The sequence below is a fragment of the Nannobrachium achirus genome (genome assembly GCF_963921795.1).
Source record: "Nannobrachium achirus genome assembly, chromosome: 13".
Classification (NCBI taxonomy): Eukaryota; Metazoa; Chordata; class Actinopteri; order Myctophiformes; family Myctophidae; genus Nannobrachium; species Nannobrachium achirus.
Genome location: NC_137833.1, coordinates 44824328 through 44885275, shown reverse-complemented (window position 1 = coordinate 44885275; position 60948 = coordinate 44824328). Strand labels below are relative to the sequence as shown.

Genomic DNA, 60948 nt, shown 5'->3' with positions numbered 1-60948 from the left:
TTCGTGGAAGAGAACACCGCACTTGCGGAACACAACACCTCCCTCAAAGAAGGGAACACGGTTCTCAAGGAAGAGAACACAGCTTTAAAGGAAGGGAACACAGCTCTCAAGGAAGAGAACACGACTCTAAAGGAGGATAATGCATCTCTAAAGGAAGATCACACAGCTCTAAAGGAAGTTAACACAGCTCTCAAGGAAGATAACGCCACGCAAAAGGAAGAGAACACAGCTCTAAAGGAAGAGAACACCGCTCTAAAAGAAGATAACACAGCTCTAAACGAAGACAACACAGCTCTAAAGGAAGAGAACATAGCTCTGAAGAAAGATAATGCCGCCTTCAAGGAAGACAACAAATCCATCAACGAAGAGAACACAGCTCTCAAAAAAGAGAACAAATCCATCAAAGAAGAGATCATCGGCTTCAAAGAAGAGAACACAGGCCTCCAGGAAGAGAACACGGCCCTCAAGGAAAACAACACAGCCCTCAAGAAAGAGAACAAATCCCTCAATGAAGAGAACACAGCCCTCAAAAAAGAGAGCATTGTCCACAAAGAAGAGAATACGGCCCTCAAGAAAGGGAGCATAGCCCTCAAAGAAAAGAATACAGCCCTCAAGGAAGAGAACACAGGCCTCAAGGAAGGGAGCACTGCCCTAGCAGAAGAGCGCACCGGCCTCGAAGATGAGAGTACCACCTTCGAGGAAGTGAACACGGCTCTCAAGGAAGAGAACAAGGCCCTCGAGGAAGAGAATACCACTCTCAGAGAAGAGAATGGCACTCTTAAAGAAGGGAACACTGATCTCAAAGAAGGGACCTCTGCTCTCAGAGAAGAAAACGCCGCCATCCAGGAAGATAACACTGCCCTTGAGGAAGAGAACACCGCCTTCCACGAAGAGTTAACTGCCATCAAGGGAAGGCTCACCACCTTCAAGGAAATACTCTCCACCATCCAGAAAGAGAACATGGCCCTCAAGGAAGACAACACTGCTGTCAAGAAAGAGAGCAAATACCTCAATCAAGAGAACACAGCCCTCAAGAAAGAGAGTGTTGCCCTCAAAGAAAAGAATATGGCCCTCAAGAAAGAGAGCATCGCCTGCAAAGTAACAAATACAGCACTCAAGGAAGAGAACACAGGCCTCATGGAAGAGAGCACCGCCCTAGAGGAAGTGAGCACCAGTCTCGAGAATGAGAGTATCGCCTTCGAGGAAGTGAACACGGTTCTCAAGGATGAGAATGAGGCCCTCGAGGAAGAGAATACCACTATCAGAGAAGAGAATGCCACTCTTAAAGAAGGGAACACTGCTCTCAAAGAAGAAAACACCACCATCCAGGAAGAAAACACTGCCCTTGAGGAAAAGAACACCGCCATCCACGAAGAGTTCACTGCCATCAAGGGAAGGCTCAACACCTTCAAGGAAATACTCTCCACCATCCAGAAAGAGAACATGGCCCTCAAGGAAGACAACATTGCTGTCAAGAAAGAGAGCAAATACTTCAGTCAAGAGAACACAGCCCTCAAGAAAGAGAGCATCGGCCTCAAAGAAGAGAATATGACCCTCAAGAAAGAGAGCATCTCCTGCAAACAAAAGAATACAGCCCTCAAGGAAGAGAGCACCGCCCTTGAGGAAGCAAGCACCAGTCTCGAGAATGAGAGTACCGCCTTCGAGGAAGTGAATACGGCTCTCAATGATGAGAAGAAGACCCTCGAGGAAGAGAATACCACTCTCAGACAAGAGAATGACACTCTCAAAGAAGGGAACAATGCTCTCAAAGAAGAAAATGGTGCCATCCAGGAAGAGAAAATATGAACTACAGGGAGGGCCAGTGGGCCAGCCGGTGTACCACGGCCACATCATTATGACTCATAGTCATCATGTTACATTCACATTAAGACTCATAAGGCTGTATTTTGATTGTCTCAAGTACCAGTTCTTATGCCTTAACTTAAAGGCCTGTCCATACTGTCTCCGAGCACCAAACCTTTCGTCAGAGAATTCCGACTTTCCGACGTGCAGCTTTCTGAACTCTAATTCGAAAGTTTGGTGGTCGGAGACAGTATGGACAGGCCTTAAGTTAAGGCATAAGAGCTGGTACTTAAGACAATCAAAATAGAGCCCAGAGACTCATAGAATATAGACCATATGTCACTATGACTCAGACATAACCATAAACAAACCCAATAATTAACCCATATAGGCATAATGGAGATCTCCAGAGTCAAAGATCCGACCCATATCGGTCCAGGGATCTCCATATATGGGCCTAAAAGGGACAGATGGGTACTCTGATAAAGCACAAAACAAACTAGAAGCAGTGCTCTTCCGAGCACAGGTCTCCACCAGGCCAGGCGGCCTGTTATAGCGCCACCATGAGGCTAATATGAGAAAATTGAAGTGGCATTTCTTCCTCGGCCTAGTGGGAATGTGCGTGCACAATTTCACAAAAATTACACGCTGTGTTCGTGATTTGAGGCATTTTGTTCAAAACTGACCAATCTTACGGACGGAGGCGAAAACATAGTCTCTCCCTGCCTTCGGCTGGTGGAGACAAACAGACAGGTACACTACAGGAAGGGCCGCAAATCAAATTTCCTCATGTAAATCAAGAGGTATAAAAACTAGACCAGGTCAACCTGGTTGTGCCAGACCCCCTGTCTGTCATCATCATTTATGACATCATGCCTTTTGTAGGCATGTCATCATCATGTCATCATCATATATACCCTTTATATAGAAAACCCGGACAGACCGACATTTGCTTATGTAGGCCTACCCATTTCATGGGTCTGGCAACAATCATGTGGATCTCAGGATCCACATGGGAATAGCGTGGCTTCATTGTGGATTGTGGACCTAATGTGGTCAGCCAGTGACGTAAGCCGTCTACCATATTATGACACGTGGATCATATTCTATCCAAACCTCCTTCAATAGCTTGAGTTCCATATTTCGCTATTGTAATAATATATTCTGAGAGCAAGCGATTAAAGAGATGGAGGAAGGGAGCACGGAAGGGAGCAAGGAAGGGAGCACAACGGATAACTCCAGAGTGATCACTGCACTCAAGGAAGAGATCAAGGCCCTCAAGAAAGAGAACAAATCCCTCAAGAAAGACAACACCTCCCTCAATAGCAAGTGGTCACGAGTGGTCACTGCCCTAAAAAATGAAGGCACCATCCTCAAGCAAGAGGAAACCACCCTCAAGGTAGACAACACCGCCCTCAAGGAAGAGCACAAAGCCCTCAAGGAAGAGCACACCGCCCTCATGGAAGAGAACAAAGCCCTCAAGGGGCAGAACACTGACCTCTTGGAGGAGAACATCGCACACGAGGAAGATAACACCTCCCTCAAGGAAGACGACACCACCCTCAAGGAAGACAACTCTGCCCTCGTGGAAGACAACACTGCCATCATGCAAGAAAACACAGCACTTACGGAACACAACACCTCCCTGAAACAAGAGAACACGGTTCTCAAGGAAGGGAACACAGCTCTAAAGGAAGGTAACACGGCTCTAAAGGAAGAGAACAAGACTCTAAAGGCAGATAACACGACTCTAAAGGAAGATAACACAACTCTAAAGGAAGAACACACAGCTCTAAAGGAAGATAAAACAGCTCTCAAGGAAGAGAACACCACGCTAAATGAAGAGAGCACCAGGCTAAAGGAAGAGAACATCGCTCTAAAGGAAGACAACACAGCTCTAAAGAAAGAGAGCACAACTCTAAAGGAAGATAACACAGCTCTAAAGGAAGATAACGCCACCTTCAAGGAAGACAACAAATCTATCAACGAAGAGAACACAGCCCTCAAAAAAGAGAACAAATCCGTCAAAGAAGAGATCATCGGCTTCAAAGAAGAGAACACAGGCCTCGAGGAAGAGAACACGGCCCTCAAGGAAAACAACACAGCCCTCAAGAAAGAGAACAAATCCCTCAATGAAGAGAACACAGCCCTCAAGAAAGAGAGCATCGCCCTCAAAGAAGAGAATACAGCCCTCAAGAAAGAGAGCATCGCCCTCAAACAAAAGAATACGGCCCTCAAGGAAGAGAACACAGGCCTCAAGGAAGAGAGCTCTGCCCTTGAGGAAGAGAGCACCGGCCTCAAGGATGAGAGTACCACCTTCGAGGAAGTGAACCCGACTCTTAAGGAAGAAAATCAGGCCCTCGAGGAAGAGAATACCACTCTAAGAGAAGAGAATGCAGCTCTCAAAGAAAGAATCACTGCTCTGAAAGAAGCAAACACTGCTCTCAAAGAAGAAAACACTGCCATCCAGGAAGAGAACACTGCCCTCGAGGAAGAGGAGAACAAGCCACATATCCAGGAGAACACAGCCATCCAGGAAAAGAACAGCACCCTTGAGGAAGAGAACACAGCCATCCAGGAGGAGAGCACTGGCTTCGAGGAAGAGATCACTGCCATCCAGGAAGAGATCTCAGACATCCAGAAAAAGATCACCACCCACAAAAAGATTCTGCGAACCTGGTTGAGAACGATGAGCACCTGCAGCTATAACTACAACAATTACAACCGAGTCTCATTAACAAACAGAAAAGAAACTAGGAGAAACAGAGGAAGGAGACATAGGGACTAGTTGACAAAATGAAGGTATTGACTGAGAACAATGAGGATTACCATGATCCAACTGGATCAGATCCAGGAAAGACAGGGAAACCTTTTTACAAGACCTTTTCCGAGAACCAGTCTTAGAAAGGCTTAGATTCATCCAGACTGAAAACATAAACCATTATGAGAACTCACAGCACCCCATCAATGGGGAACCATAATACTGACGCGTAGCGTTGTTCCGACACACATTACTCCGACTTTGCATTTGTCCGACTCTCCCCATAGCTAACCCTATCTTTAACCCCAGCTGTACACGTAGCCATGCAGTGGGAGTAATGAGAGTTCGGACCTGCCTTTGCTTCCCATCTGGACCTGTCCCTATACAGATGGCCGCCGTTACCACTCTGCCTTATGTCGTGTAATGATTATGGGAGGGCAAACCAGCAGCCATAGCTATAAAGGGACACCCATATATGAATAGGTAGAGAGGCTCTGGTCAGCACCCAGTCCTTTTAGTCTGTTTCAAAGTAAGCAATACATTTAAGCCCCAACTGATCCCATTGCCATTGTATTAATGGAAGTCACTGCTCCTAAATAGTTAGGATGGATAAGTGCAGAGGACAAATTTACCAGTTATATTCGAGTTGTGCAGTAAGGTATTAAGTCTCAGAGCACTGCTCTCAAAAGGTGCTAGTAGTAGCATGAGACAAGAGCTTAGTTCAGACACAATAAGTTACAGGTAAGTTGTTTTACTTCTGTGGTCGAATAAAGAGCCTTCAGACACAGGACTGCATGTCTCGGCAGGGCGGTCAGCATCATTCATGTAGTCGACTAGAGCAGCCTTTTTGTGGGCTCGCTGAAAGCGAGAACATTATGTTATCTTCATTATTTATAGAGTGAGTTCTGTCGCAGAGTTCTGTCGCAGACAGTACAAATTGCAGGGCCCTTAGCCAATGAGGTGCAATTGAGTTGCGGAAAACATCTGGGAGTGGTGGTAGCTGGAGTATTGGTTGAGCTTCACATGACAGCGAGCCCACACTGTTTCGTAGGATCAGTATCTCTAGTCTTGACTTGTCCTTCTGAAATTAGCTGGTGGCTCTTACATCTCTTTAGTAATGAGATATAATTTGTTTTGTGTATAATCTAAAGGGCAATCTTTGGTTTCAATCAATTTTTCATTCTGGTTAATGATATTTCATAAACAAAATACTCAAATTTGTGTGTGATTTAGGCTGTTTTATGTATGAATGTAAGTACAGTAGGTCTATTTGATTCTCTTTAGAGGTTACATTATAGCCTGGCGTTGCCAGACACGAATCAGCCGGTGCAAAATAAAATTGCCCTCGGCGGATAGTCTGGCAACGCGAGGCTAGTGACATTAGGCCAAGTCACCCCAATGGACTTGGGTTTTAGTAGTAGATGTGAGACAGGTCAGTGCAGCGCCACCATGATGAAAGAAATATATGTTTATAATAATTAGCAGTTTGCTCAAATGTTCATCAGACTACCAGACTAACATTATGGTTACTGGTATTAATTCTTTGCTATTCAATTGTACTAATCTACTTTAAGTACTGTGTATTATTGCACAATGAAACTTGTATAATGATATGCAAGTTTCAGTTTCATGCTTTTATACCAAAATTAATGTTCTATTTCCTCTATTTGTCTCTTTACCATTGCTATTCGTGCTGCATACAAAATCCACTCATTTACCTGCCTCAGGTAAACAAAAGATTATTATAAAAAAAACCTAATGTACAAAACCAGATATGAGTGCCTTCCTCATCCTACTTCACCACTTAAAGCCCATATGGGTAACCAGAGTCCCTCAGGGGGCTTTATTATTTTCAGCTGTCACTGAAAAATAGCTGCATTGCCTCACATTTTTGTGAGGCAATGCGTTGTGTTATGAGCTTGTCGATTGGTTATTTTCAGCAAAAGCTTTCCCCACAATACGGATGCTGGGGTTTAAGTGGTTACTTCACATTGTCCTGGCTCTTCTCACCTGCTGTCACCTCTTGAGTTCGACATGGTAACGCATGCCGATGATGACAAATCAGTGCTTAATCTATCATTGTTTTTAATCTTTCTCATAAATGTTTTATTATTGAGCATTATTTAGCATTATTATGTATTCTTTGGTCAGACCACAGAATAATGTTAAGACCACCCAGCCAAATTAGAATGTATATAAAAATGTATGTATGTAATAAATGTATATAATGTATATAAACTAGACCAGGTCAACCTGGTTGTGCCAGACCCCCTGTCTGTCATCATCATTTATGACATCATGCCTTTTGTAGGCATGTCATCATCATGTCATCATCATATATACCCTTTATATAGAAAACCCGGACCGACATTTGCTTATGTAGGCCTACCCATTTCATGGGTCTGGCAAAAATATACAAATTGGTTTCAAAGTCATGAAAAATAAGCTGCAGGGGCTGTGAAATAATTATTTTGGCCAGAAGATGGCGATGCACTCTAGGGTATAGCATCAGAAGACAGGCGTACCTTGGTGTCTTCAAACATCAGTGACTCTGATGATATCACTGAAACTCACCTGAGAGTGTCATCAGGCGAGGTGTTTAGCCCGGGCCAGGAAAAACTGCTCTCAGCAAGAAATCCTTAGAAACAAACGTTGCAAAGGCTACAACAAACTAATTTGCCATGAGTTACATACGATTTCACAATTATGTGCTTCAGACGTGGCAGCTGAGGGAGTTGAGAATCCTGGCATTGAGTCCGTTGTATAGGCGGTTGTCCAGAACGGACGATCCGACTGACACGCCCATATATAGGCATATATGGAGATCCGACCATGTTGCCCAAATATGGCCATGCGCATATATAGGAGTGATTGAATTCAGACAGGCGTTGCTCAGACAGACCGGGTACATATGAAAACTGGATGGGATATATCCCTCTTGCCATCTGCACCCCTGCCAGGGCTCATTTTATTGCTGAGGCCTCCTTCTCAGTATAGTACCTCACTCCCCTTTGAAAAGACAGGCGGCCTCTGGTCATCTTCTTATCCCTGCAACAGCACTGCACCCTAAGGCCCACCCAGAAGCATCTATGCATGGTGAAAGGACAGCTGAAATCTGGACTCATAAGTCGGAATAGACTTATGAGTCAAATTTGACGAGGAAGAAACAGCAATACGGCCCCACAATTTGGCACGTACATACTGTGCTGTATGTCCGTCTCCACATATGATCAAAATAGAGAATCAGTGGAAGAGAATGTTCTTGTACATGGTGTTGGGAATCCGTTCTCGGATCTTCATCCTCCTCACTGCCTCTCTCATGTGCTTGGGCTGAAGAGGAGGCGTCTCCCCCCACTTCTCACAAACATCCAGGGCTTCCTCAACTATTTCCCCAGCGAAGACTTTGGAAATACCCGACATGGCAATCACAACGTTCTGGGACACCGCCGATCCCGTTATGGACTGGATCAACCTCTTAATTGCTGCCTTGGGGAAGGCAGAACGTCTGTACATTTCATAGCGGTTCAGTTGCTCTTCGGAGAAGGACGACACCAACACCTGCATCTTCTGATTCTCCTCCTCGTCCACCTTCTGGCGCCTTTCCTTTTTCTTTTCCATCTCTACTTTGAGTCTTCTGGCCGCAGGGGGGCCTGAGGTCCCTTCCTCCTCCTCATCTTCTGCAGCCGCCAAAGCAGTTTTGTTGTCCTGCTTGGACTGAGCCGCAGAGGCGTCTTTAGATTCATCACAGACGCGGGCGGCCATGTCGGGCTCGTCTTCAGTGGTCAGTTCTTTAAGCTGTTCCTCGCTGGTTGGAGAGGTTGTCTCAGGCATGATCCGTGCAGGGTCTGCCATCACATCCCCTTCTTTAGATTCATCACCGACGCTGGCGGCCATGTCAGGCTCGTCTTCAGTGGTCAGTTCTTTAAGTTGTTCCTCGCTGGTTGGAGAGGTCATCTCGGGCATAATCCGTGCAGGGTCTGCCATCACATCCCTTTCAGTTTGCATGCAGAAAGTGAATTTAAAGACGTCATTTGGAACAACTGAGCAAGATGTCATTGTCAGTATGATGTAAGAGGTATCAGCCCAAATATGGAGCCATATGTCATAGATAACTGATGTCATAGAGGACTGGCGGAAAGGTTATTTGTTTTCAAGTAGAGACGAGTCGATTGCAGAGACAATGTGAGGCGGGACTGCTCCATGTGGGAACCCTGTGTGTGTGTGTATGTGTGAGGTTGTTTGTGCGTGTGTCTGTGTTTCAAGAACAATGAGCATATATAAATATGTAGCATATTGAAAAATATATTTATTTATGTGCAGATAAGAATGGAGTAAAAAATTGCCAATTTAACAAAAATATAGGCCTACGCCCTTCACTACAACACTGGTTGCAGCCAGATGTTTAGCCTCCTATAGCAAAATATACATTATTTCACTCCATTCATGCTTATTACACGGCTTGGTTGAATGCTTGATTCTGATTGGTCAATCGCTGATTTTGGCGGTGTGTGTTATTTCTGGATAATGGCCAATGAGCGCAATAACAGGCTGATGCCTAATCAACGGCTCAGAGCACATGGCTGCACTGCGTGGATTTTATGCTGTATCCAAAATGACAGCCATGTAAACACATTTTCAACTAAACAATGTTTTTAACAACATTTGAAGCGAGAAATAGGCGATGCACTCTGGTGGACGACCAGCGCAACACATATGGAATACTTTAACTTCTGAAATACTTTGTTTTGTTGTTACTTTTGGGTCAATTTATTAATTTATAAAATGTATCCCCTTAAGATTAATCACCTCGACAAAGATCAACTTCGTCTCATCCTGTCGGGGATACAATTATCCCTTACATCGATAGTTCTGACTGCCTCCTCTGTCACGTCAGATGTCAGACAGAGGCATGCACTGCGACTATATGACCCATCATCATTACAACTGAGGACATGTTTTAAGAATTCAATCATGTTTTATTAAATTCACAAGATAAGAGAATTAACACATGTAAAGATTTGACAAAAGTGCTGCAGAAAATGCAAAAGCATGTTTGTTCTTTTCTCCACACTTGGGCAGTTTAAACATGTTCAGAACCTGAGCCTTTCCAGCTGGCTATTTAACACAATAAAAATGAGTCATTAGTGCGTTTCCATTACAGTACACAAGTGCATGTTAGCAAAAAAAAAAAAAAAGATCCACAAGCTTGCAAAGCATCACAACGCAATTGCGATGTGAGCTTGTAGATATGCTATTTTCATTACTCGTCAAAGTACACATGTAAGTGGTTTCATGTATACTCCATTGCACAACACTGTCAAAATATGGAGTACAAATTATCTTAAGACTTTGTGGGGAGTCCCCAGATGATTAGCAAAGAGTAAGAAAACCAACATACAGTATAAGTGAATACAGGGTATCTTCAGTTCTGCACTTTTATAAAGTGACAATTTAATGACATTTAAGACCTTTTTAATACCCAATTGGCCAAACTGTCAAATATTATGTAAGAAAGAGGCAAACATTATGAAAGTAGCCAAACAGCTGGCAATGCCTCACAGTGCGAGGCTGTGAGCTTGTAGTTCGGCTATTTTCTGTGGAACCGAGTCAAACTAAATGTAATGCCTACAATTCCAAGTGTTTTGTCAGGGTGGGGGAACCCTTGCTCATAGAAGCAGCACAGACATTTCCATACAATAGCATCCATGTAGCATGTGCTTGCTTATGTACTGTAAACAGTGTCAAACGCCTCTCATCATAATGCACCCCTAGTTACATCTCTCGCTCTCTATCCTGAGGAAACTCAGAGAACTGCATATCCCACAAGACTATGGGGTTCAGTCAATGTTTATTCAAAGACAAAGATGGAGACAGCACGGGGCAATATGGAGTCCAGAAGCCACATTTGAATTGTATTTAACTAGCTCTAAAGTTAACCGAACCCACTGACTCATTTAGCACAGCTGTCCCATTCTGAGGTAAACCTGTTTTCTTCTGTTGTCACAAGTCCAGTGATTTGTCCTTACAAGGTGTTTTTGGCGATGGCGTTGAGATTGCGGACCTTGCTCACATCTGCCACCTTCAGGCCGTACTCGGGTGCTGAGAAAGAGGCTCCCATCGTCACACAGGAGTTCCTGCATTGCAGAGTGAAACATTGTTAAAACGGGTTCCATCTGAGAGAAAAACTATTAAATAAAATGTTTGTGTGACCGTCAGGTTTTTAAAAAAAAAAACATTTTGGACCTCAAAAAATGTATTAGGCATGATCGCGATCGTGAAACTGCATGTTTAACCCCCATACCAACCCATTCTTTCAAACATGGCAGCCATGTTTGTTTACATCTGAAGAAAACATAATGGCTGCTATATCATAAATGCCTGAACGGATTTCCAAGCGGATTCTTTTGTTTGAAAGCTGTGAACAGCACGCACACACGTGGTGCATGATCTAGGCATGGGCGTGCACGATCCGTGCACTATGAATTACATGGAAGTCTATGGAGAGACCATGGCATCTTGGACCTTCAAAGACATTTAATTGATTGCAACTTAAGTGTTAAACTGGTCGGACCAACGGTGCTCAACCTAGTTGCTTTTTTGATACACTCGGACTGAAAGGCCTGCAAAAAATACTCTCCCATGCAAAGACAGAGTTGATGTCACACTGCTGTTGCATGCACAACTTGGTGTGGGAGAGGTGAGTATCGTCTCCTGGTGGTGACATCAGTGAACTACAATAACAATTTTTGAGCTGTGCTCATATAGGGTGTGCCAAATGTAGTTCTAAGAGCGGCCATTTCTTGGGTAAACACAGCCTTACACAGGTGTTCTGATTGGAGTAAAGCATTAGTTCTATGCAATCAAACAATTGAAACACCTGTGTTTTGACCCAAGAAATTGCCGCTAAGGACTACAATGACGTAGCTGCTGGCACACACTATAGCTCATAAATCTGGCTTTGTCCCGTCAAAGACCAATGGGAAAACGCATTGCCACAACTGGTCCCATTGGCCAAGCTTTGCAGGACGCGTTGTGATTGGCTATAGTGGGACACTTGATGAAATTAACTCATAAATAGCACCCCTCACTTTTACTCCTGTAATTGATTGATAGACTGAATACTTCATTAATAGTTTGCAAAAAGTACAGAGGTACAGTTATACAATAATGCTAAAAGGATCAGACACAAAGACATACAATACTATACAAGAGATCAATAATAAGAGCATTATGGGGATACTTTATTTTGGCAAGCTAGATGACAGTTTAGGTAGTTTCCAATTCACTGGGGTGTAATGATGCATTCAATAGCAATACGATACAATACATGGTTGATGATACGATACATGGACGATATTGGTTCATTCATGGCGATACGATACAATTCGATTCAATGATTTAAAAACGATATAGTAACTATTTTTCAAAGTGTGTGTCAATAGTGCAGTTTTTTATGTGAAAAAAATATTATATTATGGATATAAATAACGAATCACTGTGATTCTCTAGCAAATACGTGGATATTATATTTTATCACATATGGACAAACCCACAACTTGACATGAACACAGAGATAACACACATTTATGGATAGACCAAGAGTAGCTATATGGAACAGAAAAGTAATTAGACCCCTCTTTTTAAAATTTCTTCTGAAAATTGATATATACTGTACAAGGCACAAGTACTTAGTATCCATACAATGATTATTTGCAATGCAAAACAATTCGATACAGATTATTTACATTGTAAAACGATACGATACAAAGCCAATTTTGCTATTTGCATATCGATAAAGAAGATCGTTTCAAATTAAAATACATTTTTCGATTCAGTTACTATAATCGTTACACACCTACAATTCACCCTTCTGATTGGTCCCTGACTGACCATCCAACAGGCTCTTTCTGCCTTGTCCAGCCCTGGTTCTGCCTTTTGTTATGTTTTTATGATTAGCTAAAACATTTTTGGAGAAATAAAAACATTTAAAAACATGCCCAGTCACTATACTGCACCTGAGAGGCTCCTTTTTACTGAAACCAAGTTTACAATGAGAATTGAATACACAAAATAACAATAAGAAGCAACTGAATTTCAATGGTAGTGGATGGAGAGAAACTAACAACGGCATCTTTCAAATTTTCATGTCATTTTCATTATCATATGGATTCAATAAAGTAGCAGTATTTTTGGTTTAAGAACCATCTTCCTTGGTAACATCTTCAGAGGTAAAGTATTATCACCATTAAAAAAGCATGGAAAGAGCGTGTCAGCAAAAGTGTGTGTGAAGGTGTGCATGTGTGTGTTAGTATCAGCATCGGAGAAGGACAGCTTTCCTCTGTCCCAGTCCAGATGGACTCTGATCCTTTGCGGTTCCGTCTTCACTGAGAGAGCAGTGCGTGACCCTGGTCTGGAGCGTGCTACGTATTCACCATCAATTAACATTAATCTTCCAGTACGGAGCCACTGTCCTGCCTCCCTTCCTCTCGACTCCGCTATCACACCTATGTCCCAGGATCTATTTTCTCCAACCGCAACATCCCAGCTGTGAGACCCTGAGTTAAAGCCCTCAGAACCCAGGACACATCCGTAGAAGTCAAACCTCTCTGAGTTGTCAGGAAGCTGCTGTTCATCTCCACCCCTCACACTGGTCAAACAATCGGGCAGGATGTATTCTGGATGGGCAGTGTTGGGGTCCAGAATCACAGGTGTGTAGGAGACAATGTCCTTCATCTTGAAGGTCAGATTGCCAAGGTGTTTGACTTCGTCTATCAGTGCTCCTGAAGACAGCGGTGTGTCGTGCAGTGTGAACTGGACTCTTCTTTCCACTGTGGACTTGTAGCTCTGCAGAGATGAGACGTGTTTTGCTCGGGTTGTGTTTAAAAGGGTTGATATCTCTCTGTTCAGAACCTCAATCTTCTCCTTCATTATCTGACTCTTCTTCTCATCTTCCTCCCTCAGTGCAGCAATCCTATCCTCCTCTTCCTCTTGTAGAAACTGTTGAAACTTTTTAAACTGTTCCCTAATCCTCCTCTCTGTGTTAAAGGTCTGGACCTTAATGTGTTCTGCAGCTTGTTCATTTTTTGTTTTAACTTCATTAAGGACCTTCAGTTTCTTCTGTACGATCACTAGTTATTCCTCGTCTACTTCCCTGGGATCCATTGTCCGACGTTTGTCGTTTATTAAGGTCTCACACAGGTTCTTCAGAGCCAGGTTACAGGGTGGGTCATCCATTGAAGATATTTGCTTACGAATTGGACATTCTTTTATTTCCTTATGTATCCACCATTCCTGGGGACAGGCTTTACAAAAGCTGTGGCTACATAAGAGTATAACAGGATGTTGAAATATGTCCCGACACACGGGACAGGAAATATCATCTTCTGAAAAAGTCGAATGACTTTTTTTCAAAATAGAGGCCATCTATCCTCTAAGTGAAGCTACAAACACAGTGCTCAAGGTAGGAAATGAGCCAGCCGAACGTTCCCCTGAAGTTAACTTTTACGCTTAATCCTGGCTCTTGCTAAATTCCTTCTCAGCTGACAGATTGAGGTCCAGGTTCAAGTTGGTTCAGTATTATGTCCAGTGTATGTGGAAATACAGTCTGTGCTGATAACTGACTTGATTGATTGAATACTTTCTTAGAAGTTTGCACAGGAAAAGTACAGGACAGTGCAGTTCAAATGCCAGGTCTACTAAAAGGATTTAAACCACAATGGCTTGTTTGCATTGGGGTCCTTTTGCACTCAATTCATGAAAACATTAAATGACAGACAAATAAACACAGTGCTATAGAAAAATAACATAATAAACTAGAAGCAGTGCTCTTCCGAGCACAGGTCTCCACCAGGCCGTGCGTCCTGGTGGTGCTACTGTATAATAGGCCAATGTAAAAAGGGTGGCATATGTTCTTCACCTTAGATCTTTCATGGCAATCGGACGCTGCATGCATGATTTGAAGCATTGTGTTCCAAAAATGTGTTTTGCTAAAGTCTACCTGCTGGTGGCGCTATAACAGGCCAATGTGAAAAAGGTAGCATTTGTTCCTTGACCAAGTGGGAATATGTGTGGCAAATTTCACGGTAATCACAAGCTGCGTTGATGATTTGAGGCATTTTGTTCAAAAACTGAGCAATCCTGCAAACTTTGGAAGCCAATATTAGCCAATCAGGATGGAATATGAAATAGCAGATGGATCGGACTTGATCACATGACTGCGTGATTTTTGGATAAAATCTCAAGGAGTAATATCCAAAAATGTGTTTTACATAAGTCGGCCCAAAGGTGGCGCTAAAAAGCTGATGTGAAAAATGCAGGGCAAAGGTTTATCCTTAGCCTCTAGGGAGTGCGCTTACAAAGTTTGAAACTGATCGGTGGAGTTATAGGTAAAACCACAAATTGGCCTGTTATAGCGCCACCATGAGGTTGATTTAAAAAAAAATAAGTGGTATTTATTCCTTGGCCTAGTGGGAACGTGTGTGCGCGATTTCATGATAATTGCACTTTGCGTTTGTGATTTGAGGCATTTTGTTCAAAACGGCTCAATCCTACAAACTTTGGAAGCCAATCTTAGCCAATCAGGATGGAATATGCAAAATCGGACAGATCCGTGTCGATCACATGACTGTCGAGATACTGCCTACCGATTTGTGGATTTTCGGACAAAATCTGTAAGAGTAGTGCACAGAAATGTGTTTTGCAAACATCGGCCACTAGGTGGCGCTAGAAAAGGCCCATTTGAAAAATTTAGGGCAGAGGTTCTAGATTGGCATCCTGGGAATGTGTGTGCTCACTTTGGCAGCGACCGGGCCAACGGCGACTGAGATTAGGTGCACACAAACTGCGAGGACACACACACGGACGGACGGACGGACGCACGCACGCACGCACGGACACACGGACACACGGACGGACGGAGGGGAAAACATACTCTCCCCCATGCCTTCGGCTGGTGGAGACAAACAGTCATACTCAAGTCTGACATCATAGACTCTCTACTGGAACTCCATATACAGTATGGAGATAAGTGACATACCCAAGTCTGACATCATAGACTCTCTACTGGAACTCCATATATGGAGATAACTGACTAATATAAGTCTGAGTCTTGCATTTACTATAAAAACCTCCAGATCCTGTGCGTGCGTCACAGTATGTGACACCTCATCCCAGCTCAGCAGAAGGATATAGCTGACCTGTTCTCACATCACAATGATACTGCAAATGAATTCCGCTGACATCATAGACCTATAACGTCTATGACGCCTCACACCTGACATCATATACAGTATGGAGATCCCTGATGTCACACTTGCAAATTAATTCCGTCCTTGCCTCTTTTATGCCCATATATAGAGATCCATGATGTCATCATTATTAAGCCCATATCTGTGAATGCCCATATATGGACATATTGTGTCAGTCTCATGTGGTCTATGACGTCAAACATGTATGATGTCAGATGTCAGTCATCACCATATTTGGTTAAAGGAGCTATAGTCAACTTTTTCATTGTAGGGCCGACACTTTGCTTACATCCTAGTCTATAGACTAGAACGTAAACAAAGTGTCGGTCTGACAATGGCCAAAATGATTATTTTATCATTATTTTACGCTTTTTGTGGTCATTTTTTAATAGAAACACATATATGAAACGTATTTTTTTTATAAAATGTTTTCCGAAACATTATTTTTATTTTAGCATCCGTTTTTCAAGAAAAAGTTGACTATAGCTCCTTTAAATATGGTCACGTTTTGTCCAACTTAAACAACCAACCAGGACGCCTCACGCCTGACATCATACAATCCCTTTTATGCCCATATACAGTATGGAGATCCCTGATGTCACACTTGCAAATTAATTCCGTCCTTGCCCCTTTAATGCCCATATATGGAGATCCCTCATATCATCAATATTAAGCCCATATCTTGATATGCCCATATATGGACATACTGGTTGAATCAGCTTTTTCCCATGGAGAAAATGTATTCATTAATAAATGAATAGACTATAAATTAAACTATATTATATATATATATATATATATATATATACACTATATAATGTATCTCTTAGCAAAATGCAAGCACAAGATTCCCAATGAAGCCGATTGATTTGACATAATATGGTCCAAGTGCGTGCCACCTAAACTGTGGGAGGAGTAACGCGGCAAAATAAAGTTTATCGTTTAAAGTCGGACACGTGCTATCATCTGGTTGCCCTGTAAAGGCAACCACGCAAATGAGGTTCCAGGCATATTTAATAACTTTATATACTTAAAAGAAAAATAGCACCAGTGCGAAGTGAGCGGTGCAAACACGACACACATGCATATCTCCTTGTACGGGCCGTTCTCTCCGTGATGTCAGTTACTTTATGTGTATGAGCATGGATCCAAGCTAATGAGCTAATACATTCCGTACTAAAACACAAATGTAGGAGCGGTTTGCACCGCTCAGAAATAATAATAGTGGAAATAGACGATTTATAAGCTCACAACGCATTGTTTTGAGCTTGTATAATCTGTTATTTCCAATACATTTTCAAAATGTTTGAAATTATATGAACATTTTCCAACACGGAAACGATATGACGATTATGCAAAATAATAATAAGAAGACCATTATTCGTGTGGTTTGTAAACCACTTACATCTTGTCTTTGCGGTGTCCGGTGTTACCGGTGGAAACTCACCTGAACTTCATGGAGGACTCCTTACTGGAGCGGGCGGAGCAGTGGAACTCCTGCGCTCCTGATCCCTCTAGGATTCTTTGAAGGTTTCTCTCTGTGATGCCCCCTCCTACGTTGAAAGAAAGCGCATTAACCAACTTGAGCCCTATTTTGAATTGTGAGCTTGGAGATATTAGCTTGATACAGCCGTTTTTATGTTACAGCATGGAATAGGAGTTAATGGACCATAGACGCTCTGTTTAGCCTCCGTGTGCGTTGCATCATGACGTATGCACCAGCAATGCATCTTTCACAAGCACCCGGCAAGCGCCCGTTTACCTGGTTACCATGGCAACGCTAACACAACTCCAGCCGGGTTAGGCGGCGGAAGTGTTAATATTGTTGATCAGGGATCTTCATATGTCCATATATGGGCATTGCCAGATATGTCCCACACATAATTATACAGTAAATTCTCGCGGAAACAGATGGATATAATGTCAATGCAGTTTTAAGCCAACCTCTCTCCTGATGGAGAAAGATACCAGTATACCAGTATAGATAGATGCCTGGGGGACACTGATCAATGGTGGTTCAAGTGGTGAATGACTAACCTGGCATGATGATAATTCTGCCCTTGGCCTGTAAAAAGCATTGAAGAGAGATTATTAGCAAATGAACAATTCAGCTACACAGTACACAGTAGATGTATTATGAGTGCTCCTTTAAGTTTCTATGTACTGTCAATACACACAGTAAAAGAAAACGATGGACATTGTACTACCTGCTCCACTAGCCGTTTAATAACAGGGAGACCTTCCAACGCTGAGCTGTCACAGCCGCTTGTCAGCAGTCGCTCAAACCCCAGCGATACCAGAGTCTCCAGGGCAATGGCGGGGTCGTGAGCCATGTCGAAAGCTGGAGCAGAATACGGTTCCAATGAGTGGAAAAGTTTAAAATGAAACGAATCCGGACACAGATTTGCTCTGACAAATATTTTACTTAACCCAAGTAAATGGCATCTCCTTTGTACATGTACAGTATGTATTTCTTTCTTTTTTTTTCATGGTATGTTGATGAATTCAATATATATGACCACAAGTCCCCAGGACTTGTTTGGGTTATCCTTTCACCCTAAACTATCCTTAACCCTAAACTTCTTTGCCTTTTTTTTTTACTATTTTGAAGAACATAAAAAAAATCTTCAAATAGCCAAACTACATTGACATGTTGTGAGCATGCAGATCAGCTATTTGAAATATTAAAAAATATGGATGTGCGCTATAGGGCATAGCAGTGGGCATTATATTTTTTTCACAGAATCAAAAGGTTTGATGATTCACCGGAATCCTGGATGGCTTGATTCTAGACTAGGGCTGTCACGATATGACATTTTACAGGACGATTAATTGTCACTCAAATAATTGGCGATTAACGATTTAATTGTGTTTTTGTCGTTGATAATTACATTTCTGTTTGGCTTTTAGGCTTTGAAATTGCACATGGCAGATATGGCACATAACCTAAATACACAAATAAATTACTGACATATTTGGCAACTTACTACTTAAAAAATAACTTTGATAGTGGAAATAGCCGATCTACAAGCTCACAATGCGTCGCGATGCAACGCGTTGTGAGCTTGTAGATCTGCTATTTCCACTATTTCGGACATTTTTCAACATTCACGATTATGACGATTATGACAAAATAATTGCGATAATGTCAAATAATCACGATTAGACGATTATGTAATAATTGTGACAGCCCTATTCTAGGCAAAAAATAATTGATATAAATATTTTTGCAAATCTCTATGGAAAAGATTAATGGACGATTCTTTTTTCTTTTGCACCAGTAAAACACGCCCACTTCTAGGCCCTATAGCGTTTTACGGTTCAGGTTAAAAACTCCAGAAGGTAAAAGTAGGCTCAATAAGGCCTTATTATAGTACACTGTTATATAAGCATCAAAGCTGCAGCTAATCAAATTAATAATGAGTATGTTACATTGTCATTGTGCACTGCCATTACTGTTGACTACTGTCTATGTTTGCACATTGGCACATCCAGGCATACAGACATCTAGAACACCCATTGTTCATTATATTAGCTGCCTGCAGTTGTGTTTTAACCTTCTGTAGTTTTTAACCTGTACAGGAAAACAAGCTACAAAGGTTACAAAGCTTCATGCCTTTTTAAGCACAGACAAAGCTAGAACATTTTATGTTTTCTTTTTTCCTTTCCCCCCAAGTGATTAATTGACACCCATACACATTTTTGTTCCAGCATTTGACAACCGCATTGTTGTTTTTTTGTTTGTTTGTTTTTATCAACATGAATCCTTTCAAAAGAATTATGAGAGCAAATACTCCAGCTTAAATCTGTGCATTTCATATAAAAAACAAAACAAGTTACTGTACCTCTGTGGAAAGTGACAGGCAGTGGGCGAGAAGCAGCTGTTGGAGATTAGAGAGACAATATACAGGACTTTAAATTGAGAGGCTGCACTTCAATCACAATGGCCCAAATTACTTTGAAGGGTTCGAATGGTTGCCACTCTTTTCCAGGACATTTTATGTGACCCACACCTACTGTATCTTGACGATGTGATTATTTTCTTAATGCTGTGCTGAATTGTAACTCATATGTGTCGTCTGACTTTGTCGTCTGACTTCACATTCTTTTGTCAAAATGTTGTTGTAACATATTGCTAAAAAGTTTAATATGTGTTAATAACTACTTTTTCCACCACTTGTTATCGTCCCATCCCTAACAAAAAGGGCAACACACACACTCCTACCCAGTAACTCCATGCAGAGCTCTGCGTCGACGCGTCCGTCCTCCGTCAGGGCACCGAGCACCAGTCCATCCGCCCCGTGGCGCTTCATCAGCTCCACGTCCTTCCTCATCACCTCCACCTCCCGGTCCGAGTACAGGAAGTCCCCCCCGCGGGGACGGATCATCACGTAGATTGGGATCCTCACGTACTGCTTCACTACCTCCAGCAGCCCTGCAGCGGTACAAGGGCTCGTTTTGGAAGTGCTCGTTTTCAACAACGCAACAACTATTACGTGCAATTTCGAAATGGGTGGTACGCAGGGCCGCTGAGTGATTTCCCGTGAGTGCTTCCAAACTCGAACACTTGCAAAGATTATCACATTCACGGAATTTTGTAGATCTGCTATTTCCAAATGTTATACATTCAAACATATACATTAGAAAACTTGAATGTGTTATTATTGTGTAATGAATACTGTTGCTACTTTATATTTTGCAGGAATCCACTCACCAACAGTAGGCGTAAGCCCTCCTTCTAGGAGGCTAGAACACAGCTCCAGCCGTCCAGCACCTGTGTTAAAAAGGATACATATGCAGTGGTGCCAGCTCAGGAAAAGCTAAGGTACGGCAATATGACTGGTGTCTTGCACGCGCACGAAGGTGCACATGCCATACACTGGTCATGTGGCCATACCTTAGCAACAGGCATGATGAATATATTTTAAGAAGAATATGTTGTTGTTTTCCCCTGTAGCCAAGGTATGACAGCTGCCATACCTTGTCATACCCAATTGATGCCTCTGTACATATGTCAATAGCACTGAACGTTGAACACTAATGGTCTGTTTATCATCATTTCACCTGTAGGTTATATTGTTTTGTAGTGGCGTTCAAAAGCCAACATTTTATTTTTAAACCAATGTTTACTGAATTGTGTTATGCATTTTATTCTGTCAGACGTGGCATAGCTGGAAGGGAATTAATACAAATTGTGTACTTGGTGATAAGTTTTGATAGATTTTTGGCATGTTGTTAGTTACTAGGTATACCTACTAATATGGGCATTATGTTTTCAAAACCAACGAGTTGGGCTCGACCCCTAGTGGTCGGTTTGCAATGAATCCAATGTAGGTCAGTAGTATGTCTGTACTTGAAACCCAAACCAATGAACCATACTCATGGTGCTATCCACAAGTTTCCGCGGGAGTTTACTGGAGACTATCCGGACCAAACTTCCGGGTTTAACAGCAGACATACAAGCTCACGTCGCGTCGCAGATGCAACCCGTTGAGAGCTTGTAAATCGGCGCCGGAAGATCGATGCAAACGTTTGCGCAATGCACTATGGGGCGTAGGAAACTCGTGGATACTCATAACCCCCAAATGAAATTTGCTGTTGTTTGAGTGAGTGAGCGTGATTGTGAGGTAAACTGCCTTTTACCAACCTCCCCTCTCAGCATTAACTGCAGACTCCACAGAGTCAACGCACACCTCCATCAAGTACCCCTCTGCCATCCTGAGAGAGAGAGAGAGAGAGAGAGAGAGAGAGAGAGAGAGAGAGAGAGAGAGAGAGAGAGAGAGAGAGAGAGAGAGACCAGCCAGAGAGAGAGAGACGTGTATTTATTCCCAAATATGCAATTGCTCCCAAACAGAGTTATAATAATATAATGACATTGAATATCATTATTAGACCAGACCAGATAGTCTTACCTTCCGCAGACGGTGCTAGTGGGTTGATAGGTTCTTTATGTTTATTCCATTGCATGTGTTTGGTAGTGCTGTGCAACGTTGTTTGTTTTGGACTTTGGTGACCTCACGTCACTCGTGTAACTGTGTTTTCCTTCCGCGAGGATCGTTTTTTACTCACCTCATTTGGCGGAGGTGGTGTTTCTATTGGCTAAGAGCTCAGGGCAGTAGAGCGGGACGCTCCGGTTGCTAAAACGCGCACACTTCAATGGAACCTTGCGTCATCACCGGCGTTGCCATTTAAGCTTAATATAAGCGACTTTGGGCTTGTTTTTTCTGTGAAGAGTTGCCTCTGCCTGTAATATTGGTAGTTGCAGGTTTGGTTTTTTTTTCTAAAGTGGAGTTGTTCATTTAGGCGTGATTCCTAATGCTGTTTAAACCAGTGGCCAGAAAGGGATCTTCATTTGATTTATTAGCACAATATAAAAACAATACAAAAAACAGTAGGCCTAGGCCTACACAGAATATAAAAAGGAAAGTGCTAGGAGAGGAACACAATACAAATATTGATAGAACATGATTTGTAAACAACCAAAATAAATATAGGCTAGTTGACTAATAATAACATGATTGCAGTCTAAAATAAAAATAAAAATCTAGAAACTGATTGTCCATGATAATAATAAGAAGAAAAAATGTGAAAAGAAGTGACAGAAAAAAAATAACAGTTCTGACTATTCTGATGTATATCTACTGTGGACATATGAATCATATGTATTGGCCCAGAGAATATTGCAGTATGCATTGTGAACAAATCAAATATAATGTAAGCAGACAGTTATGATTGACCAGACCACACATTTTCCTGACAGGTACAGAGAACTCAATTTTTGCCACTCATGTCAGCGGTCCCGCATAACTTCCAGGTATGATGATTAGGTGTCAGGCATATTCACCTATAACTTATTCGCCTTAACGCATTTGGTCCTTTCGCCTGGCACTTTCGCCGTGGAGGAGAGTGTTTTCACCCACCCTGTCTGGCCAATTCGCCGCCGTTGAAGAGCCATTTCGCCTCTGCTATCATACTGTCCATGTTTGCATCTCTCTCTCTCTCTCTCTCTCTGTGGGTCTTTTGTGTGAGGGACGCTGCGCATTTACGCACACAGCTGCAGGAATGCATTTAAATTAACAAGCGCATGTCATCTCTGATCGAATCACTGCAACAATTGTCAAATATTAGAGGCAGAAATTGTCAAAATAGCTGATCTACATGCTCACATTGCAAGGTGTTGTGAGCATGTTGATCTGCTATGTTCACAATAGAACCATGTTATACAAAATGTAATGCCTCAACTCTTAGTGCTTGTCAGGGTGGGGGGTCCCCAGTTAAAATATGCATTGCACTTGCATAGGGCATAACTGTTAGATAAGAGCCATGCAAATGCTTCACATTCTTCCATATGAAATGCATGATCTACATATCAATTCATTAATTATTTGGACACACCTGATTCCAATAACTATCTGTATTGATGTGATTACTATGGAGTGCATAGCCGTGTGTAATGGTCACCGTTTGACAGGTAACACCACTGTCACAATCACTATAATATTTAAATGACAAAGGGATAATATGCAAATATGGACAGTCTGACAGCAGAATTGAGCGTAGGCCTAGACATACAGATTAGAGCTTTGGAATCAGGTGCGTCCAAATAATAATTAATTAATTGATACGTGCACTGCGCAAATAGGTAATGACGTCCTGATATACATCATAGCATTTGATTTGGAAGATTATCATAGGCCTACTGCTGTAAAATATATAGGAGGATATGCAGCAAAATTGTTCTGGTGGGAGGCACGCAGATCAACCCCGCGCAAGCATAAACTTTCTGTGTCTGGTTCTGGTGCGCTCTCCTCTGCTCTGTGCCAAATTCTGTCTGTCTGTCTACCTGTCTGTCTGTCTGACACACAGACAGACATGTCCCCGGCCAGTGCGCTGCATCGCGTGTCGTTGCCTATTTAAATACACTCAACTTAACATTTTAAGCCAGGCAAAATGGATAAAAAAGACGGACCCTTGAACATTTAGGCGAAATGGCTCTTCAACGGCGGTGAAAAGACTCTCCTTCACGGTGAAAGTTCCAGGTGAAAGGACCAAATGTGTTGAGGCGAATAAGTTATAGGCGAATAGGCAGGTGACCGGCTACACAATGCTTGCTATACCTGGCTATACCAAGTTCAGGTAATTTTATTGTTTGTTTACAGAAATGTGTTGCAATGTGCAACAAGTGTCAGTCTACGAGAAACACTAAAAGAATACACATTTAAAAACACACACAGACAAGGATACCCTATCCTCAATCTGGTCATCATGATCTCCTTTCTGTTTCCTCCCCATTTCTTCTCAGCATCCACTCTTTGTTGTTCTCATGTAGATGTCTCCTAAGTTCTATTCTTTCTTTACCTCACTCCAAACAATGCACTTTCCTTATGCTGTTTGTCTGTTTTCTTTTTTAACTGCTCACTTTTTCTAATTGGTCTACAGGGGCGGCATAGCTCAGGGGTAGAGAAACCGTTATTAGACCACGAAGGGTTCCCAGTTCGAATCCGGGCTCCCCCTGAGTTAATGTCAAAGAGTCCTTGGGCAAGACTCTGAACCCCTAATTGCTCCCGGTGAGTAGGTTGGTGCCTTGCATGGTTTCCTCTGCCACCGGTGTATGAATGTGTGCGTGAATGGGTGAATGTAATGCACAATCTATGTAAAGCGCTTTGGATAAAAGTGCTATATAAATGCACCATTTTCTTTTCTTTTTTTAAAATTTAATTTACTAATAAATTAATGTATTATTTTTTTCTCAGCCTGTCTGTAACACTCTTGTTTGGGTGATTATTTTGAAATGTCCTTTCAAGTTCATCCAATACTTTAAGCTGTTTTCTGCATGGAAAGTCTCAGCACGATTTGGAAAAGCTTGCATTCATGTTCAGTAGACTTAAGTCTATTTAACTTTTCAATCTATCAATCAATACATAAATAAATCAGACAGACAACTGCAAGTGGATTCAAAATGCTGCTGCTTGAGTCTTTACTAATACCAAGAAAGTGGACCATATCACTTCAGTTCTTAGATCTTGAGATGAGACAATATCATCAAGAAAGGTGACAAAAAATAAACTAAAAAAGGGCATATCAATACGAGCAGTGTGAAATAGTTACATAAACCTGCATAATGTATACACAAGGTGAGGTTAAAAATAGCAATGCAATGTAATCATGTTAAACAGCAGCAGATGTATTGACAGATGTGTGAGGTGGATGGTTTTAAGGAAGATATCAACAAAATAAAGAAAGCAGAAAGCAGCAGATAGATCAAATATGACAGACATAAGTTATATGCCAGTGCAGCAGCAATCAGAGAAAAAAACAAACAGAAAACAGGTCAGATATCATTAGGAGCACTATGGAATACATAAGGTGCGTTAGGGGTCCTCATCTTGTGTGGTGCCTTATTAATTATGCCTAATCTTTTTTTCATTTCTTGATAACTTTATATTTTTTAAAAACATTTTAAAATGGTGAATGTAGCCGTGTTGTGAGCTTGTAGATTGCCTATTTTCCCTTTTTTTTATGTTCTTCCAAAATAAACTCCTAATAAGATTAGGCATAACATAAGGGATAAAGCACAGCACATGATAGGGCCCAGAGTGTGTTGTTAAAATACCAATGGAATGAGGCAGCGATGTATTACAGAGGATAACATCATTAAAAAAATTAAAAAGCATAATAAAATAACATAATGAAGGTGCATAGTTTAAAGGAAAATTAATGAGGCAGTCAAAAAACGTATACATAAGTAATAGTGCCAGTGCAGCAGCAACAGGGCACAACTGCAGTCGTAGTGAACCTGCAGAATTCTAGGAGATTGTTCCAGACAGTAGTATTTTGAAATCAATTCTTTCATATATAGAGACAGGATCACATATGGAATAGAATAAATGTGTTTTGTATGAGACATCACGCGTCTCCTCACCTCCTAATAGACAGACAGCCGTATGAATCCTCATGTCTATCTAGATCACCATTTGTGTCACCATTTGTAGTGAAACGTATTTCGCAAACCTTACAAGTAAAGGGCACTTCACCCGTATGAATTCTCATGTGCTGTTTCATTTTACTCAAGTAGCCAAAGACCTTGCCACAATCCGTACAAGTAAAGTGTTTTTATGTAGTTACATTTGTATCTTTTTAACTCAAGCAAAAGGAAAAGAATTGAGAGATAAAAAATAAAAACACAGCAAAAAAATGTAAACCACAAGCAAAAAAGATATTTCCAAGCAAAGAAAATTATAAACCAAGCAAAAAGATTCAAACAGCAATCAAAAAAATAATAGTTGCAAGCAAAAAATATATATATTTTAAACAAAACCTTTAGAACTCGAGAGTAAAAAAATAAAAAATAAGCAAACATTTAAAAATAAATCAAGTAAAGTCTTTTTAAACTTCAACAAAATGCTTATGTGTTGTGCTACTACAAATTGTTTGAATTTGTTTTTCTAGTGTCTGAGTTCTTTTTTGCGATTGCAAAAGTCTCTCTCAAACTCTTCTTGCTCAGATTCTAAGTTTTTGCTCTCGATTTTTTCCCCCTTTGCTTTTGAAATTATATTTGTGTGAGGTGTGAAAGGCATCAAAGAGGTAGTTGTCTTTGATGTTTCATTGATTAGAGAGAACACTAACGAGCTATTGACACTTGTATGTCTCAATCAATTACTGTGGTTTAGAACCCCTTTGAAGTTCAAAGGGAGCAATTGATTGGTTCACCAGGTTCGGCAGATTAGCATTCACCAGCGTTAGTTTTACTGAGGTTAGGGTTAAGGTAGCCTCGGAAACCCAGGATTATTTTGGCGATCGGAAGAAAAATAAAGCCTGGGCAAGCCCCCCTATAACTGTGCTGGTTCATGACATTTTAATTGTATATAAAATAAATGTAGCCGTTCAGATATCTTATTTTACATCAGTATTGTTCATGTGAACTGGTTTATTTAGACTTATCCATTATAATGATAAAATCGCTATGATTTATCACTTGTTTTCCACTGCGTGACCGCGGATCACTTCCTCATTTACTCAAAGCGCACAGCAGCAGGAGTCACGTCCCCCTCCCCTCCGCGTCATTTCGAGACGCCGGAGGACCCGGCGAGATCTGCCGGCCAGCATAGAATGTCCGCGTTAGGTAAGACTAGGGTTAAGGTTATGTTTAGGTGGTCGGCATATTGACGAAATTGCAGACACACTCTCTATTATGGTGGTTTTGAAGGAGGGTAAGGACTAAGGAGAAGCCCTCACTTTCAATTTTCCATAATCTTTTTAGCTCATAGGCTACTTGTAGAAAAGTCACCAACCCTCCCCCTGAGTCACTTCACCAGACTTCCCTAGTGCCCACTCTTCCTGCATCCAAGTGAAATATATACACAAGTTCGTGGAATGAGGTAGTAAATAGCAGCAGATAAGACTGCTGGTGGGTGCAAACATGACAAATTCCCATTCAGTGCGTTGATATCATTCGAATGAGGTGAAGCTGGCATGGCATAGGTCACCGATTGTTGGGTGACATCAGCAAATCTGTTGTTGACAGACAAGCTCTGATCATAACATTTTGAAACATCTGTGCCTTGTCAAGTACGAAATAAATAGAAACAGTGCAAATGCTTTGGATTTCTTTTAATTTGTGGGAACAGAAGGAAGTGCAAAACTAACATTCTAGTTTACTCATTATTTGAAAACATTGAGCACTCAAATACACTGTCTAAAAGAAAAAAATAAAACAGAATGAAAAACAGACATTTTCAGATTGGGATATTCCTCTTCATGTCATACTGGATTATATTTTGTTTTGTATGAAACATCAAACATGTCACATGGGTTCTTTGAAAATAGCATAATAATAACATTTCGTTTTTGAATTATTTAAGTGCCTCTTCAGATTGACATTTAGAGTGAAGCTTCTTTGCCAATCTGAACAATGATTTGTCACCTGTATAAATCCTCATATAGCTGTCTGTGAAGCTCAGTCTGTACAGCATTCACCTTTGAACTGCAAAGTCCTGGGTTCGATCCCTGGCAACCCTGCCAGCATACATCTAAGTCATGTTGTCATAAGTACTGAGAGCTTGACGATAGGTTTTGCGCTCCAGCTCAGTAATCTAGCACACTGAAAAGACATCCTTGATTTGGGCTGATAGCCCAATACTTCTGCATAAACGAGAAAAGCTTCTGGGAACCCAGAATAGCCCGATACTTTCCTATCGCCAAAATAAAAGGCCGGGTTTCCGAGGCTAGCCCAATACAGACGATTCTGAATGACTTACTTAATCCTCAAGCTTAATTTCAGAATACCCTTCTGACCAAAGACTTTGCCATATTCTGTGTAAATAAAGGGTATTTTACCTGTGTGAGACCTCATGTGTCTATTCAAATATCTTTCAGTAGTAAAGCTTTTGATGCACTCAGGACAACTAAAGGGGTTTTCCACTGTATGAATCTCCATGTGTTGAATAAGATTAGCCATGTGACCAAAGATCTTTCCACACTCTGTACACTTAAATGGTTTTTCATGTGTATGCATCCTTGTGTGTTGTTTCATATTACTTATGTTAGCAAAGCCTTTGTCACAATATGTACAACTAAAGGGTTTCTCACCTGTATGACGTCTCATGTGTCGTTTCAATTTACTCTTCACAGGAAAGCCTTTGCCACACAGTGCACAACTAAAGGGTTTTTCTCCCGTATGAATTATCATGTGTTCTTTCAATATACTCTTCCTAGTAAAGCTTTTGCCACACACTGTACAACTAAAGGGTCTTTCACCTGTATGCGTCATCACGTGTTCTTTCAATACACTCTTCAGACCAAAGAATTTTCCACACTCTGAACAAGTAAATGGTTTTTCACCTCTATGCGTCATCATCACGTGGTGATCCAGATAACGCTTCTGACTAAAGACTTTTCCACAATCTTCACAACTAAAGGGTTTTTCACCTCTATGCATCCTCATGTGTTGTTCCAGACTATACTTCACACCAAAGCCTTTGCCACACTCCGCACAAATAAAGGGTTTCTCGCCTGTATGAATCCTCATGTGTTGTTTCAAATTACCCTTTATAGTAAAGCCTTTGCCACACTCTGAACAAGTAAATGGTTTTTCACCCATGTGCATCAGCATGTGTTGTTTCAATGTATGGGTAAGACCAAAGCCTTTGCCACACTCCTTACAAATAAAAGGTTTTTTAACTGTATGAATCATCTTGTGTCGTTTCAGATAACTCTTCATAGTAAAGCTTTTGCCACACTCTGCACAACTAAAGGGGTTTTCACCCGTGTGCATCCTCATGTGTTGTTTCAATATACTCTTCCTAGTAAAGCCTTTTCCACACTCTGAACAAGTAAATGGTTTTTCACCTGTGTGGGTCATTTCGTGCCTCTTCAGATTACACATTCTATTGAACCTTCGTTCACAAACCTTACAAGTGAAGAGGTTGAAAGCTGAAGTATGAATCATGCTGTGTCGTATTCGGTGACAACACATGTGACCACAGACTTTGCCACTCTCTGTACATCTACAGCTCCGTTTCCCTGTGTGACCCCTCGTGGATGATGCTTTTTTAGACGATTTAAGGTCCTGGGCCAACTCGTGGGTTAAAGGCAATCTTTGTCCGTCCACACGTTGTGTCATATGTGATTTCAGTGTGTTTAAAGCCGACTGATCTTCCTTTGTCTCCTCCCAGTCTTTGCTGTCTTCAGTGTCAAATTCAGAACTGTGTGAAGAGAGGAGCTGGTCTTCACGAGTTGGATGTGATTTTCTACACTCAGCTTGTGTTTTCTTGTGATTAGTTGAGGTGCTGGCTAGGTCAACTTCACTTTTCACTTCTAGTAATGTCACAGTTGACCCTGCAGCCTCCTCTAGTCTTTGATGTCGCTCCTCCTCCTGTTCTTCTTTAAAGTGTGAAGGCTTTGGTTCATCCTGGACCAGACTGGGGCTCCTCTGCTGTCGTTCAGTGGAAATCTCCTTGTCACACACAGTGAGCTGTGGGATATCTGTGCAAAGATAAAATGAGAGTGAAATATTAAATAGGGGTTGGGATTTTAACAATGAACCTAAAATCAATGAATTGCTGTTAAGAAATAAATCAATTACATTAAACGATTATAATTAATCATGTTTCTTTTTCTTTTTTGCTAATGAATGTTACAGGTATGGTGTGTGTGATATCAAATGTGACCGTAATCACAGTAATCCTTAGAGCAGGGGTTTTCAAAGCGGGTGATGGGGCACCCTGGGGTGCCGTGACGGCAGTCCAGGGGTGCCACTAGATATTTTGATAATATTTGGAATTTATTTGGACACTTGAAAAAATATTTAGTATAATTTTCAACTTGAAGTACAAGGTTATTTTCAGTCAGTTCTAACCAAAATGGCTATTATCTCAACGTTTTCCTCGCAACATAATCATCGCCACTGTCGGGCAGAAACCTTGCATCTCCAAGTTTCAAATGTGTACATCTTTTGGTAAAGCAAAGCCCTGCTTCATCATACAAGACTGTCGCACAAAACTAGTGAAAACAGCAGATCTACAAGCACACAATGCCTCGCATAAACTTTTATAGATGATAAATACAGAACAAACGGTTTTGGACATTCAAGGTTTCCACCTGACAACGACGATATGCTATAAATATAAGGTGCTGGGAGTGAAAATTATAATGTAGGGGTGCCTCGGATTAAAAAAATATACATGGGGTGCCCTGAGACAAAAAAGTTTGGGAACCCCTGCCTTAGAACACCGCATAGGGCAGGTGTGTGTCTGTGTGTTTCCAGGTGAAGCTTGGTGAAGCTTGTTGAGGCTTGTTAAAGAGGTGGTGCCATGATTTTTTTCCCCCTCTAAAACATGATTATCAGGTATTATGATTATACTAGGAGGAAGATTTTTTCCAAAAAAGTATACAGAAAGAGTTAAAATTGGGTTTTTATGTGGCCACACCCCCAGTTCATTAAGTATGCATGGATGTCATGGTGGGTGGTGACCCAGCTGAAGTTAGCCACACCCCACAGTGTTGGGTGAATGGTAATTAGGGGAGGAGTTGATTCTGTGATGTAATAAGTATGTGTGGTTTTTAACTGACACTTTTGACCACACGGTGGCAGCCTCCAATAGAAAGCAAACAAATACCAAGAGAATACATACTTGCTCATAAAACCACACCAGGGGGTCTAATGGAGTAATTTCAACCTCCTAGACACATGAAAAACAGAAAAAGTACAAAACTATGGCACCACCTCTTTAATGTTATCAAACATATAATTTTCCGAATGTCTGAGTGAGTGTCTGTCTGTCTGTCTGTCTGTCTGTCTGTCTGTCTGTCTGTCTGTCTGTCTGTCTGTCTGTCTGAAACAGCGTTTCTCATCAGTGGCTGGAGCAATTGATCTGAAATCGCATCACCATTAGCATATGAACACACCTGACATAACTGTGAAGCCCGTTTGTCACTTTCACAAATCATATGCTGTATATTAGCATTTTTATGGTGTATCTACTATCTATTCTGCATCTAGCATGAGGCATATCTATTCTGCATCTAGCATGAGGCAACATGTTTAACCAGCTCTGTGTGTGTGTGTGTGTGTGTGTGTGTGTGTGTGTGTGTGTGTGTGTGTGTGTGTGTGTGTGTGTGTGGGCGGGCGGGGGGGGGGGGCATAGTATCTCTGTAGCCATTAAACGAAACGGGTATTTCTTACATTGATGCTCCTACATATTATCATGCAAGCACCAGTTAAAGTTACTTTCCATCCCTCATATACTGTGTGCACAGTGCACATCCCATAACCCACACACTGCACATCATTTCGGAGCGCATATCTTTGAACGGGTAAGGGCTAGTATACATCAATATATCAAAACACCTATGTTTCTGCACTCATTTCTGGTTTTGGGCAAGAATTATATAATATATAATAATATCTGCTCTACAGAGAGATTCACAAGAAAGTGATCTACCATCATTTTGCACACAGAGAACATATCCATATTTAAAGGGATATTCCACTTTCAACAGCTTACAGTGGAAGGGCTTCTCTCCACATACACACCCATTGTAACTTCAAACTCCATTTTAACCATGACATGATAGATTCATTAAAAACACAATTATTTTTTTCTAATGACTCATAATACCCTCCTAATATGTGAGCAGGCTGTGTTTTTTCCATAACATCTTTCATTTATTTTTAATAATAATATGGGAAAATGGAAAGAAAAAAAAATACAAAAGATAATTATTAAAAATAAATGAAAAAAGTTGTGGAAAAAACACAGCCTGCTCACATATTAGGAGGGTATTATGAGTCACCAGAAATGGGTGTTTTTAATGCATCTATCATGGTTAAAATGAAGTTTGAAGTTACAATGGGTGTGTGTGGGGAGAGGCCCTGGGCCTGTAGGGCCTGGTAACATTTACATCAAATATCTAAATATTGAATCAAGAAAATTAAAAACTGTTCAGGGTGTTCATAAAAGCCTGATTAGACAATAAAATTACCAAACGTTTTTTTGAAACTGAACTATCCCTTTAAATCTAATGTAACGTCAACGTTGACCCACCAGTCTCCTCTGGTGTTTGTAGTAACTCCTCCTCCTCCTGTTCTTCCTTAATCTGTGGAGGTTCTAGTTCCTCCTGGACCAAAATGGTGTCCCACTCCTGTTGTTCTATTTTAATCTGTGGAGGAAGCTCTGGTTCCTCCTTGACCAAAATGGTGTCCCACTCCTGTTGTTCTATTTTAATCTGTGGAGGCAGCTCTGGTTCCTCCTTGACCAAAATGGTGTCCCACTCCTGTTGTTCTATTTTAATCTGTGGAGGCTCTGGTTCCTCCTGGACCAAAATGGTGTCCCACTCCTGTTGTTCTATTTTAATCTGTGGAGGCTCTGGTTCCTCCTGGACCAAAATGGTGTCCCACTCCTGTTGTTCTATTTTAATCTGTGGAGGCTCTGGTTCCTCCAGGACCAAAATGGTGTCCCACTCCTGTTGTTCTATTTTAATCTGTGGAGGCAGCTCTGGTTCCTCCTGGACCAGAGCGGGGCCCCTCTTATCCTGTTCTTCTTTAATCTGGGGAGACGCTGGTTCCTCCAGGACAACAACGGTAATCCACTCCTCTTGTTCTCCTTTAATCTGGGGAGGCTCTGCTTCCACCTGGACCAACATCTTAATCCACTCCTCTTGTTCTTCTTTAATCTGTGAAGGCTCTGGTTCCTCCTGGACCAGGAAAACCTCCTCCTTACACACAGGGAGCTTCGGGAAATCTAGAAGGAGGAGAGAAGAGGTAACGCCATCAGAAAGCAACTTAACCCGTTTGTTATTGGAGAAGATTGATTCTCCTGTTTAAGGAGTCATGTTGGAATGATGTGATTTTAATAACCTGTTTTAGTGCTCCTTTGTCATTCGAGCGTTGTGAAATGAGTTGATGACAAAATATAAAGTAGTGTTTGCATGTATTATTCAAACCGTACTAGTAACCACTGTTTCCAATACAGTCTATTGAGATCCCGGTTGCATCCAATGACTGGTTTTAGGCCCAGTGCTGAAAAGCACTTTGAGAGTCAGTCAACACAATGCAATATTTTGGGTTAAATATGTACAAACTGACAAGACAGTTGAGGAGAGACAACAATACATTTACAACTACTCATAGAAAACTACAGTCATCAGATGTTAATAATGTAAAATGATAATAATAATTGCGACCGAAGGTCGCAGTTAGGGATGGGTATCGTTCACCTTTTAATCGATACGATACCTTTTTCGATACCATTTTCGATACTTTTTATATATTATTATTATTATTATAATTATTATTTGCCTTTTTCTATGGGTTAGAAAAAGGCAATTTTATAGACTTTAGTTTGGATCATTATCATAATAATAAACATTATAGGCTATTCTCGGCTATTTTCACAGTAACGAGTGTAGCCTACTAAAGCAGTCATTAAACTCTCAGTAGCCCAATTGTTACAGATGCGTCCGGCAAGGGGTGCATTCAAAAGTATCGAAACAAGGTATCGTTCGATTTTACGTGAACCGATACCGATAGTATCGACGTCATTGAATCGATACCATTAAAAGTATCGCCGACGATATACCATGAGAAAAGTCACAGCTTGTCCGGAGACGGACGTGTACACGAGTATACGGTCTATGGGCAAATCCATAGACCGTAAAAATGTGTCATCTTGATGTCATCATGCTCTGATGTCACTGTGATGTCCGGCACATCTTGTCCATGTGAATCCCTTTTACGCCCATACATGGAGATCCCTGATGTCATCAATGTTAAGCCCATATCTAACACGACTTCATATGGGAATGCCGATATATGGAGGAAGCTCATATCTGTGTCAGCTCATATCGGCTGGTTCAGACAGGGATCTCCATGTATGGGCATAAAAGGGATGTACTATATACAGTACATAGATCTCTATATATGGGTACCAGGGGTCTCCAACTCTCCATACTGTATATGGGTACCTTGTCTGATACTGTATTGGCCAGATGGCCAAGAATTGGCGCCCTGAGGTGTCTTACTGGTAATAATAATAATTTTCAAGAAAGAATAAGAGATAGAAAGGAAAGGTGTTCCTAAAATGAGCAGAGTAAAATATACAACATCAGATCTATACAGAACATAAGCCGAATTTTGGGGTCAGTTGATCTCCTTCTGGTGTTGTGACCAAGGGCATTACTCTCTCTAGAATATTATCTGACCACCAATCCTCAGAGATCTTAAAGACCAGACCAATTGGGAGATGTAGTACTCTGTCATCTACCTACCTTGTAGTCTGGGCATTTTATGGACTATAAGGGGTTAACCTCAAACAAATTGCAACAGAAACACTTTCAACTCTTTCTGTTTCATAAATAAACTCAGCACAAAAAGAAAGGAAACTTGACTTTGGTCCATTATATATCCCCTTTAATAATACCAAATTGTATTGTGTTGTATACAATTCTTATCGTTGATTCGTCACCTTTACAATAAGGTACAGCTTGTAAGCATCAGATATTCGAGGCATGAGCTTCACAACCAAACGTGTGGGTACTGGGTAGCGCCGACCAAGATTTTGCCAAAATGGCTTGCAATACTGTTCTGCTGGCATTTACTCTCGTTTTGGGCTTCCCTGACACCAAGCTTCAAATTAACAAAGTGTAAAAATGACTAATATGTGTTGTTTTTTTCTTTTCCTTATTACTGTGGGAGATTGCAATCATTCAATGAACCAAGCAAAACAAAGGTGAACACCAAAAGAACAGTATTGCAGGCCTGCCAGGCCATTTTGACCATTTTTGGAGGGGCGCTACCCACACGGTTGGTTGTGTCGCTCATTCCACGAATGCCAGATCCTTACAAGCTGTACCTTGTTGTAGAAGTGACAGATCAACGATAACAATGATATCAAACACAGTACCATTTGGCATAATTAAAGGAGGGATATAATGGACCGAATGTTGGCAAATATTGGGTCGGTGGCTGTGGTGCTCATTCCACGAATGCCAGATCCTTACAAGCTGTACCTCGTTGCAAAAGTGACGAATCAACGATAAAAATGATATAAGACACAACATGAATTGGTATTATTAAATTATTTTTGTGCTGAGTTTTATGTTAGAATTCCGAGTTCTGGAACATATTGAAAAAGCTGCAGAAAGTTTGGGTCCTATTAACTTTACTAAACAGGAAAAATATACAAAAAATTAAACTGCTTTAAGTAGCATGTGAGGAGTCAAACTATATATTTTTTCCCATGATTCTGAATCCATTGCAAGCATTTGTTTTGCAACGGAAAACATTTCATGAGCTAAAAACGGTTCTCACAAAATTGTGAAAAGTGATGACTCATCACTAAACCATAGTTTTGTGGGGCCGTTAAGGTTAGTGCAGGTTCTCACTGTACTGTATCTTTCTACAGTGAACTACCCATACTAAGAGGAAACTGGATCCCATGATATTGGTGTCAGTATGTTTTTTTTTTTTTACTCACAGCAGTTGTTGTCCTCCATGGTGAAGATGGGAGGCTGGAGGCATGCATGGAGGGGCAGCAGAGCTCAGGTCCTGACTCAGGGCTGCAGAGTCTATGAATGCATGCTGCGACTGGATAGGTGACCAACTGACCATCACTGTTGGACATCTGCTGCATCAGTCTAGACAGTATATTATCAAATAATCAATAATATTATACACACACTATATGATGCCAGGTCAACACATGAACCTGTCATTTTAACCTTTGCACCTGACACTGTATAGTACTGTGTTCTATTAGTCTGTCATTCAATGTTAAAAAAGGGATCTCAATGTAAACAAGCCTCAGCTTTCATGAGTTTATCCTTTTAGTTGACCTTGTAGTACAATGAACTGTACTGTCATGAAACAGTACCTTTTCCTATGCAAACTTCTAATAAATACTTCAGTCAGTCAATCAAAATGTATTTTCTGTTTATTAAAGATCTGGAGGCAGGGAGACCCCTGTGACTGAACAAATAATTAGCTATTATTACTATCAGATTCAGAAAACAGAATATAAAGCTTTACACTACCTTAAGTTCCAATTTATGCAGTGTCACAATGAAAAGTACCGGCGGTAATTGTTCAAAATTGTGAAGAAAGAAATAACAAGACATTATAAACATTATGGTTTTTGTATATTAATGCAATATTATATTTGACAATTATTTCGGGGGCACTTGCAATATAATTTCTCACAGCACACCAGTGGGCTCCGGCTCATAGGTTAAAGAGAAGTTCGCCCCCGAAATGTTTTATGTTGTATTTATTTTTAATCTATTATTCACCCCATGGAGAAATCATATAATTTCATTACAACGAGCTTGGTTGCTGAAGCGCTGCTTTCCAACGTATGGTTCCAACTGGTGCAGGTTTTTTTTACCTTGCGTTGCTGCAGTGTATTGAAAACACGCTCTGCAGGATCAGGGTTTTTGCTTGAGGAAGAAAACCATATATTATTTATTTCCACAGTGAATAAATGTGAATCAATCCACTGAAAAACCAAAACATGACAAAAAAAAAGAAAAGAAAAAAGACGTTCGTTTACTCTTCCGGGGCAAATGCATCGACGATACAACAGCGCCACCCAATGGCCACATCGCAAACATCAAATACATACCACCACGCACGTTTGGTTTTCATATGCGCACGCACGCACGCACGCACGCACGCACGCACACACACACACACACACACACACACACACACACACACACACACACACACACACACACACACACACACACACACACACACACACACAGGGGGAGGAGAAGTCCTGGCACAGCAGGGACATGCAGATAATGTTAGACAGGCAGGGGCCTTTCTTTATATCGAAAATAGCAGACCTCCAAGCTCACAACAGTGCGGTGCGACACATTGTGAGCTTGGAGCTCGGCTATTTTCGGTGCTTGCCACACCACAACCAAGTCTTTGATTGATTGAAGACTTTATTAGAAGTTTGCATAGGAAAAGGTACAGTTTCATGACGGTACAGTTCACTGGTACAAGGTCTACTAAAAGGAGATCCATGAAAAGACTAAGCTTATTTCCACTGGAAACCATTGAAGTATCTCATATAACATTGAATGACAGACAAATAGAACACAGTACTATGCAGTAGATATGTAAAGAAAAACTAAAAAAAAGACAGTAGCCTAAGTCTAAAACAAACAGTATACAAAGAAGGGGCAGGGGAGGGTAGGGTTGGGCTAGGTTCATTTTTTACCAGTTGCGAACGGCTGCTGCCTGTAAGTGGTTTTTCAGGGCAATTTTAAAGGATGCTAGTGATCCACACTCCTTTATGGCCTTCGGTAAGGCTTTCCACATTTTGGTGGTATAGCAGAAAAAAGAGTTTGACCCTTTGTTGGTTTTGACTCTGGGTTGAAAGTGATCTGTGGCGCTGCCTCTGGTGTTGTAAATATGGACATCCTTAATGTTTATAAAGTATTTTGAAAGGTACTTGGGTATCATAGTGGTGTAGTGTATCTTGTACACCAGGCCCATTGCAAGTTGCAGATGTGACTTATAAGGATTGGAATGTGACCTGAGGGCAGCATTCAATTTCATTGGTCCTCGCGCCTGGCCAATCAGTAACAGTTGGAGGCGGGGCGGGAGGCGGGTTCAATGCAATTTTGAATTGTTCAGCGGCAGCCATCTTTGTATCACAGTCAGTCAGTCAGTTAGTCTGCTCCTGCTGCCTTCAGTGAAAGCCTGCTACTGCTTCAGTGCAAGCCTACTACTACACTAAACTATTAAAATCTTCACTACTCGCTACACTGCCTAAGCATATTGCTTCATCTGCAAGGTAAGACTTTTAAATATGAATTTGTTGATGTTTGCTAGAACTACATTTAGAAACTTTCATTAAGCTAAGGTTTGCTAGCTGACTAACTTAGCAAGGTGTTCATTTCATTTAGCTAATGTTAGCCACTGTAGCTTAGCCTTGTTACCATAGATAGTCTGCTATATTGAAACTAGCTGTTCCAACTCTGCCTTGAATTGTAATGTAATTGAATCATTTTCAAATGTAGCAACCTTGCAGGTTGCTAATGTTAACATTTTCAAACATAGCTAGCAAGCTACTGTTGTTAGCTAATGCAGCTTGGCCTTGTTACATAGCTACTCTGTTGAAATTAGCTGTTCAAACTGCCTTGAATTGCAATGTTATTTAAATCATTTTGTTGTGTTGAGGCGCCTCAGTGCGGCTGCAGAGTTCATGTGCAACCTCTTCCAGAGAGAGATAGAGACACTAGAAACTATTGTCTCTATCTCATTGCCCTCAGAGCAGCATTTTAACATTGGTCTATGCATATCATTTAAGCTGCCCTCAGACCAGCATTGACTAACTGCCCTCAGAGCAACATTTTAACATTGGTCTATGCATGTCATTTAGGCTGCCCCCAGAGCAGCATTGCTCTTTGCATATCATTTAAGCTGCCCTCAGAGCAGCATCTTAACATTGGTCTATGCATATCGTTTAAGCTGCCCTCAGAGCAGCATTGACAAAATGCCCTCAGAGCAGCATTTTAACATTGCTCTTTGCATATTATGTAAGCTGCCCTCAGAGCAGCATTGACCAACTGCCTTCAGAGCAGCATTTTAACATTGGTCTATGCATATCATTTTGGCTGCCCTTAGAGCAGCATTGACAAAGTGACCCCAGAGCAGCATTGCTCTTTGTATATCGTTTAAGCTGCCCTCAGAGCAGCATTGACAAAGTGCCCTCAGAGCAGCATTTTAACATTGGTCTATGAATATCATTTAGGCTGCCCTCAGAGCAGCATTTTAACATTGGTCTATGCATATCGTTTAGGCTGCCCTCAGAGCAGCATTGACAAAGTGCCCCCAGAGCAGCATTTTAACATTGCTCTTTGCCTATTATGTATGCTGCCCTCGGAGCAGCATTGACCAACTGCCCTCAGAGCAGCATTTTAACATTGCTCTTTGCCTATTATGTATGCTGCCCTCGGAGCAGCATTGACCAACTGCCCTCAGAGCAGCATTTTAACATTGCTCTTTGCCTATTATGTATGCTGCCCTCGGAGCAGCATTGACCAACTGCCCTCAGAGCAGCATTTCAGCAATGCTATTTGCATATCATTTAAGCTGCCCCCAGAGCAGCATTGCTCTTTGAATATCATTTAAGCTGCCCTCAGAGCAGCATTTTAACATTGGTCTATGCATATCGTTTAGGCTGCCCTCAGAGCAGCATTGACAAAGTGCCCCCAGAGCAGCATTTCCAGCAATGCTATTTGCATATCATTTAGGCTGCCCTCAGAGCAGCATTGACAAATTTCCCCCAGAGCAGCATTGCTCTTTGAATATCATTTAAGCTGCCCTCAGAGCAGCATCTTAGCATTGCTATTTGCATATTATGTAAGCTGCCCTCAGAGCAGCATTGATCAACTGCCCTCAGAGCAGCATTTCAGCATTGCTATTTGCATATCATTTAAGCTGCCCTCAGACCAGCATTGACTAACTTCCCTCAGAGCAACATTTTAACATTGGTCTATGCATGTCATTTAGGCTGCCCTCAGAGCAGCATTGACAAACTGCCCCCAGAGCAGCATTTTAACATTGCTCTTTGCATATTATGTAAGCTGTCCTCAGAGCAGCATTGACCAACTGCCTTCAGAGCACCATTTTAACATTGGTCTATGCATGTCATTTAGGCTGCCCTCAGAGCAGCATTGACAAAGTGCCCCCAGAGCAGCATTGCCCTTTGCATATCATTTAAGCTGCCCTCAGGGCAATATCTTAACATTGGTCTATGCATATCGTTTAAGCTGCCCTCAGAGCAGCATTGACAAAGTGCCCTCAGAGCAGCATTTTAACATTTGTCTTTGCATTTAATTTAAGCTGCCCTCAGAGCAGCATTGACAAAGTGCCCTCGGAGCAGCAATTTAACATAGGTCTATGCATATCATTTAAGCTGCCCTCAGAGCAGCATTTTAACATTGCTCCTTGCATATCATTTAAGCTGCCCTCAGAGCAGCATTGACTAACTGCCCTCAGTGCAGCATGTTAACCTTGCTCCTTGGATATCATTTAAGCTGCCCTCGGAGCAGCATTGACAAAGTTCCCTCAGAGCAGCAATTTAACATAGGTCTGTATCTTTGACAGTGTACAAATGGAACCAAATGGACCTGTTAGGGTCCATTTGGTTCCATTTGTACATTGGAACCAAATGGTTCCTGAGGTCAGGTTGCAGCGGTTAACAGCAGCAGGCTGTTGCCATTCTGGTATGAACAGTTCTTTGCACTTTTGTTTTTGTAAAAATGTTTCGTGTGAACTTAATTCCACTCTCATACATTCATATAGGTTGACAGAGGAGGGGGTTCAAGCATCAGTCTGCTGAGGACCTTAATCATCAACAGCAGACTGCAGGGAGAGCATACAAGAACATTCTTGGGCCAAGTCCCATTGTACTGTTTACGGTGCCTGAAGAGGTTTAGGGTCCAGCTCCCATATCCTGAGGTCCCCCTACAACTGCATCCTGACGGGTGGAATCATCGTGTGGTACTGGTACAGGAGCTAGTACTGCTCTTCAGTGCGGTCAGCTTAGCGAGCAGTTGGAGGTTAGCTTCCTTCCCTCCAGTCACTATGTGGCCATTTGTCTGTGGCTTATGTTTGGCCAGATTAATTAAACCTTGTTGTCTCTCCAGCCTTACAGGACACCTGTTGATTGAAGGTTGAAAATACTTCATAATTCCATTGTAATGTAAATAAATAGTGTTTGCCCTGTACACGTATGAATAGTAAAAGAGAATGTTACCATGAAGCAGCAAAGAATGTTTAACATGGGAGAGAAAGACAATGTTACCAGATGCAATAAGACCAGTATCTCTCTCTCTCTGTGTCTTTCTGTCTATTTGTACACTGTCAAAGTTACAGACGTGTAAGGGTCGATTTAGACCCCCATAAAGGAACATAGAGAGTCCCTGAAATACACTTAGAGAACCACTGATATAGACACATTTAAGCAGCTTAGTTTTTTTAACCTTGAACCTTGGAAGAGGAAAGAAGACAGCTTGACAATGACAATGTTGTGATATCAGACTATTGTCCGTACTGTAACAAAATGGAATGTTTGAGAACAACTGCTCCAGTGAAGTAAGTGAGGTTTGAGTGTTAATAGATGTTTTAAACTATAATTGATTTAAAATTGTAATTCTGGTATGACAGTTGATTCTGATGTATTTCTGTGAACACTGTAAATGACCACAATGTTTACAATAAAAAATTGATTTCTATCATTTGCATGCTTTATTGGGTAATTGGGTAAACACTATAACTTTAATATAACTGACTCCTCCTCACACGCATGAGAAACATTGCTACACAAAGCACAAAAAGAGTAATGTACTGTAAACCTTCATTATACCGATAATTATTGATAATGGCTTCATATTTATACTATTTTGCTAGAATACTGATGTTTTAACTATAACATACTGGTCATGCTACTGATTTATCTCTTTGTTATTAACTTCCACTATAATAGATATTACAACAATGAGTATATGAGATACTTCAATGGTTTCCTGTGTAGCCAAGTGCTTTTCTATGATCTCCTTTTAGTTGACCTTGTACCAGTGAACTGTACCTTCATGAAACTGTACCTTTTCCCTATGCAAACCTCTAATAATCAGTCCAATAGGACCCCCATAACTCTGAGGAAGATATTATATTATGGTCTGTCTGTCATTCTGTCTGTCTGTAACACTTCATGTTCCATATACTGTATGGGCAATAATAACATCAATGACAGCCCCACAATATTGGACACTGTCACGGTCCTCAATGCTGTCCTAGTTTAAAACTTTATAAGGACATTAAAGCTTTGATCAATCCACTTATGGAAGAGGGATTAAAACTGGGTAGGGTTTAAGGGGTTGGCCAGTTTTGTTCAATATACAGTATTGATGTTTGCTTTATTGACATGAGAAAACATACATTTACATTGCCAAAACTGTTGACAATGGGGAACATACTGTATATACAGTTGGAGGGGGTACAGCAGTGTGTAAACAGAGCTATGTTGCATTGTGTCCTTTAAAGGTAGCAGCTCTATTTCATATTGTTCAGCAGGTCTAGATGATAATCCATGGTTTGTAGTCCTTAGGGTGGTTGTGTTCCAGTCTCTAGCCTTCTTTTATCGTCATTGTTAACATGATGGTTGTCTTCAAACTGGTTTAGCCTCCATCATTCTATATACTCATACTGTCAGTCAGACAGCTAACAGTCTGACTTTCTAAAGTGTTTAGAAACAAAAAATAACCACATTATCTCTATATAATATGGGCCTGTACAGAAGCATAGGGATGAAGCGGGTCATCCATAGAAAATCTAAATATTTGACATATTGATGACCTCTGGATGAACTCTTTTGGGTTGTTTCACTCCCAGGCCAGCGCATAATCGAGCTTGGTACCCATAAGAACATGACTCACTCATCTGGTCTCAGATAACATACTGTATATCAGTCTAGGTAGAACGTGTTATGACCTTAGGAGACTACAGTCATTGTTGGCTACACTTGCTTTGCATCCCATCTATAAAGCTTCACAAATATACTTACAATGCATTTAACCATTTTCTAATGCTGTATAATTTGAGTAACTAAAATCCAAAACATACTCATGATACTTTATAAGGTAAAGTATCATAATACCTTACTAGTAAGATGCCCTAAGGACGAGGGCGCGTGCAAATGGTCGTGTGCACGCACCCGCCTGGGTGACTGCAGACTGCTGGGCACTGGAGCTTTGGCATAGGATCAACTTTGACCGTCTGACATCATAGAGAGATAGAGATTGACACAATATGGGCATTCCCAGATATGGGCTCATGTGGTCTATTTGCAAGTGTCTTGCAGTGTGGCCATATATGAAGCATGAAGTGTGACATACAGACAGACAGACAGACAGACAGACAGACAGACAGACAGACAGACAGACAGACAGACGGAACATAATATCTTCCTCAGAGTTATGGGGGTCCTAGTGGACTCATTGTTGTAATACCTATTATAGTGGAAGATAATAACAAAGAGATAAATGAGTATCATGACCAGTATGCTATAGTTAAAACATCAGTATTCTAGCAAAATAGTATGAATATAAAGCCATTATCAATAATTCTCGGTATAATGAAGGTTTACAGTACATTACTTTTTGTGCTTTGTGTAGCAATGTTTCCTGTGTTTGTGAGGAGTCAGTTATATTATAATTATAGTGTTATAAGCAGATTATAGAGATTACGCAATAAAGCATGCAGAATCATTATTTAATGTTTTCAACACTAACTTTAATACAAATGATAGAAATCATTTTTTATTGTAAACATCATTTACAGTGTCATACCAGAATTCCAATTTTAAATCAATTATAGATTTAAAACAATTATTAACACTGAAAACCTCACTTACTTCACTGGAGCAGTGGTTCTTAAACATTCCATTTTGTTACAGTACAGATATTGGTCTCATATCACAACATCATTGTCAAGCTGTCTTCTTTCCTCTTCCAAGGTTAAAGGTTAAAAAGCTGCTTAAATAGTCTATATCAGTGGTTCTCAAAGTGTATTTCAGGGACTCTCTAGGTTCCTTTATGGGGGTCTAAATTGACCTACAAGTCTGTAACTTTGACTGTGTACAAATAGACAGAAAGACAGACAGAGAGAGAGACTCGTCTTATTGCATCTGGTAACATTCTGTCTTTCTCTCCCATGTTAAACTTTCATTGCTGCTTCATGGTAACATTCTCTTTTACTATTCATACATGTACAGGGCAAACACTATTTATTTACATTACAATGGAATTATGAAGTATTTTCAACCTTCAATCAACAGGTCTCCTGTAATGCTGGAGAGACATTCATTCTTTCATACTTTATTACTAACAAGGTTTAATTAATCTGGCCAAACATAAGCCACAGACAAAAGGCCACATAGCCACCTAGTCCAGGGCATGTAGTGTTCAATGTTTGTCCATTTGGCTGATGGCAGCCAAGAAGAATGTACTTTTGGAGCGGATGGAAAGGCTAAGGTACCGCTTGCCTGAACAGAAGTCCCCCACAATCCGTTCAGCCTTGGCCATGCATCGCCTCTCATATATTCCATGGAGGAAAGGAAGCTAATCTCCAACTGCCCGCTGAGCTGACCGCACTGAAGAGCAGAACAGCTCCCGTACCAGTACCACACGATGATTCCACCTGTCAGGAAGGATGCAGTTGTAGGAGGACCTCAGGATATGGGAGCTGGACCCTGAACCTCGTCAGGCACCATAAACAGTACAATGGGACTTGGCCCAAGAATGTTCTTGTATGCTCTCACTGCAGTCTGCTGTTGGTGTTTAAGGTCCTCAGAAGACTGATGCTTGAACCCCCTCCTCCGTCAACCTATATGAATGTATGAGAGTGGAATTAAGTTCACACGAAACATTTTTACAAAAACAAAAGTGCAAAGAACTGTTCACGCCAGAACGGCAACAGCCTGCTGCTGTTAACCGCTGCAACCTGACCTCAGGAACCATTTGGAACCATTTGGTTCCAATGTACAAATGGAACCAAATGGACCCTAACAGGTCCATTTGGTTCCATTTGTACACTGTCAAAGTTACAGACCTATGTTAAATTGCTGCTCTGAGGGAACGTTGTCAATGCTGCTCTGAGGGCAGCTTAAATGATATGCAAGGAGCAATGTTAAAATGCTGCTTTGAGGGCAGCTTAAATGATATGCATAGACCAATGTTAAAATGCTGCTCTGAGGGCAGCTTAAATGATATGCAAAGTTAGTCAATGCTGCTCCGAGGGCAGCTTAAATGATATGCAAATAGCAATGCTGAAATGCTGCTCTGAGGGCAGTTGGTCAATGCTGCTCTGAGGGCAGCTTACATAATATGCAAAGGGCAATGTTAAAATGCTGCTCTGAGGGCACTTTGTCAATGCTGCTCTGAGGGCAGCTTAAACGATATGCATAGACCCATTTTAAGATGGTGCTCTGAGGGCAGCTTAAATGATATTCAAAGAGCAATGCTGCTCTGGGGGCACTTTGTCAATGCTGCTCTGAGGCCAGCCTAAATGATAAGCAAATAGCAATGTTAAAATGCTGCTCTGAGGGCAGTTAGTCAATGCTGCTCTGAGGGCAGCTTAAATGAGATGCATAGACCAATCTAAAAATGCTGCTCTGAGGGCAGTTAGTCAATGCTGGTCTGAGGGCAGCTAAAATGATATGCAAATAGTATTGCTGAAATGCTGCTCTGAGGGCAGTTGGTCAATGCTGCTCCGAGGGCAGCATACATAATAGGCAAAGAGCAATGTTAAAATGCTGCTCTGGGGGCACTTTGTCAATGCTGCTCTGAGGGCAGCCTAAATGATTTGCATAGACCAATGTTAAAATGCTGCTCTGAGGGCAGCCTAAATGATACGCATAGACCAATGTTAAAATGCTGCTCTGAGGGCACTTTGTCAATGCTGCTCTGAGGGCAGCTTACATAATATGCAAAGACCAATGTTAAAATGCTGCTCTGAGGGCACTTTGTCAATGCTGCTCTGAGGGCAGCTTACATAATATGCAAAGAGCAATGTTAAAATGCTGCTCTGAGGGCACTTTGTCAATGCTGCTCTGAGGGCAGCTTAAACGATATGCAAAGAGCAATGCTGCTCTGGGGTCACTTTGTCAATGCTGCTCTGAGGGCAGCCTAAAAGACATGCATAGACCAATGTTAAAATGCTGCTCTGAGGGCAGTTGGTCAATGCTGCTCCGAGGGCAGCATACATAATAGGCAAAGAGCAATGTTAAAATGCTGCTCTGGGGGCACTTTGTCAATGCTGCTCTGAGGGCAGCCTAAACGATATGCATAGACCAATGTTAAGATGCTGCTCTGAGGGCATCTTATGTGATATACAAAGAGCAAGAGCAAAGCTGCTCTGGGGTCACTTTGTCAATGCTGCTCTAAGGGCAGCCTAAATGATATGCATAGACCAATGTTAAAATGCTGCTCTGAGGGCACTTTGTCAATGCTGCTCTGAGGGCAGCTTAAACGATATGCAAAGAGCAATGCTGCTCTGGGGTCACTTTGTCAATGTTGCTCTGAGGGCAGCCTAAATGATATGCATAGACCAATGTTAAAATGCTGCTCTGAGGGCACTTTGTCAATGCTGCTCTGAGGGCAGCTTAAATGATATGCAAAGAGCAATGCTGCTCTGGGGGCAGCCTAAATGACATGCATAGACCAATGTTAAAATGTTGCTCTGAGGGCAGTTAGTCAATGCTGGTCTGAGGGCAGCTTAAATGATATGCATAGACCAATGTTAAAATGCTGCCCTGAGGGCAATGAGATAGAGACACTAGTTTCTAGTGTATCTATCTCTCTCTGGAAGAGGTTGCACATGAACTCTGCAGCCGCACTGAGGCGCCTCAACACAACAAAATGATTTAAATAACATTGCAATTCAAGGCAGTTTGAACAGCTAATTTCAACAGAGTAGCTATGTAACAAGGCCAAGCTGCATTAGCTAACAACAGTAGCTTGCTAGCTATGTTTGAAAATTTTAACATTAGCAACCTGCTAGGTTGCTACATTTGAAAATGATTTAATTACATTACAATTCAAGGCAGAGTTGGAACAGCTAGTTTCAACATAGCAGACTATCTATGGTAACAAGGTTAAGCTACAGTGGCTAACATTAGCTAAATGAAATCAACACCTTGCTAAGTTAGTCAGCTAGCAAACCTTAGCTTAATGAAAGTTTCTAAATGTAGTTATAGCACACATCAACAAATTCATATTTAAAAGTCTTACCTTGCAGATGAAGCAATATGCTTAGGCAGTGTAGCGAGTAGTGAAGATTTTAATAGTTTAGTGTAGTAGTAGGCTTGCACTGAAGCAGTAGCAGGCTTTCACTGAAGGCAGCAGGAGCAGACTAACTGACTGACTGACTGTGATACAAAGATGGCTGCCGCTGAACAATTCAAAATTGCATTGAACCCGCCTCCCGCCCCGCCTCCAACTGTTACTGATTGGCCAGGCGCGAGGACCAATGAAATTGAATGCTGCCCTCAGGTCACATTCCAATCCTTATAAGTCACATCTGCCCATTGCTGTACTCTGTCATCTACTCTGAGCCACCCCACTCTTAACTGGTGAGTAGCGGTGAGGTGAGTCTGATAGGGAAGGATAAGCAGGACCCTAATTAGTTTATTTTGGGCTGTTTGGAGTTTAGTTTTCAGGGCTTGTGGTGCGTCACGATACCATACGTGGACTCCGTAGTCAAAGAGGGGCTGGATTATTGCACCAGCTATGGTCTTCAGTGTGTTGAAATTGACCATCGGGGCGATCCTCTGTAGGAAACGAGTTCGTTGGTTGATTTTATTTATTACTTTAGAAGTCATCTTTTCACTGGAAAGATTAGCTTCAAGGATGCATCCTAAGTAAGAGATTTCGTTTTTTCGTGTTATGACCTTGTCACCCACTTTGATTGTGAAGTTTTCAACTTTTTTGAGGTTATGATTTGATCCAAAGAGGATGGACTCTGGTTTTTCCCAGGTGAATTGATAATTTGTTGTCGTTAAGCCATGTGCAGATCTTACTTAGTTCAGAGTTAAGTGTCTTTTCAACCTGCAAGTGGTCCTTGCCCGAGACTAGGAGAGCCGAGTCATCCGCGAACAGGAACAGGTTGCAGTCGCAAGCAGATGCCATGTCGTTCACGTATATTAGGAACAACAGAGGTCCCAGTATGCTACCTTGAGGAACACCACAGCTTACTGGGAGGGGGGGGGACAGGTTACCGTTAATCTCCACCACCTGTTCCCTCCCCACCAGGAAAGATTGCATCCAACTCACTGCTGCGCTGTCAAGACCGATGGCTTTTAGTTTCTCAATCAGAATAGAATGATTTACGGTGTCAAATGCCTTCTGGAGGTCCATCATGACCATGCCGCTATATTTGCCGTCATCCGCTTCGCGTTTGATTTGGTCGGTCAAATAGAGAAGGCATGTGTCGGTAGAATGAGATTTTCTGAATCCAGATTGGAACTCGTAAATCAGATTATTCTCATCGAGATATCTTGCAATCTGTTCGTAGTCTATTTTCTCCATGACTTTGGATATGGAGCTAAGAATGGAAACGGGACGGTAGTTTCCAGGGTCTAGTTTGCTACCTTTTTTATGCAGGGGGGTTACTTTTGCTAGTTTGAAGTCCTGTGGGACATGACCCTGTTCGATGGAAAGGTTAATTATGTGGGTAATGATTGGCGCAATGGTGGCGGCTGAATCTCTGAGAAATCTAGCTGGAATTTTATCAAGGCCAGTGGCCTTGTGTTGAGGTAGGGCGCTCAGTTTTTTAAACACTTCATCAGTTGTCACTGTGGCAAGTTTAAAACTGTCTTTTCTGACGCCCAGTTTATTGTAGAATTTCTTAACAAATTTTACACCATACCGCCCATGATGGGGCGACCAGTCTTTCAACCAGTGAATGGGCCATGGTGGTAAAGGTTTTGTTAAGATGGGTAGCCACTTCACATTTGTCAGAAATGAGAGCGGCGTCCGTTTTGATGTTTATGCTGTGACATATGGTTTTAGGTTTTAAGCCTAATTGGTTGTTAAGCAACTTCCATAGGTCTCGTGGTTTGTTTTTGTATTCGTCAATTTTGACGTCGATGTAGTCTTTTTTGGCGGATCTAATTAGGGCGATTGTCTGGTTTCTGAGTTTCTTGCACTGAGCAGTAAGATGTTTGATTTGGATTTTGAGGTCAGGGTTGAATTTTATCTAAGCTTTTTGCAGCACTTACGTTTTTCATCGTACTTTTTGTCTCTGAGTCTAGCTGATTCGGTAATATCTGAGTTATACCATGGCTCTTGGCGGGCTTTAACCCTGGTGGTTTGCAAGGGGGCCACGTTGTCTAGAGCATCGGTCAATTTGGTTTTAAAACCACACCATGCTCCTTCGACATTTGTACACTGCAGTTCAGGGGAAAAGTCTGTATTCGCTAGTGTGTGATTTAAAGCCTCACTGGAGTAGTTTTTGAGGCTTCTAGCTACAACTGTTTTGTGGCCACTAGCCTTGGGTTTGTGTATTTTACGCGTACAGTAGATCATGTAATGATCACTAAGATACGATAGCCCCGCTAGCGGTGACTTTGGATTTGTCTGTGGTTACAATGAGATCTATGAGGGTTTGGGAGTGCTCCGTCACCCTAGTGGGTACGGTAACGAGCTGAGTGAGGCCATATTGATTACATAACCCATTAAAGGACTTGAACAGGGGTGTTTCTTTACGCAAAACATCAACATTCCAGTCGCCCAAAGCGTAGTACTCAATACCGTCCACCTTTGCTAAGTCAACACTGGAGATAATGGCATGGACTTCTACACAGGGCAATTCTTCCAACATAAGATGCTGCATTCAAGTTCAGGAGAGTTTGGACCGTGTCAGGCATATTTGCCTATAACTTATTCGCCTTAACGCATTTGGTCCTTTCGCCTGGCACTTTCGCATGGAGGAGAGTGTTTTCACCCACCCTGTCTGGCCAATTCGCCGCCGTTGAAGAGCCATTTCGCCTATGCTATCAGACTGTCCATGTTTGCATCTCTCTCTCTCTCTCTCTCTCTCTCTCTCTCTCTCTCTCTTGCTCTCTCTCTCTCCCCCTCCCTCTCTCTCTCTCTCTCTGTGGTCTTTTGTGTGAGGGACGCTGCGTGCATTTACGCGCACAGCTGCAGGAATGCATTTAAATTTAACACCGCACAAGCATAAACTTTCTGTGTCTGGTTCTGGTGCGCTCTCCTCTGCTCTGTGCCAAATTCTGTCTGTCTGTCTGTCTGTCTGTCTACCTGACACACAGACAGACATGTGCCCGGCCAGTGCGCTGCATCGCGTGTGTTGCCTATTTAAAGACACTCGACTTAACATTTTAAGCCAGGCAAAATGGATAAAAAACACGGACCCTTGAACATTTAGGCGAAATGGCTCTTCAACAGCGGTGAAAAGACTCTCCTTCACGGCGAAAGTTCCAGGCGAAAGGACCAAATGTGTTGAGGCGAATAAGTTATAGGCGAATAGGCTGGTGGTGACCGATGATAATGTCACGCGCTTAGATTGAACCTTGAAGTCTGTAACTCTCACAGTGTACAAAGGGAACCAAGTAACAACCATTTGTCACTACTAGGAGACAACATTGACATTTTGAGAACGATTGGCTTATTTCTCTCGCAAAATCTGGCAACACTGCTCACAGTCTCCACGTGACGCGTCACGTCACGTCACGTCACATCACGTCACGTGACGGCCGGGGTCAGTTGGATAAGAATGTCGTGTTACAAAACATGGAGCTGTATCTTATAACTCTATGAGCTTTATGATTAGCTTACTGTTTATATCTTTCACTCCTTGGATCACAGACAGAAGCCGTCAGGATGCTGCTGCCCACGTTAAGGTCGCTGGTCCTCTGCGGGGGTCGCAGTGTGGCTGCCGGGGGGAAAGCGTTCACACACAGCAGCAGCGTGAGTACACCGTATTAAAATGATGCTAACTGTGCTAACGTTATCGTTCACCTCGGGAATGAATAAAAAAGGTCAGACGATGCCGGCGTCGCTGGGCTGAATCTGATGCTGACAAAAACTGATCTACAAGCTATATCATCGCAGGGCTCGTTTTGTTGGCAAGCCCTGATCTGGAATATAAGATAACGTCTCCTACAGTCACGTATTGCACGTAGCCGGGGTCTTGTGCCGATATATTTGACTCCCTGATTCGGCTCCGTATCGGGGCTCAGACGCTCAGTAGAGAGGCTGGTTTGATTGATTGATTGATTGATTGAAGACTTTATTAGAAGTTTCAGTTTGCATAGGAAAAGGTACAGTTTCATGACAGTACAGTCAGTTAACTGGTACAAGGTCAACTAAAAGGTATGCATAGCACTGTTCTATCTGTCTGTCATTCAATGTTATATGTATAAGCCAAATAAGCCAAGTGCTTACTAGGATCTCCTTTTAGTTGACCTTGTACCAGTGAACTGTACCGTGATGAAACTGTACCTTTTCCTATGCAAACTTCTAATAAAGTCTTCAATCAATCAATCAAAGGAGATCCTAGTAAGCTACACAGGAAACCTTCATGTATCTCATAACATTGAATGACAGACGGATAGAACACAGTATGCAGTCAATATTGTAAGAAAAAAAAACTGCAAAAATATACACAGTAAATATTTACAATAGAAGGGTCAGGGGGAGGGTGAAGCTGGGCTAAGTTTGTTTTTACCAGTTACGGGTGGCTGCCGCCTTTAAGTGGTTTTTCAGGGTGATTTTAAAGGATGTTCATCCCTGGATGATCAGGACTGGGGCGGTGTAGCGGGGCTAGGGTGCACCACAGGCGGGTACGGTAGAAGTGACTAGGTAGGGTGGGTTGATACTCGATATGGAGAGGTGTGTAGTAGCTGTCAGACCTTAAAAAGTAGGTTTGCCTTTAAATTAAAATGGCTTGTCAGTTGTCAGAAACAACTGACAAGCCATTTGAATTAAAAGGCATTATTAGAAATATTATTGCATTATTAGAAATATTCACAAATCTTTTGTTCTGTAATAATTACTAGTGCTGTGCCCGGGGGTGTGCGATGAGGGATTGGATGTACTCAGAAAAAAATTGGAATACCCAGATCAGAATTGTCACCGTCGATGTCCAGTTCAGCTGTGCAATGCCTGTTGTATCCGTCTGTCTGTCTTGCATTCTTTTATGCCCATATATGGTGTTGCGTGTCCAGAAATTTGGGCACTGTAGTGATGTCAGTTGGGCTTTGTTGATGTCAGTTGGGCATTGTTACCATGGTGGGCGACACTGTTTAGTATCAGTGATGTCAGCATGACAGACGGTCAGACGGTGGATGGACAGACAGACATTCGGTAAATTAATAGTTAGATAAGTGAAATGAAATATAGGCCTGATCTTAACCACTTGTGTGATTGGGGACTTCCTGCAGACCCACTGATGTAGTCACTAGGCAGAGCTGGTAGTGGAGTGAGGTGGGTTAGGGTCGTTTCATACCGTTATAAGGAGCCTAACTAATTTCGGTTCGGGAGGACGCCCCGACCCGAAATTATTTAGGTTTGGGGGGAGTTCATCCATACTTTCTTAACGGCTAGTGCCGAAGTTGCTTGTAAATATTGGAGGTCCGTGGCATGACAACGTTTGTGGCCGATGAATGAGCATTGCAGGGGGATACAAATTTGACTTTCCCTCGCGCTGCACGCTGAATGACTGGAGGTCCAGTGAGTGAGTAGCAGCTCCAGCGGGGCCGGGGTCTCTTCTCTCTCTCACACTCACAAACGCTCGATCGAGCTCTGTAAAAACATTTAATCTACAAGCTCACATTATAGACTTGCCGCCTCCCTTGCTGCATGCATGTCATCACACAGTCACAACTCGTCGTGGAAAACCTATCAACACGGACACTAGCAAATAGCAATTAGCTTTTGTCTTTAAAACGGTCGGCAACGCGTTAGCGATACACGCAGCTGTGTGTGTGTGTGTGTGTGTGTGTGTGTGTGTGTGTGTGTGTGTGTGTGTGTGTGTGTCGCGCGCGCGCCTCCCAGTCCACCACTCTTCGTCTCCAGCCACAGCGAGAGACAGCTGACTTGTGTCCGCTCTGCGAAGCCCAATACTCGGCCACACAAGCATTTGAAAGTCGGCGTGTCTCCCTCCCAAACGACCGCTGTTTCCTTGGATTCACAGCCGAGAATATGAACGTGAAGCCGGGCTGAATGAATGAGAAGCCACCGCTGAGTACCGAAATTAAGTCGGGAGGTCACAACATTTCGTCAGCACCGTAGAGCCGAATTTAGTCGGTTGACGCGCCCCCGAACCGGGGGATACGAACCATATTTGGGTTTGCCTAGAGCCGAACCGAACTTAGTTAGGCTCCTTATAACGGTATGGATCGACCCTTAGGATGCACCTTGGCGGGTAGAGAGCGTGGCTCTTGTGACCAGATCAAAAGGGGTAAAGAATGACATTTATGTCATTGACACAGTTCTGTAAAAATTAACACTGGTTTAAAGTTAGCAGCTCTGTTGGGTGAGTCGATTCCGTCAGGGGATCGGTTTCCTTAACGCCGCCTTCTGCTCGATCTCCAGATGCAAACGCTAACCAAAAACACCTCTTTATGTTTATTCTGCTACAACAGAGGAGTCCGCAGCTGCGACAGTGGATGGTAAAGAGAACTCAGAGCACCATCACAGCGGAAGCAGGGACAGGTTCTACTCCGGCCGCCATCACTGTACCCAACGCTGCCACCAATCGCATCGTTGGTCGCTGGTTGGTGGGATGCAGCGGACTGGTGGTGGGGGCCATTGTTCTGGGGGGAGTCACCAGGTAAATAAACAGCTATGTGGTTGTGTCCATAATGATGCAGTCCTACTCTTTTACAAACAGGGCTGTCACAATCACAGATTTATCCCAATAAGACCTAAAAAATACAAATAACTGTCTTCTAAATGTTGTTTCTTTATCTTTATTATGAGTTTTTAATGGACGCCATTCTAAGGACCCCTAGAATTATATGTATTTGACAGCAGACCCCATCTCAAAATATTTATTTCCAGGGATCCCCAGAAGCAAAGATTTTAGTAAAAAAATGTCACTTTAAAATAATATATATATTCAAAGATTTGCACAAATGTTCAAGTTTTTTCAAAAATAGCAGATCTACAAGCTCATAGCGCAGCACTCTGTACCACGTGATGAGCTTGTGCATCTGCCATTTTGAATAGCTAAAGTATAAAAAATAATACATCCTTTTTTTGTTTGATGTGATCAGGTTGACTGAGTCGGGGCTGTCCATGGTGGATTGGCATCTTGTGAGAGAGATGAAGCCCCCTCAGACCCAAGCCGAGTGGGAGGCTGAATTCTCCAAGTACCAGCAGTTTCCAGAGTTCAAAATGTAAGATCTAAAGCAGTCTCAACTCAAAAACTCAACCTTTACTGGATCAGTGCCCATACTTGAAATGCATTTTCAGAGCATGTTTATTTTAATCATGAATTATAATTAAGATTTCCGACTTGGATCAATGGAACCAACATAGTATACTTAAGTTCTTATTTATTGGTATGATCATCATGATACATGATACGTTTTGAATATTAATGTCATTATTATCATTTAAATCATAGTATTTTGCCAATTATTTTGGGGTCTCGCAGCCCACCATCTCAACCTTGGGAACCATTGATCTATTCTAAACCTACGGATTGAAGCATGGTCAAACAGACATCTCCCATTGATTATGCTCTGAACTCTGTTGTCATCACGTGTGTGCATCTACAGAATGAACCACGACATGACTCTGCCAGAGTTCAAGTTCATCTTTTACATGGAGTGGGGCCACCGTATGTGGGGCAGGCTGGTTGGCCTGGCGTACATCCTGCCCACCATGTACTTCTGGAAGAGGGGATACTTCAACCGCTCCATGAAGTGGCGAGCAGTGGGCCTGTGTGGGTTTGTCTTCTTCCAGGTGAGCCACATAACAGTTAGAGTCGTAAAGGGATGAGAGCAAAAGGATCGCGGCAGTGATTCGTCTTTACTTGACACTCGATGTTGCTTCTTACAAGCAACCATTGTGGACAGATGGGTAGCAATAGCAGGTCATGATAAATTACCCCAAAGAACCCGGACATACTCAATAAGTGTAGCATTGATTGAATCTAGGAACCCATTTAATTAAAGAGGTGGTGCCATTGTTTTGTACTTTTTCTGTTTTGTATGTGTCTATGGAGTTACAATTATTCTAACTAGCCCTTACCCGTTCAAAGATATGAGCTCCAAAATGAGGGGTCCACCCACTATCCCGACTATCCGCTGTTCCGACATGGTCGGCAGGTTAGTTACTTAGCGTCGGCAGGTTAGTTACTTAGCGTAAGGCAGGTTAGTTACTTAGCGTAAGGCAGGTTAGTTACTTAGCGTCGGCAGGTTAGTTACTGAGGTAAGGTTTACTGAGGTTAGGTTTAGGGTTGGGGGTAGAGTTAGGGTTATAGTTTTAGTGTCGGAACACCGGCCCGTCGGAATATTGACGCGGACCCCCAAAATGATGTGCAGTGTGTGGGTTATGGGATGTGCACTGTGCACACAGTATATGAGGGATGGAAAGTAACTTTAACTGGTGCTTGCATGATGTAGGAGCATCAATGTAAGAAACCCGTTTTGTTTAATGGCTACAGAGATACTGTCCCCCCCCCCCCCCCCCCCCCAGCCCGCCCGCCCACCCGCCCGCCTGCACACACACCCGCCTGCCTGCATGCACACACACACACACACACACACACACACACACACACACACACACACACACACACACACACACACACACACACACACACACACACACACAGAGCTGGTTAAACATTTTGCCTCAAGCTAGATGCAGAATAGATGTGCCTCATGCTAGATGCAGAATAGATAGTAGATACAGCATAAAAATGCTAATATACAGCATACGATTTGTGAAAGTGACAAACGGCCTTCACAGTTATGTCAGGTGTGTTCATATGCTGATGGTGATGCGATTTCAGATCAATTGCTCCAGCCACCGAGGAGAAACGCTGGGACAGACAGACAGACAGACAGACAGACAGACAGACAGACAGACATTTGCAAAATTATAGTATAGACCGACCACCGGGTGAGGTTATAATGTGCAAATTTGTCTTCCCTGTGTATTTTTGGTTTCTTCCTAAAAGCTGAAAGACACGGATTCGAAAAACACAGATGTAATGTCATCATAAAATAATATATCAAAATGCTGCTTTTACCACTGTTAAGCTTTTATTATGCTATCACTCTACTGTTGATATGATACCTGACGTTCCAATCTTTGAATTTCTGTGAAGTTGGCTGTAAAATTAGTTCAACACTGGCATAATGTTCGTAATTGTTTACAAAGTGCTCCTAAACAAAGGACCTCCTGAACTTAAATTAGTAGACCCTCAGGTCATTTATCTCCAAACTCAGAGATTGCTTTTAGTGTTTGTGCCCTACACATTAAATATGGACTCCCCGATATCATGAGGACATTTTAGAAACATGCTTGCAAACTGTAATATTTTTAGTTGTAACTAGGAATAGTTTTTGTCATTAAATAACATTGAGAAATTATTTTTTTGTAAATTCTCAGGGGCTGCTGGGCTGGTACATGGTGAAGAGTGGTCTAGAGGAGAAGCCAGAGTCGTACGACATCCCACGGGTCAGTCAGTACCGACTGTCTGCCCACCTGGGTTCTGCCCTGCTGCTCTACTGCGCCAGCCTGTGGACGGGCCTCACCATGCTGCTGCCGCCCCACAAGGTAACCACACCGTCTGCACACCGTGCTGCCAGATTCTGTGAGAGAAATAAGCAAGCAGTTCTAGGAAAACAAGCCCAAAAGAATCTACTATTATAGGTCACAGTATACATTAGCTGTTTGAAAATCCAATCTACTGTACAAGCGCACAGCCCATTGTGAGCTTGTAGATTTTGCTATTTTCAAAAAATTATCTTGAAATAAAATGTGACATATTTGGGGGATTTTTGAAACTCTACCAACACACTGGCACAGGGCTGAGGCTCCCTGGCCCAAACGATTTTAGACGGGGATTAGGGACGAATACATATTCATTTATTATACTACACCCATATGCAGAGTTGGTGGGTCTAGTATTTATGAATGCTCGGTCTCTCTCTTCCCTCAGCTGGCTGATACCAAGCGCCTGGCCCAACTCAGAAGGTTTGCCAAGGGCACTGGAGGACTGGTTTTCCTTACTGCTCTATCAGGTATGACCCTTTGCAATGTCCCAGTACCCAATGTTGTGTGGATCTGGTCCGTACAAAACAGATTTTAAATTGTATTTTGTCTAATTCCCAGTTAAAGTGTTTAAAACATGGCTGAACAGTTGTGCATTTTATACTCACCTGATGAAGATCCTGTAAGAGTCGAAACATTGTCACCTTGATTAAGTGATCTTTTACCTGAAGCTGGTGTGCAGGCTCTATCTTTTTTTAAATATGAGTTGTTTTGGCCTAGCACCCACTGTCGATGTGCGTGTAACTACTAACTAGGTATGCTTCGTACATAATGGAATATAAACTGTAATCAAGTAATTGGTTAATTAAGTAGTTCTTTGGAATGCTGTGCATTTGTTGCGGGGCTTTGACGCTGGTCTGATGTACAACTCCACACTGTGTTGCAGGTGCATTTGTTGCTGGGTTAGATGCCGGGTTGGTCTACAACTCCTTCCCAAAGATGGGCGAGCGATGGGTGCCTGATGACCTGCTGGCCTTCTCCCCTACCCTCAAGAACTTCTTTGAGAACCCCACCACTGTGCAGTTTGACCACCGAATATTTGTATGTCAAACATAACTCCCATAGTTTTGGTCAGTCCTTTCTATGGAATACAGTACATGTGTGGCCTTCATTTTGATTTTATTTTGACAAACACATCGGTCTTGTTGTAGCGTCAGTGACAATAATTGTCCCGGAAGCAAAATGAAAATAAGTCAGGTTGATGATTAATTGTCACACAAATAGGGTTCATAATCAATAATATAAGAAATAGCAGCAATAGCTATTCTACAAACGTACAGCGTGTCACAAAGTTGCTATTTTTGGAAATGTTTTGAAAATGTATGGAAATTTTTTAGCATGGAAACGATTATGCAAAACAATGATGTAATTAATTGTGACAGGCCTAATCATGACTTTATTGTGTCTGACTTCCTCGATAATCTTGCTGTGTGTGGTTGCACACACACTATAATGTATATCGTCGTTGACGGGTGGAAACCTCGTATCTCCAAGTTTCAAATGTGTACATTCTTCCGTAATAAAGCCCTGCTTCATCAGACAAGGCTGTCGCACAAAAGTAGTGAAAACAGCAGATCTACAAGCACACAACGCCTCGCACCGCGAGGCGTTGTGTGCTTGTAGATCGGCTGTTTTCACTAGTTTAAATCATTTTTTAAATGATAAATGCAAAACGAACGGTTTTGGACATACAAGGTTTTCACCCGACAACGGCGAATCCATCTCTTTGAGCTTTTAAGCCTTTTCTTCTCTGCTCTCCAGGCAATTTCGTCGTTGACGGCCATTACAGGCCTCTATATGTACTCCAGGAGGATGGTGCTGCCCAGGAGGGCCAAGATCGCCATCAGCCTCCTTACAGCGATGGCTTATGGACAGGTACTGTAGGATTTTAGTCCTGGAGTTTTTACAGTAGTTTGACACCACTGGGCACTAGGGATGGCCAACGGTTAACCGTTAAACCGATAAGAAATTGGTTACCGGTAAGCACTAACGGTTAATTTTGACCGATGAAAAAAGAAAAGAAAAGGGAAATCAACCCATGTGTCACACCAAAAGCCCCGTACACCAATATCTACTCAACATCAAGTCACCAACCATGCAACTAAACGCGCTGTGGTCACAACATTCTGGACACCAATGTCTGTGTAACATCCATGCACTCATGCAACTGCGTCTGCGACGCTGCTGTACACGCTGACTTGTTCATCAGGAAACAAATGCTCCCTCGTCGGATTTTACAAAACAGACCCCCGCCGTCACATTGAATCCCGTTTAAGAAGAGCTTAAAACACAACTTTCTAATGTTACATGTTGATGACGTGAGGAACGCTAAAGTGGTCTTGGTTACATAGTTGGCTATGCGAAAATAACAAACCTCAAGAGTCGCAAATTCAATGATCGCTGCATCAGCACACACAAAACATGGGCGAGAGAGAAGAAAATGAATAAAATGGACATCACGTTTAGCCAATTCAACCATTCCAAAAGTCATACGATTGGAAGTCATTTCTCGACATGCGGCTACATGCGAGCGTCTCCGCCGCCTCGCTGCTGCTGCTGCTGCTGTTTTGTTAGGCGACTGCCAGGGAGTCCACAGAATTTTAGAGAGGCATGGGCTGACATTTATAAAAGGGCCTTTTCAGACGGATAAAAGTTAAGGGCTCAAGCCCCTTTTGCTGTATGTGCGCACGTGCCTGGCGGCAGCGCATCACATTACACTGAGCATTTCAATCCCACCGTTTCTTTGCAAAAACACATTTCTTTTAGAAAACATTTGTATTCTTGTCTCTCCCAGTTTTATTGTTTTTAATGTGTAAATGTAGCACTTTATTATGGGGAAAAACGTGTGTAGGCCTATTTTCCTTTTTTAAATCGCTAAAATAGCGCATTTCTGAACACATTTCCTTAACGGTTAATGGTTAATTAACTGATAAGGCCTGACGGTTATCGGTTAAGAAAAAATCTCCATTTGGCCATCCCTACTGGGCACCATTTTTGATTATTATTTTAAGATTAGAGCATTTGAAGTGGTCAAACTAGCAACATATTCAGAGGCATCTTCCATAAAATCGTAATACTCTCTGCCAGTGGTTCTCAACCTTTTCAGGCCATGACCCCCAAAATAATCATATTTTAACTGGAGACCCCCTACTCTGACAAGCGCTAAGAGATGAGGCATTACATTTTGTATAACACGGTTCTATTGTGAAAATAGTAGATCTACATGCTCACGCCTCAAACGCAATTTCACAATTTCTGCCTCTAATATTAGACAATTTGGCCAATGTTTAATTTGTCATTTTAGAGGTATTAAAACGTCCTTAAATTGTCACTTTAGAAATGTCCATATACCCTCTATACACTTAAAACTTTGTTGGTTTGTTTACTGTTGAGTGAGAAAAGAACGTTGCGCATTAAGTTAATCATCTGGGGACCCCACAAAATAATTTGGGGACCCACAGGTTGAGAACCACTGGCATAAGTGGTTAACATTGGCTGTGTGTTTGTGTTCACTCAGGTGGCCCTTGGCATCAGCACCTTGTTGCTCTATGTGCCCACCCCTCTGGCAGCAACCCACCAGTCAGGCTCCGTGGCCCTTCTGTCCCTGGCAATCTGGGTCCTGGCCGAGCTCCGCAAGGTGGCCAAGTAAATGCCTGCTGCAGGCCTGTGGATTAAACCCCTCCGCCCCCAGTCAGTTCCATCAGCGTGAAACGTTGCACGCACACTCCCAGTGGGGCCAGGCAGGGACGAACCTCCACCCCCATTTCATATTGGCCTCATGGTGGCACTATAAGAGTCTGCTTCGTGTTTTGGCCTAAAACTCTTGAACTGTAGGTCATACATTTTTTTTCCTTTTTTTTTTTTGCCCTGGATTCCTTGGATAATGATACGACTCTGAATTTAGGTCCCACCCTCACTATGGTAACACTGACCTAAGATCTTCAGCCAATTTACCATTAAGCTTTTCATACTCCATATCATATCATTGTGTCCGGACGGCCATACCTCACAACTGACCTGGATATAGGCAATGCTGCCTGTTGGAGATCTGCGCCCAAAGGAGAGCACTTTTCTAGTTCGACCATGCCTCTTGTTGAGAGAGATGATGTTTTATTTTTGGAGGGAGGAAGGGGTTTGACCATCTGTTAACTTCTCTATTACACTAGACGTTATGCAAATTAAAATGGACTCTCCACCCTGTATCAGGCTCTGTAGTGTACAGTGAAGGACACATATTTGGCTTGAAGCCAGAATACTAATGGAACTGTAATTAGTTACCCTTCGTGTATTTTGGTCTTCTTCTTTTTAAGC

At 42.0% G+C, this 60948-nt stretch overlaps 4 protein-coding genes across 4 annotated transcripts in view; 1 reads left to right on the top strand and 3 right to left on the bottom strand.

The window, feature by feature from the left end:
* Positions 1-7807: 7807 nt before the first annotated feature.
* On the bottom strand, positions 7808-8548 carry LOC308297353 (uncharacterized protein; the record flags this gene model as incomplete). The annotated part of the gene is made up of 1 exon (XM_080740765.1): positions 7808-8548. One exon carries the CDS (start codon positions 8546-8548, stop codon positions 7808-7810), a length of 741 nt encoding a protein of 246 aa, XP_080596891.1.
* A 1085-nt stretch (positions 8549-9633) lies between these two features.
* Positions 9634-21837, bottom strand: cutc (cutC copper transporter homolog (E. coli)). The gene is made up of 9 exons (XM_080741117.1): positions 21723-21837; positions 21458-21528; positions 20525-20584; positions 20036-20245; positions 19656-19691; positions 18018-18151; positions 17848-17875; positions 17258-17363; positions 9634-10698 (listed from the first exon to the last, which is right to left on the bottom strand). The coding sequence occupies exons 2-9, from the start codon at positions 21525-21527 to the stop codon at positions 10587-10589; spliced, it is 756 nt and encodes a 251-aa protein (XP_080597243.1). The 5' UTR covers position 21528; positions 21723-21837; the 3' UTR covers positions 9634-10586.
* On the bottom strand, positions 12734-13987 carry LOC308296702 (E3 ubiquitin-protein ligase TRIM39-like; the record flags this gene model as incomplete). The annotated part of the gene is made up of 2 exons (XM_080740030.1): positions 12734-13239; positions 13735-13987. 2 exons carry the CDS (start codon positions 13985-13987, stop codon positions 12734-12736), a joined length of 759 nt encoding a protein of 252 aa, XP_080596156.1.
* A 28778-nt stretch (positions 21838-50615) lies between the features above and the next one.
* The window catches only part of LOC308296576 (heme A synthase COX15-like), an 11192-nt gene continuing 859 nt past the window's right edge, over positions 50616-60948 (top strand). Inside the window, exons 1-9 of the mRNA XM_080739888.1 lie at positions 50616-50811; positions 53490-53677; positions 54123-54245; positions 54630-54816; positions 56473-56640; positions 57026-57107; positions 57524-57678; positions 58399-58512; positions 60155-60948. The exon at positions 60155-60948 is cut by the window's right edge and continues 859 nt beyond it. Coding sequence (XP_080596014.1) covers positions 50725-50811; positions 53490-53677; positions 54123-54245; positions 54630-54816; positions 56473-56640; positions 57026-57107; positions 57524-57678; positions 58399-58512; positions 60155-60286 — 1236 coding nt within the window. The 5' untranslated portion in view covers positions 50616-50724 and the 3' untranslated portion in view covers positions 60287-60948. The remainder of the gene's footprint in view (positions 50812-53489; positions 53678-54122; positions 54246-54629; positions 54817-56472; positions 56641-57025; positions 57108-57523; positions 57679-58398; positions 58513-60154) is intronic.

Coding starts and splice junctions, on each gene's coding strand:
- cutc (XM_080741117.1), bottom strand. CDS start 21,527: ATGGCAGAGGGGTACTTGATGGAGGTGTGCGTTGACTCTGTGGAGTCT. Junction 18,152..19,655: donor GCCTGTCACTTTCCACAGAG/GTACAGTAACTT, acceptor ATTCTGCTCCAG/CTTTCGACATGGCTCACGAC. Junction 10,699..17,257: donor GAGTCCTCCATGAAGTTCAG/GTGAGTTTCCAC, acceptor TCTGCAATGCAG/GAACTCCTGTGTGACGATGG.